The following is a 72,089-nucleotide window of genomic DNA, read 5'->3' on the forward strand; positions in this document are numbered from 1 at the left end:
ATTCAACAGAGACTAGAGAGATTGGGGAGTGCTTAGCTTTAAGCAAAAGTAGCTCAGACTTGTCAAAGTTGAGGTTAAGGTGATGAGTTGCCATCCATTTTAGGATGACTGAGAGGCATCGTAACATCTCTGTTAGGTAGAGACAGAAGAGGGACATGAGATGACATAAGAAGAGCAGAGCTTTTTCTCCCACAGCAATGATATGGAAGTCAGTTCATTGTAGTTCAACAAACTAATTGATCTTACAATAAAAAAAATTGTTTTTTGCCATATTCATATGCTTGGTTTAACCATGCAATAGCTTTGTTTGAGAAACGGAATGACATTTATGTAATTTTTCATTGATAGTCTTTGATAATAGACGGGATCACTGAGTTGGACTCGAGAATCAGATTCAAAAGAAAATCTAATGAACTATAATGAAAATCTAGTGTTAAACAACTTAAACTTTGGTCTGTTTCACACACAAAGGTATTGTAGGCTTCAGAAGGCTTGAAATACTGTAGTGCACAAGTCCAATGGACCAATTTTATGATCCTTTATGATGCTTTGAATCCCTTTTCCAGCTTGAAAGCCTCAGTTATCAGTCATTATAACTGAATGGAAAAGATCGATCAATGCAGTCTTAAAAATTTCTCTTTTTGTGTTCCACTGAAGAGAGAAAGCAATATAGGTTTGGGATGACATGAAGGTGAGAAAATGATAACGGAATTAAAATGTATGGTTAACTATTCCTTTAACACTTAAAATTAATTATTAGCTGGTACTGCTGCTTTCAGCTTAGTGATAATGTTGCTTTGTGTAAATAACAATCAATAAAGTAATATTAAACTAATAGTGCATTTCTGATTTTACACTTGGCCATGGAACATCTACACAGCATTTCATCGGCGGGAAGCTCACAGACACTTTAGCAGTTGTGAGACATGTGGAGGTTTGTCCTAGCAGCAGGCCTGTTTAGACTTTACAGGGCAGACTGCGGAGGTTGGTGAAGGCCACAGAGGATACAGGGACCATAGCGCCAGCTTGTCTCCATCTGTAGCTGAAGCTGGTAATTATAGTTGGGAGAGGCGCCCCCAACTTGATGCCATCTGCCAGCGGGAAAGCAGAGCCAGGCTGAAGCGGATCCAAAGGCCCAGAGAAGTTCCCTTAGCTAAGGCCGACAGGAGGACCAACACCTGCCAGTGAGTTATTGGGTCTCATCCGTGCCGTGGAGCCTGAGGATCGGGCACATGATCGAGAAGAGCAAGTTATGGTCAGAGATGGCTTTTCATAGTGAAAGTAGGGTCTACACAAAATTCACATGAAAAAGAATGCCATACTGCTTTGAATGATCATAAATCAAATCTCCAATAACAACAGTCCCAATGGCTGTGCTGCTTTAGGCTGCTAACTTCACAGCGATTACTTTGTAAAGCGTGATGAAGCCATACCATCTTGTGGCAACATAAATGTATTGCAACTGTATAAAAGAACAAGGAGTGAATTTCATGATAAGGCCTTTCCTTTAATATTACAAACTAGTGTTTTTCACTGCCTAAGGGCGTCTACACACACTAGAGTTTTCACTGCAAATCTACTGATGTAGAGGACAAATGTAAAGGTTTGCAAAATTGACACTCGTCACTATGACCAAAAGTTGAGAACATTTCGACTTTTGCTGTACCCAACACACTCTGACAGAGGCATCCGATGCTGGGCGGATACAGGTACTGATTACAAATTACATGACAAAAAATGCAATCAGTAATGTAATCTCATAGATTACATTTTGGGGGTAATCTAATCCGATTACTTTTGGATTACTTTCAACCTAATTCTATTTAATTTTATGCCACATACATTTGAGTAGGATAATCATTTTAACAGAAAAAGTACAAAGAGGAAGAAAATGCATTACATTCTTTCTTACTAACAAAAAGAGCCTCACAAAAAGAGCTCTTTATGACATTTTTAAAAAGTGCAATAAACATTACATGAATGAAATAAACATTAAACCTAACAGCAATGAGAGTACATGGCCAAAGTTTATAATTCAAAATACTGAGACGTCAAGTTAATTTGAAGTGCTTAAAACAATAGCAGCATTACGAACATTAAGACCATAAAATCAACATATATGTTGAAGTCAGAAGTTCACATACACTTAGGTTGAAATCATTAAAACTCATTTTTTAACCACTCCACATATTTAATATTAGTAAACTATAGTTTTGGCAAGTCGTTTAGGACATCTACTTTGTGCATGACATGAGTAATGTTTCCAAAAAAATTTTACAGGCAGACTGTTTCACTTTTAATTGACTATATCACAATTCCATTGGATCAGAAGTTTACATATACTAAGTTAACTGCGCCTTTAAGCAGCTTGGAAAATTCCAGAAAATGATGTCAAGCCTTTAGACAATTAGCCAATTAGCTTCTGATAGAAGGTGTACTGAATTGGAGGTGTACCTGTGGATGTATTTTAAGGCCTACCTTCAAACTCAGTGCCTCTTTGCTTGACATCATGGGAAAATCAAAAGAAATCAGCCAAGACCTCAGAAAAAAAATTGTGGACCTCCACAAGTCTGATTCATCATTGGGAGCAATTTTCAAATGCCTGAAGGTACCACATCCATCTGTAAAATCAACAGTATGCAAGTATAAACACCATGGGACCACGCAGCCATCATACCGCTCAGGAAGTGGTAGCTCAGCGGTTAAGGCTCTGGGTTACTGATCAGAAGGTCGGGGGTTCAAGCCCCAGCACCGCCAAGATGCCACTGTTGGGCCCTTGAGCAAGGCCCTTAACCCTATCTGCTCCAGGGGCGCCGTATCATGGCTGACCCTGCACTCTGACCCCAGCCTAGCTGGGATATGTGAAAAAGAAGAATTTCACCGTATATGTGCAAAATGTATAATGTGTGATAAATAAAGAAATTATAATTATAAAATTATAATTATAAGGAAGGAGACACATTCTGTCTCCTAGAGATGAACGTAGTTTGGTGTGAAAAGTGCAAATCAAACCCAGAACAACAGATAGACAAGTATCTATATCAACAGTAAAATGAGTCCTATATCGACATAACCTGAAAGGCTGCTCAGCAAGGAAGAAGCCATTGCTTCAAAACCACCAGACTACAGTTTGCAAGTGCACATGGAGACAAAGATCTTACATCTTGGAGAAATGTCCTCTGGTCTAATGAAACAAGAATTGAACTGTTTGGCCATAATGACCATCGTTATGTTTGGAGGAAAAAAGGTGAGGCTTGCAAGCCGAAGAACACCATCCCAAGCGTGAAGCATGGGGGTGGCAGCATCATGTTGTGGGGGTGCTTTGCTGCAGGAGGGACTGCTGCACTTCACAAAATAGATGGCATCATAAGGAAGGAAAATGATGTGGATATATTGAAGCAAAATCTCAAGACATCAGCCATCAAGTTAAAGCTTGGTTGCAAATTGGTCTTCCAAATGGATAATGACCCCAAGCATACCTCCAAAGTTGTGGCAAAATGGTTTAGGACAACAAAGTCAAGGTATTGGAGTGGCCATCACAAAGCCCTGACCTCAATCTGAGGAAAATGTATGGGTAGAACGGAAAAAGCATGTGCAAGCAAGGAGGCCTACAAACCTGACTCAGTTCCACCAGTTTTGTCTGGAGGAATGGGCCAAAATTCCAGCAACTTATTGTGAGAAACTTGTGGAAGGCTACCCAAAACATTTGACCCAAGTTAAACAATTTAAAGGCAATGCTACCAAATACTAACAAAGTGTATGTAAACTTCTGACCCAATGGGAATGTGATGAAAGAAATAAAAGCTGAAATAAATAATTCTCCCTACTATTATTCTGACATTTCACATTCTGAAAATAAAGTAGTGATCCTAACTGACCTAAGACAGGGAATGTTTTCTATGATTAAATGTCAGGAATTGTGAAAATCTGAGTTTAAATTTATTTGGTTAAGTTGTATGTAAACTTCTGACTTTAACTGTAAACTGATCATAAAATGAACAAAAATGAATTACCATAAAATCAAAAGCAATGATGATGGCTTGGCCAAAGTTTTCATCTAAAAACACTGAAACACTTTTAACCATTACTGCTTACTAGTCCATCGTCTATTCCAAAGCTGAGGTGCAAGATATTATCGTTTGAACAGCAAGAATATTATAAAAGAGCAGAATATTTTAAAACAGCAGAGTTCCACTGAGTCACACAAGGAAAAATTGTGTCAAGTTTTATGTCAAGTTTCATGCAGTGGACTCCACAGCATCAGCAGCAACAGTAGAGAGATGGGCTTTGTTCCATATTGCTGCACATTTTGCAATTGAACTATTGTGTACCCTGCGGGCAGGACCCTTAGACATCCACTAGATCCTTTGAAGCAATTAAGTTCATTGTGTGAGCTGCACACCATTGGTAAGGTAATAAGAAATAATATATATATATATATATATATATATATATATATATATATATATATATATATTTAAACATCTAGTTCATTTTAAGTGCATAAAACATTACATGAACAAACAGTAATGAACCTGAAATCAACAGCAATGACATTTCTAGGTCAAAGCTAACAGCTCAAAACTCTGACACACTTATTTTTAACCCTTACTACTTAGTAATAGTCCATCACCTATTCCTTAGCTGTGGTGCACATCTTCCTGTTGTAACGTTAAAGGAGCACATGCTAAAAATGTGCTGTGAGACTATTGCGCTTTGGGGTAAGAATTTGATGATATTGATTTGAAAATGATAAATAAATTAACAATTTTCTGCCATTGCCTTGTTAACATATAATCATGTAACCTGTAAAAAAAGTAACTAGTCAGATGAGGTTTTTTTTGTAATCTGATTACGTAATACAGATTACATGTAATCCGTTACTATCCAGGCATCCATTGCCCAATGAGCATTTCAAACAGGAAGTTTCAGCTGTGGTATTTGGGAATAAAATTGGCAGTATAGCTACTTGATTTCTAAATGAACATCCTCAAAACAGGTAGTACACATCCTACAGGTAGCTGTTAATACAGACCGAACACGTTCTTGCATTTAAGGGGTCATGTCAGTTTTTTTTTTCTTTTTTTTTACAATATTATTTAGAACCATGAGATTCACTTTTATTGCTAGTAAAGGTTTTTGCACAAAAAACATAATATAGTATTAAATGATCTTTTTCCAACCTATCTCTGGCCCTCTGTCTTCAGGGTGGACGTGGCCTGAAACGCTCTGTTTTCTGTGCTGTCCCCTTTAAGACGTCAATACACACGACTACTGTGTTATAATTGGCTAACATCTTTGAAGTGCAAACACCCCCCGACATGGAACTGTTTTTTCCAAGAATAAAAGAATGAAAACGTGCAGGCGATTTACAAAACCCCTTAAAAAGCACTCAGTCCAGGCACCTAGTCCCTAACTATACGATTCCTTAAATATGAAACAAACACATACAGAAACAGTGGTATACATTTTTATTTTTATTTATTTTTGGCACTACTCCATGTTTCAAAAGAGTTTCTTTGAAGTCTGAATCATAATATTTCTCAAAAGAATCTTTGGAGAAATGTGCTGAACAACACATAATCCCACACTGACGCAATCAGGAACTTGGTTAAAAATAAACTTCAGCCACTCTTTCCTGATGTTGTCATCCTTCTGAAGGCTATGCAGAGATGCTGAATTTCCACAGCCAGGAACGGTGCAACGTTTCTGAATCTTCCTCGAAATCGCAATCTCTTTGTTAGTTAAATAACAACAGCAGCAATGGTCCCTCTAGGTGTGTAAGAATGACTGTGCATCAGTGGGTGGACAAAAAAGGCGATAAAAGGTAAAAGGAGGTGTTCATCACTTGCTGTGGAGGCGGTCATGCATTAATGAAGGCCCCCAAGTGATGTAGAGAAGTTGCGGAAGTCGAGAATGAGCCTTTTTTGCATCTTGTCAATAAATGCTCTTTTTGGACTAGGAAGGAAGTTTTGAGTTCTGAAACTTTACTGTATGTTTTTATAGTACAATAAACACTTATGTCAAAAGATCAGGGAAAATGTGATTCCTCATGAAATGACACCTTTAGAAAAGCTAGATGCAGTGCAACAAATAGAACAGAGCACAGGTGTCTCGAGACACTTTTTTTAATAGTTTAATTTCTTTGTAAATTGCAAAGCTCTTGCATGAGGTGTAAAAAAAACAGAGACGAGGCACAATGGACGTCTGTCTAGTGCATGTTTACTTAGAAAAACAATAATAATAAAAAAAACCCAGCATGGACAGACACAAAGTAAGCTTAGTGACAAAAAGACAGCTGTGCTCCTATCTCTCTTATATGTGTTGGCACAAGAGCTCTGCAGTCAGCTCTTCCATGGCCATGCCCTACCTTGATCTGTCCATCCTGCATGTCACCAAAGCTGGTGTGTGTGAACACAGATGGTGAGGGGTGAGCAGCGCATGAATATATGTTGCTGGAGGGTGAAGCATAGCAGGTCGAGGCAGATGCCTACTTTCCCCGTGAGGGCCCACTTGCCCGGTCAGCCACAGCCTCTCAGCTTCCAACCAGATGTTGCTGCAGAACCCCAGTTAATCCACTCACGCTCTCCAAAAGATGGACGTCAAAGCATTTGATTGAGTATGTAAGACATGAAAATGTAGAAAACTATAGAAAAACTACTTTTGAGACTTCAAATGGAATTTAACTTTATTTTAGGACTGGTAACAAATGCCTGGAGATGTTTTTATGATTGAAATTGTATTGCCTTAATGTGATGCAACTCAGTGCTGAAGTTAAATTTTTTCAGTGTTAAAATACTTTGTCATATACAGGTGCATCTCAATAAATTAGAATGTCGTGGAAAAGTTCATTTATTTCAGTAATTCAACTCAACTTGTGAAACTCGTGTATTAAATAAATTCAATGCACACAGACTGAAGTAGTTTAAGTCTTTGGTTCTTTTAATTGTGATGATTTTGGCTCACATTTAACAAAAACCCACCAATTCACTATCTCAAAAAATTAGAATACATCATAAGACCAATAAAAAAAAACATTTTTAGTGCATTGTTGGCCTTCTGGAAAGTATGTTCATTTAATGTATATGTACTCAATACTTGGTAGGGGCTCCTTTTGCTTTAATTACTGCCTCAATTCGGCATGGCATGGAGGTGATCAGTTTGTGACACTGCTGAGGTGGTATGGAAGCCCAGGTTTCTTTGACAGTGGCCTTCAGCTCATCTGCATTTTTTGGTCTCTTGTTTCTCATTTTCCTCTTGACAATACCCCATAGATTCTCTATGGGGTTCAGGTCTGGTGAGTTTGCTGGCCAGTCAAGCACACCAACACCATGGTCATTTAACCAACTTTTGGTGCTTTTGGCAGTGTGGGCAGGTGCCAAATCCTGCTGGAAAATTAAATCAGCATCTTTAAAAAGCTGGTCAGCAGAAGGAAGCATGAAGTGCTCCAAAATTACTTGGTAAACGGGTGCAGTGACTTTGGTTTTCAAAAAACACAATGGACCAACACCAGCAGATGACATTGCACCCCAAATCATCACAGACTGTGGAAACTTAACACTGGACTTCAAGCAACTTGGGCTATGAGCTTCTCCACCCTTCCTCCAGACTCTAGGACCTTGGTTTCCAAATGAAATACAAAACTTGCTCTCATCTGAAAAGAGGACTTTGGACCACTGGGCAACAGTCCAGTTCTTCTTCTCCTTAGCCCAGGTAAGATGCCTCTGATGTTGTCTGTGGTTCAGGAGTGGCTAAACATGAGGAATATGACAACTGTAGCCAAATTCCTTGACATGTCTGTGTGTGGTGGCTCTTGATGCCTTGACCCCAGCCTCAGTCCATTCCTTGTGAAGTTCACCCAAATTCTTGAATCGATTTTGCTTGACAATCATAAAGCTGCGGTTCTCTTGGTTGGTTGTGCATCTTTTTCTTCCACACTTTTTCCTTCCACTCAACTTTCTGTTAACATGCTTGGATACAGCACTCTGTGAACAGCCAGCTTCTTTGGCAATGAATGTTTGTGGCTTACCCTCCTTGTGAAGGGTGTCAATGATTGTCTTCTGGACAACTGTCAGATCAGCAGTCTTCCCCATGATTGTGTAGCCTAGTGAACCAAACTGAGAGACCATTTTGAAGGCTCAGGAAACCTTTGCAGGTGTTTTGAGTTGATTAGCTGATTGGCATGTCACCATATTCTAATTTTTTGAGATAGTGAATTGGTGGGTTTTGTTAAATGTGAGCCAAAATCAACACAATTAAAAGAACCAAAGACTTAAACTACTTCAGTCTGTGTGCACTGAATTTATTTAATACACGAGTTTAACAATTTGAGTTGAATTACTGAAATAAATGAACTTTTCCACGACATTCTAATTTATTGAGATGCACCTGTAGTTGTCTCTGCTTATGTCATTTGTTGGTTGATTTCCCTGAAAAGTGTAAACACTGTGGCATTTTCAAAAATTTATTTTATCCCGACTAATGGAAGACAGAGGCAACCCGTTTATTTTTTTTTTTTTGTCAACTTTGTTATGTTACAAAAAATTGTTCAAATGCACAAAAAAAAAAAAAAAAAAAAGAAAAAAAAAAGAGGGCATTTCAGGATAATGATATATTTTAATGTGAAAAATGTGAAAAGACATTATATACCGTTACAGCTTCAAAAAGTATGTTGAAACACTTACAAATAGAATTAACAAAACTCTGAAAAAAGAAAGGCATTTTTAACTGAAGGAATATGAACAAAAAACTAGGTTTACCCTATTCATCAACCAAATATTAACATGCTAGACAGTGAACAAATGGGCTAACAACATCACATTTGGCAAACGGTTCCCAGAAGTATTACTCTAAAAAATAAATAAAATAAATAAATAACTCTTAGAGTGACCTGAAAAGTACAAAGTTAAGCTTCACTGGCCTGATTACTCTGACCTAAATTGGCAGGCACATGGTAATGCAGGTTGTATTTGGATTTTTAGTTGCATTCAACAGGTTGGAATAGCACCTTTCTGGGTTGGAAATATAAACAAAAGACATACGTTTTATACCAAGAGAATTCACCTGTACATGACATCAATGATAACTGTTGAAATGTGAAAAACTGTATAATAGCTTTTATACAGAATAATAAGCTATAGAATAGCTTGTTTATGATGCATTTGTGATAGCTCCATTATAAACAGATTGATATGTGACCAACTGACTGCTAATAAGTAATCTTTTGGCAACACCCAAGCCTACAAGCTTTGACAAGGCATCAGGTGGCACATCTGCTACATTTGTGGTGCGTGTAAAGTATCTGAGTTGATTCAAATGGAAGAACGGGGTTTTACTTACCCAAGAAAGAGCTTATAGAAAGCATATAGAAATAAGTGGTAGCTATGGCCTGTTCAGTAAGTGAAACATTCTCAGTCTTTAGCATGCTAAATAATTGGCTGAAATATTGAGGTTGTGTAACTTGCGATACAAGGAATGTATGAAAGCATAGAACTTTTCTGAATGATGCCCTCGAAGTCTGTAGTCAATAAAATTAGTATCTGTTATATCCTTGATAAACAACATCAAAAATACCTTAACAACACAAAGTGACGAAATAGTGAATAGTGAATGAGATAGATACAAGACAAGTGTATAGACAACTGTATGTCATGACCAAACCCTCCTAAACAAACTGCATCCTGCTTCATAGAAGTGCTTGCTTACAAACACTTTCAGCTTGCCTCTAATGGCTCATCCAATCTTTTTCTCTGCCTCTGCAAAACACATTTCAATGTCAGTCAACATTTTAATTCAGCTCAGATATGCAGTCTCACAGACAGAAGAGCTACAGTAAGTCTTTTACCAATGCCCCTGCTGGAGTTACACAGAGAGCTCCAAGACGGGATAGTCAAATGTGCCGAAAGTGACATCTTGAAGCTAGGAAGGAAGTGGGTCATCGCTGCCACGTTTACACTTGCATTTGCAGCAGAGCACAAAGGGAGTGGCCAGCAAAATGAAGGGGGAGGCCACTAGCAAGAGTAGACCGAAGCCAGCAAAGATCCCTACAACCTGAACACAGAAGGTGGGAGGGAAGTTGATAAAAGAGATAATAAAAAAGAGGGTGTGGATAAAATTATGCATGGACATTCCTGCTGATTATTAAACAGTTAAATAGTACTCTTTATGATGGTGGTACACCTCAACATCAGTCCAGATGCCACTCTGACACAAGAGGGCAGTAATGTTTCACTGTCCATGTTTTGCTGTCTATCCTAGAGCCATGTTGTAGTTATTGTCTGTAATGTACTAAAACACTGTATGATTTTGAGAGTGTCATAAAGGTTGTTGAACGTAGATGATAAAATGAGATATTTGCAAGCAAACATCCTAATATTGACAAAGCACTGTGATTTTTAAAAACAGCATCTTTGCAAGACAACTTAAAAGTAATATTCCAGGTTCAATACAAGTTAAGCTCAATCGATAGCAATTGTGGCATAATGTTGATTACCACAAAAAATTATAAAAAATAAAATAAAATAAAAAAGAGCAAGAAGTTACAGTGAGGCACTTACAATGGAAGTGAATAGGGCCAATTTCTGCAGGCTTTAAAGGCAGAAATGTGAAGTTTATAATTGTAAGAAAATGCTTACAATAATTTTTCTGTTAAAACTCATGTATTATTTTATCTGTACAGTTTAAATTGTAATTTTTACAGTAATTTTAGGGTTTGTTAACATGCATATTGTTTGTGTATTGTGGCTATACTTTTGAAATAGTGAGTATTTTAACGTTTACAGATTGGCCTCATTCACTTCCATTGTAAGTGCCTCACTGTAACCCAGATTTTTTTTTTTTTTTTTTTGTAAAAGGAAGGGAATTTGAGTGGTAATCAATATCATGCCACAAATGCTGTCGCTTTAGTGCTACTTGTATTGAACCTGGAATATTCCTAGAATATTATGAACTGATTTATTAAAACAACCTCATTTGTGGTTGTCTTGAAACTCAAAATGTCAAATCTTAATTGACTGCAACAATTCCTTTACCTACAGCTGAAAAAAAAAAAAAAAAAAAATTACATATATAAAATAATTAAATGGAATGACCCACTAGTTTTTATTTACTGCTGAATAATCAAACTGATGGGTTACAGAGGTTTGACAATGAAATTGCAAGACAGTGCTGTTTTCTTTCGATTACATTTTGAACTTTTTGTTTACAGCAGGTGGAAGATCCCAAGTGTCCCTTAAAAAAATACATCTATAGATATTGAGACACTACATAAGGACACACACACACGCGTGCACGCACGCCCACACACACACACACACACACACACACACATACACAGGCTTTTAATACCAACATGGCATCTTGATGTGCTTTTACTACCTGAGAGATGGCTGATCCTCACTTTCACCTCCATCACTCTCGCTCTCTCTCTTATTCTTCCATTCCCAATACAATACATTGACATAAAACTTGCTGCAGTTTCTCTTATGCACAGTAATATAAATCCATCATCATCATCAGCAACTTCAACTCTACTTAAGAATGATGCATTATACATCTCCATAACTACACTGTTCCTAAGATACCCAGACTTCAATAAGACTAAAAAATGGCAGGGCTGTTTCAGAGTTCTCTTTTCCATTTCAGATGTGCGGACAGGATAGATACACTCATGTGGTACACACCTGTGTCCGATGCCAGATGACGGAGGCTCGGGAATGACCCAGTTTGTTCCGGCACGGGCCTTTATCATAGTGGATCAGTAAGAAGTCATCCTGAGGAGGTAATGGAGAGACATCAGAGTGTCACTACAGATCACCTAGACATATCAGTCATACGGACAAACAGCACATCTAATCAACCAAGACTGAGGGTTGTCTGGTTTCTGTTACTGCACTGGAGGAATATTCCAGTAATTACCACAGAAACTCCACTATTTGTTGTTTTAATGATTATGGTGGTAAAGCGGTCCAAGGATCAATGGCAAGATCTGTCATATGTGCAAAGATGGGTTAATATCTATTGTCAGCATTGCAGTTGTGGTTAATAAAACACATATATAGTGTAGATAGAAGCAATGCTATTTTCTAGACCTATGTAGCATTATCAAATCAACTGAAAAAAATCCTCAAAACAGATTCATTTACCTGAAAATTTCCTTTAACTGATTTATTTTCCCCATCACGTTCATATTCAAATAATTAGTAAATTAATATTTTGTCTCGTTTAAGCCACATCACACAATACCAGGTGTAAACAGGGACTTTTATAAATTGACTTACATCCAGTGACTCCAGGCAGTACCAGCAGAAGGCGTGCTTACACTTCTTACACATCATCTGGGCACAGCCCTCGTCTCTCTCAATGTACACTTTGCATTTAGGACAGCGTTTGATTGGAGCCTTGTCATCCTGATTCTTGAGGCTGGAGCTGAAAGAGAGGTGATGATAAAACTTTGAAGGTCCGAAAAGCACATACAAGCAGCATAAACAATCCATACAACTATAATGGTTTAATATATATCTTCAGAAGCGATATGATAGGTGTAGGTGAGAAACAGATCACTATTTAAGTCCTTTTTACTATAAATTCTCCTCCCTGCCCAGTAGGTGGTGATATGCACAAAGATTGCAAATCGCCAAAAAACAAAAGAAAAATATGAAAGTGAAAGTGGATATTTGGACCTTCAAAGTTCTGGCTGCCATTCACTTGCAGTGTGTGGATATACAGAGCTGAGATATTCTTCTAAACATCTTTGTTTGTGTTTCTTTGTGTACAAAAGAAAGAATGTCATACACATCTGGGATGTGAGTAAATGATCAGAATATTTTAATTTTTGGGTGAACTATCCCTGTTGAAAGTCTTACTCCTGTTGGTAACCTAACAATTACTACTCGGTACTTGGAAATAAAATTGCACTTCCTGCCATTACTGCTGTGCCCCTGAGAAAGCACATGACCTCAGGTTGCACCATGGTGACTCTTAAGTCACTTTAGACAGAAAGCTTCAGCTGAATAAAAAGTAACAACTACTTTCAAATGAAAAATTACATAATTCAAAAATAATTTCTATCAGATAGTCCCTCAGAAACACCATCTCTGCTGTGAATGAAATGTGATTTGATGTAAGCTAGAAAGTGTGTGTACCTGTTCTCCCTGGGCAAGAAGGTGGCAATTGGAAGGATCTCCTTACACGCCTGTCCTGTGTGGCAATCTTCCCTGCAGGAAGAGCAGAAACGCAGGCTGCACTGAGGGCACTGCACTGGCTGCGGCATTTGCACCTCTGCCTCCTTCAGCTGGCAGACTGCTTGGCAGGAGGAGGATGGGCACCAGGTCCGACAAGGATCCAGGAGCACCTCTGCATGGAAAGACAGAGCATGATTGAAACGATGACCAAACTGCTCTGATCAGCATCTGCCTTGAGAATCTACACTGCCAGTTTTAGTCTCCTTTTGCTGGGGTCTTGAGCAATACTGTATAAATAAAATAAATGTATGTATTAGTATATTATACAACAGTTAGTTCCGGTCTTTGAATCTGATTGGATGAGAGGCATTCCTAAAGTGCTGATAGCTCACACCATCAGCACTGGGACGCTTTTCTGTTTGTATCATTTCGCTTGTGTTCATGGCATTCCAAATGTGTAAGAGCAGTGCAGATGTGTAAGAGACCAGCTAGATGTGTGAATTCATCCCTGTTACAAAGATTTGAGCCAGCAGGTGGCAACATTAGACCATCTTGTGCGTGTTTTGAGCGATTTGAGCAGACGTTGACAAACTGTGTGTCGTCAGCGCAAATTTCTTTTTAAGTCATCTGGAATTGTTTTTAACTCCATGATCACTCATGGACTACAAACTACTAGTTTACTACAGCTGGGAAATAGAGTTAAACTAACAGCTTCAGCATTAAGGCATATCACAGCTGAGAGACACAACAGATGGAGTAATCAAACACACTCAGAGCGCCTATCTGATACAAGTTTCCAAGTTGTGAGGAGGGCTGCATCCGAAAATGGAAAAATAAGGTGCTTTTCAAACTGTTCTGAGACCAGTTTCCTTAAGAGTTGCATTCATTCAAAAACGCTGTTGGTTAAGCCTTTAACTGATTAGGAAGCAAGTCAGCTGCCTACGTTTTCAGATGAAGCTAAGACGTAAACTTTCACTATGGCAAAGGAGAGTACGCTTTCTGTGTCAGTGTCAAAATAAGATTTCCTCATGGAACTGGCATCCTCCATGTTTTCTCCCCGACAACAAAACACTTGAAAGTGAGTGAAATACTCGTAGGATAATTCCAATAGCATGCTTGGCAGCATCACTCCAGGATCGGAGCAGATTACTACCACACTACAGCTGAGGAATAGAGTTTAACTTACAGCTGCAGCATTACTGTTCATCACTGCAAGGTTATCACACACTCAATCACTCTCTTTCTCTCATACACACACACACACACACACACACACATCCTTGTTTCTCCAAAAACTTGTAAGAAATGGCCCAAGGTGTTGTTAATAGTTCTAAAGTGTGGTTTTTGAATTAGTAACGGAGGCTTGGGCGTGTCTTACGAACTAGCAACAGCAGATCCTGTGGCGTAAGAAAGTAGTTCCACACACAAGAGCCTTTTTTTTTGGGACACACCTTTTCCCTGTTTATTCATTTACTTGTTTTTTGAGCTGTTGTATAAAAGAAATATCCCACCTGCAATCATGCTATATTGTTCATCTATCAGCACGGCAAAGATTACCTGTGTCCTCATGTCTAAAGGCAGAATCACATCTGTGCTGATAGTTGGACATACAGCACTTTTGCTCATGTGATACTGCTTTAATAATTTATACAAGTTATACGTCATACTCTTGCATTTTTCATCAACTGCGTGAAAGTCAGAAACAGTGGTTAATTAACTTTTTTTTTTTTTTTTTTACATAATATTCATGTGTCTGTATCAAGGAAACTCACCACGCTCAAACTGGAGTCTCTTATAACGTTGCATGACCTCGACAGCCACCATACCTTCAATCTACAGCAGAGGTAAAGAGCATATATGCAGGAGGAAATAAAAGGGGGGGGGGGGGGAGAGTCTTAATAATTTAGACCCTTAATAGGCTAAATTATTTTGAGTCTCTGACAAAAGCTTCAAACTGGTCAGAATTATATGTCTGAAATTTAGGTGAGCTTACCTCATTTTCCAGTAAATGTCCCCTTTTTGGGCAGGTAGAGTCCGGACAGCTAATAGCCGTTTCGAGGCCGTCTTTAATGAGCAGCTCAACATATTGCTTCAAACACTGTAAGAGACAGTTGAAGAATACATCTTTGAAAGGATAGGAAGTCAACTGCTGCATGCGGTTATGCTGAAACCCACAGAAGCTCTGTTCAATGTAATCAAGCCAACATCTGACCATCATTGTATTCTGTTGACTCTAAGACAACATTCAAGAGCTGATTGTATAGAAAAGGTCAGTTTTGCCCATATCAAGATTAAAGAGGCTTCATTGGCATAGCAAAAAACATTGCCAAATCATTAGTAACATTTTACTGTTTATACATATTTACACAAAATATATAAAACAAAATAATATAATAAAAACCTTTGATAAATAAAACATAACATAAAATCTATATGACAATAAAAATCATTAAACATAGGACCAGAGACCAACTTTCACAACATAAAATCTTAATCCAATCAAAGATTCGACACTTGATAAACAGTAGGCCAATGTTTTTTCCTATGTGCTCTAGTGTACTGAGGGGCTGCCATGCCTTGTTAAAATGATTATGTTATTGTAAATGTAAAATGTTTATCTTGTATATGTTTACTGTTCCTATACTGTTACGAATGTTGCCTCCGATGCTTACATAAAATACAGCCTATAGCAACAATACTTGCTAAAAGAAGATATTATAATTATTATTATAAAGACAATGAGTGATGTCGGGTTCGGGCATGGGTCAGGTTCTGGAGTCATATTAAGGACTGTGCAGACCTCTATTTTAGGGAAATACAGATGAGTCAATAAGTAACATGGCTGAGATCTATATTACAATTTGGTTGGTAAGACTACCTTATGCATTGTGTCACAGAAGACACATCCCTTACCAGACTGCAGAATATGCATTGGCACTGGGAAATGGTGGTCATCTGTTCCAGAGGAAACTCTCCCAGGCACAATTTACATGACAGAAGGGGCGCCAGGTCCACGTCCCAGCTGGGTTCGTAGCGAGAGCTGCTCATGGTACACGGATCTGGGACACTAAGAGTCACAGCGAAACAGCATGTCTAATACAAGAGCTAAAGACCATAAAGAACAGGCAAGTAAGACTTTAGGTGACAAACAGTAATTTTGTGGATATCCTGACAACCCAATATATTGGTCTCTTAACAGCGCCCATGGATCCATATCTCATTGCTTAAAGATTTTTTTGATGTTTAAATAGTGTTTGGGGAAACCTATATAAAAACATAGTTTTTTTATATTCCATTTGGTGCTGCTAGAGACACAGAAATTAGACTACATTGAATGAAATGTATTCTCCTGAAATAACTCCTGCAACTTTGACCAGATTTCCTTCTGAGAGCATCTGAGGTGTTTACTGAGGGCTTGTCCAGTGGCAAGTGTGTCAATATCCCTCACTATGCTGCTAGGCAACCAAAAGAAAACTAATGACTTCTCTCTACAGGAGAGCCCTTCAGAACAGACTCACACAGAGAGTACAAGCAGCACAGTGCAGCCTGCTTAAAAAATACAAAAACGGACCTCCATTCAACACACTCACAAGATGAAAAATTTTGGAAAAATGTATGAATATGTTTTATGGTGGGTACTTTTCACTCTTAAGTAAATTTCTTAAAAAAATAAATAAATAAATAAATAATTACTTTTACTTCGTTACAATGGGTAGCGTTCCTGCCATTACATAACTGGTTTTAATGTACTATGTGTTAATAAATGTGTAATTTATTGAGATTTTTGAACAGGACTCCTACGACAGCGGAAATTCACAGCTGCACACTGTCACTCAAGTCGTGTTCAACACTACAGCAGCAAGCGCACAATACAAACATTTCTTCACTCCACACAATGCCTTCATTTTACACCAAGACAGGGTTATATTTCAAGATTAAAATTGCAGCTCCAACTTAAGAAAACACGGTGAGGTAATTTTTAGAGATTGTAATCATGTGGGCTTGTCTGTGTCATGGTGATACTCATTCATTTTCAGCGTGAATCTGTAACTGTGGGCTCTTATGACCTCATTTTATACGTTTACATTTTTATATCTGCACTGCAACATATCAGTGCCTACTGTATAAATCCTTGTAAACATCCGCGTTAAGTGCAAATGTTTTGCCCTGCCTGTCGTGATTGTGAGCATTTCTGCACGTGCAAGGTTGGCGCATGCACAGCATTTGACAGATGTGGGCGGCTTTGTCTTATGGACAACAAGCTTCCAAACACAGAAAAAAGGTGCAATTTACCCTTAGTGTACAGAGCTAATTAGCTACATTCTTTTGACACTGACAATGCTGGACCGTCACTGAACTAAATTCACGCAGGATGTAAAAAGCTGTAAAATAAAGACAGAAGGCATGAATAAAGCATGATCTTGCTTCAGTGTATAATTAAACATTATATATAACTTGGGACTGTGTGACATTGTTCACGTTTTTCACCGTAATAATTACTAGAAAACGGTTTCCAAATTTCTCTTCTAATTGACAGATTCGTCCAAATCTGAGAAGCGTCCTTAAAGTGATATTTCAGCCTTTAATTAATATTATATCATTATTTCCCCACCCTCATGTCCTTCCAACCCCGTGAAACTTTCTGTATTCTGTGGAACCCAAAAGATGTTAGACAGAATGTTAGACACTGACAGTCTCAGTCACCATTCCCTTTCAAAATATGGACGGAAAAACATGCAGTGAAAGTAAATGATGATTAAGGCTAGCATTCTGTCTAACATTTCCTTAAAGGAATAATGTTTCCAAAATTGAAAATTCTCGCATAATTTACTCACCCTCATGCCATCCCAGATGTTTTTTCTTCTGCTGAACAAAGATTTTTAGAAGAATATCTCAGCTCTGTTAGTTTATACTAGAATGCAAGTGAATGGGTACCAAAACTTTGAAGCTCAGAAAGCAAATAAGGCAGCATTAAAGGAATTCACATGACACTGGTTCAATCTGTCTTCAGAAGGGATATGATAAGTGTGGGTGAGAAACAGATCACTATTTAAATCCTTTTTTACTAATAAATCTCCACTTTCACATTCTTCTTGTGTTTTTGGTGATTCAATTCTTTGTGCATATCGCACACACATATATCATATTGCTTCTGAAAATCACTGGAGTCGTATTAATTACTTTTATGCTGCCTCTATGTGCTTTTTGGAGCTTCAAAGTTCAAACCATTCACTTGCATTTTATGGACCAACAGAGCTGAGATATTCTTCTATAAATCTTCATTTGTGTTCTGCAGAAGAAAGAAAGTCATACACATCTGGGATGGCATGAGGGTGAGAAAATGAGAACTTTTACATTTTTTGGCGAACTGTTCATTTAATTTGATGCATGGTCAAGAAAGCAACACACTATATTAAAGGTGCACTCAGTAACTTTTGTGTTTGTGTAATCTTGGACTTACAGTGACACCTAGCGGCTTGGATCAAAATCTATAATTTTCCATTTCAGATGCCATTGTAGAAATTCACTATTCACAGTCTGCCATGATTGCTTTAATTCATGAGTGAATGTGTCAAATAACAGGGCAGTTACTGAGATAAAGCAAGTAGTATTCGGCTGGTCATGTGATTCTAACATTGCAGCCCCCATGAGGGGACACTCCCAATGCAGAATAAAACTGCTTTTATAAGGTTAATGATATGACTGGAGTCTTTATCACATGTAAGTGGTTATGATAATATAAATATATTGCAAAATTACAATTCATTTCTTTAGGAGTAAAACTTTTTTAATGATGAACAAATTAATGAGTGCACCTTTAAAAACCAAGGGGATTTACATCCAGTTATTATTTTGTCTAGTGGAATACATGTAAATATCTGTTATGTCAAATAGCTTAATAAGGCCAGTACTAAATAAAAAAACAAAATGCAATTTTAATGATCCCATTTAAAAAAAAAAAAAAAAAGATAAACATCTTGCAGATTCTGTAATGGGGATGCAAACGTATGCACTCAACTGTATTTATTGATTATATTATGAGTATTAGAAAATTTGATTGTTGACCCTATTAGGGTTGCCACCCATCCCGTAAAATAGGGGATCATCTCGTATTTAAAGATGAAATGATGCGTCCCGTATCGAATCAATAAGGGATGCGATTTGTCCCGTATTTAAGCTAGTCAGATGGTGTCATGGTGAAATCATTACAGATAGCTAATTTTACATAGATATAAGTTGGAAATTTTGCCTATGGTGGGTAAGGGGCCATCTGAAATGTCCAAATATTGTGCTAAAACTGTAGAGGGTGTAGTAAGGGACCATCTGAAAAGTCCACACATTGTGCTAAATCTGTGTATATAAAGGTTTAATAAGATGCACAAAATTATACAGATCGAACAATGTACGAATACAATCACTGAGTCATAAAGACAAGACGTACAGGTGAAGGAAAAACAATTTTCTTATAAACCAACCAAAATGTATATATAAACAAGATAAAGATAAATAATCGAAAAACTTTTTATATACGTTTTTTTTTTTTTTTTTTTAAGTTATTGATCAGGAAAGTTCTCATTTTAGCATATGAAAAAAAGGATACACAGTTTTTATTATCAATAACTCTATACATTTATTGCTAAAACTATGGAGGATGTGGTAAGGGGTTGTTATACCACCACCCCAATTTGAGTGTCCCTTATTTACCAATTTCAAAAGTGAAAAACCTAGACGCTATGCAAGGGAAAATATTTTTCCTAAATATTGTCTAATATACTATCGGTTTTTAGGCTTTTCATGCTTATGGCTGATATGCTGATGGTTTTAATTTGATCAATAATAGGCTGCTAAATATCAGTGACCGATACCTCTGTGCATTTCTGGTTTCTAATAAGAAATGTTTACTATACCACCCACCTCATTGTTCGCTACACACCAGAATGAGCTAAAAGAATGAAATTATTAAGGAATGTTCAGATGGTCTGGTGCGTTTCTCCACAGCAGATATCTGTGTGGGTGGAGACAGATAGAGACTCGAGTGCTTGCATCTGCAGTATCTCATTGTGTTAGTGACGGGAAGAGTCGACAGCCCAAACAGTGCAGGCCTCTCGGCAGGCTGTGTCTCTCTCTGTTTTGGCCTCTCACCTCAGCCAGCAAACCCACACAGCCTTACTCAGACACAGAAACTGCCAGCCTCAACAAATCTTACATCAGACTGACTGGTGGCAATTAAACTTACTCAGGCTATTTACAGTTTTATCCCACAGTCAGTCACAATCATAAAGACCAATCAGCCTAACAAGTTACAGAATATACTGCACAGTACATTAGGTTGATTACACAACAGTAAACACTGCTGGTCTGTATCGCTATCACAACTGCACTGTTTGTTTGTCCCAAGCAGCCTGTCATACAAAATTTGGGATGAGACTTTGGCTACGTTCACACCACAGCTGAATGTTGCCCAAATTTGAGGCTGCAACCTGTTCTCATAAAATTAACGTTACTATAACTACATTTTTGCAAACAGACTTTTACATGCCACTTTCTAAGTTTCACCGCAGCTTCCTGGTGAAATGAACACGAGGTGCTACAACAACTGTACTTTTTATTCACTTTCACACAAATCATGAGCTCAGCTGCTGATTATGATTTTATAAACACATTTTTCGCACTATTACTCACACACTGCTATGTTATGATATCGAAACTCTTTTACTCTAACGCATCATTTTAAAAACTATACCATTTGAATGCTTCTATGACAGAGACACCTACTTTTACACACTTTTTCAAGTGTGATTAACTTCTGTGGAAGCTCACCACAAGATTTAGGTTATGGAAGTGCGTTTTCAATAAAACCTCCATATTTTTTTGTGTGGATTATATTCCCAATTTGGAAAGCCCAATTCCCAATGCGCTCTAATTCCTCATGATGTCGCAGTGACTCACATCAATCCGGGTGGCGGAGGACGAATCTCAGTTGCCTCCACTTCCGAGACAGTCAGCCCGCGCATCTTATTACGTGGCTTGCTGAGCGAGTTACCGTGGTGTCCTAGCGAGTGTGGAGGCCCACGCTATTCACCGCGGCATACACGCACAACTCACAACACGCCCCACCAAGAGCGAGAACCACCTTATAGCAACCACAAGCAAGGTAACCCATGGTAACCCACTCTACCCACCCTAGCAACTGGGCCAATTGTTTGCTTTGGAAACCTGGCTGGAGTCACTCAGCACACCCTAAATTCGAACATGCTGATACAGGGGTGGTAGTCAGTGTCTTTGCTTACTGAGCTACCCAGGTCCCCTAAAATCTCAATCTAAAATTCACATTGTCTGATTACAAAAGATTTTACTGGCTTGCATTTGCTTTTTAATACAGTTTGAGAAAATAGCCTAGAAACTGTGTTTTCTGTGGGAGTAACGCAAGTATAGGGAACTATTACATAAATCTACCTCTGTATCTTTTCATGTGCATATTTTACCAAGTTAAATCCAAACAAATCAAAGAACCCAACAGTTAAAGCCTATAATTTTATTTCCCTTCCCTAAAAAAGGAACTGAATGCATTAACTAGAAAGGTAATGCCTTGCACATCAGTTTTAACCCAAACAGTCCTATATTCGTGGTAAATCAAGTGTGCAAATTATGAATGATGTGTTAAGATTAATGTAAAAATCACAATAAATCAGACCTGGCTCTTCACACCGATTTATTTCCACATATGAAAGTGCTCCAGATTGGACTAGAAAATGTCAGATCACAGGCAAAAAAGAAGGGCTGTAATCTCCCATTGTTCATACAGCTGGAGCCCTTTATACAAGCAAATGGATAAGAAAGGGAAATACCCTATATAGTTGTGTTACACACAGCAGTACAGCACTATGGCCATGGTAAGATCCAGACTAAGGACCGAGGAATGTTCAACAGCCCCCCATAGTAACTCAACTTGAGTTTAAACAAACATTCACACAATCTTAATTTGTGCACATTTGAAAGTGCTCACAGTTCACTTAAAATAGGAAAATGGTTTCGGTCAGTTTTGCAAAAAGTGACAGGGTCAGGAGATGCTAGGATAGCTTTCATCTGATGAGTAAAATTATATAACAAATTATATCAAGGTTTTATGCAAGATCTATTTTTAATCTATCTAGGTTAAAGCTAAATTAAGCTGCTCTCCATTCACGAGCCTACACAACTGTCACTCCAACTGTCTCTTGTGTGCTGAGTAGAGATGACTTGGCTATAGCCAAGACCTTTGGTAAAAATATTAAAAAACATGCTTTCTCTTTTATAAATATAGAAAATATAAAAATAAACTCCAAGTATCAATAACAGTTACAACCAAATTACAAAAAAGGACTGCATGATTATGACATACTGATAGAATTAACATTAAAATATTTTTTTGTGTGTGAGACAGCTGTCTTCTACTGTATGTCTTGGCCACACATCCAAATCAAGCTGAGAACTTTTAAATCAGAGGTGTTTAAGGCATCTGTTTCAAAGGACATGTCTGTGATTGGTAACAATGCTGAACTGCTGCTGCAGCAAAAAAAAAAAAAAAAAAAAAAAAAAAAAAAAAACATAGTAAATAGAAAACTTATAAACAATGAGAGAAGACCTAAATGTAATGCCATTTAAGCCTAGAGTATACTACATGACTCAAACCAATCTCTGATGTTTTGAGTCAGCGACTGGTTTGCGATGAATAGTCTCAGATCTCACAACCAATGGTCTTAGTGTGCGCAGACATGTCGAAGACACTTCAACGAATTTCAGACTTGCTTTATCTCTAGACCTCTTGTCGTCAGGTGTGCAACAATGAGCAACAGTCAATGACATACAGAGCGCAAGAGGAGAGCAAGTTATTGGGAAGCAGTAGACAAAAAAAAAAAGTCTAATATTTGCAGCTGTTATTCTTTATGTCCTTTGCAAACAAGTGCAAAAATGGGTGCAAGCTGTTCTTTCATGTTTGTTGACATGATATCAACATACGCGAGCTTCTTTATCGCAATTTTAAGATGCTATCCGTTTGAAACGGTACAAAGCTAAAGACAGCTGTAACGGCCGTTTTGTTTTGCCAGTTACATGCGGATTTAAATGGAAATAACCGTCCGATCTGAAAATATTAAAAAGTGAATGCGTGTATGAATGCATTCTTCAGTGTGTCTGATATCAACATGCAGGGACACAGATATGAGAAGCAGTAGGGTGACCATACGTCCTCTTTTTTCCCGGACATGTCCACTTTTTTGGACCTGAAAAAAGCGTCCGGCCGGGATTTCAAAATTGGCTATAAATGTCCGGGATTTGGCTTTCTTCATATTGACGTGCAGTTAGGGCTCTCATACATTCTATGTATTTGATACTCCACAGAAGTTTGTGTTCACGTGTCCTTATGTGATTATTCTGACAGAGAGCGGCAGACTAAGGGTGCTTGGCTGTAGCCTCGTTAGGCTGAATATCTCAGATGCCACGTCATCAAGCACCGTCGAAGGCCGTCTCAATTGTGAGGACACTTGGAAGGCAGCCTCGTATCGCAGCCTTCTTTGCCATGTTTTGGAGGATGCATCGGGTGTATCATTTGTGGCCTTCAATCACCCACAATTCTTTGCACATATCCCAAATTATTTAAAAAAACGGTGGAAAAAGAGTTGCGTGACCACAGAGGCGGAAACCTTTATGACGCTGCTTACTTTTTTTTTCTTCTATCTTCAGGTTTTTATTCACATTTGCACCAAAATTATATGTAGAAAAATTAAAAATGCAAGCAGTTTATACAATACAACAAATTAGAAGATACAAAGCACAAATAAATAAATAAAAGGGCAATTACATGAATTTGAAAAGTTTTAAAAGTTTTATAGTTTTTACAAGTCTAGGGTTCTGTTTTTTCATATTTGAAAGGGTTTAAATATAAATTCTAAGATCAGTGTTTCAAAATGTATTATATTAAGGCTTTTTTTGAGTGACTCTAGCTTTGTGAATAAAACATTTTGCTAAAATAATTAAGGGATTGACATATTTCTCATTTTCTGAAGTATATGGGCTTTCTAAACAAAGTAAAATATCACATGGTTCTAAGCTTATGGTTCACCATGCACACTTACTAGACCATCTCATTCTAGCATTGAGTGCTGAGGAGTCTAGCCTACAGCCTCAGAAGGACTGGTCTAGGAAGGACACAGCCTTACTAGGCTGCAGCCTTCCATTTATAATAATTAATTATAATTTATAATTATATAATTATAATAATTTATAATTAATTTTCTTTATTTATCACACATTATACATTTGCACATATACAGTGAAATTCTTCTTTTTCACATATCCCAGCTAGGCTGGGGTCAGATTTGAGAAACACCCTAAGTGTGCAGTCTTAAAAAAAAAGAAAAAAAAAAAAACTCTTTCTCTCTCTCTTGCCCGCCCGCTTGCTTTGTGCGCGCAGCCATGCACTGTATGTGTGTAGGCAAAATGTCACCAGACGTGCTCTGCACTCTCAACCAGAATCATAAATAATGTAAGTTGCGAAAACAATGTTGACTTTGAAATACACTACTTATCAGGGAAACGTAAACTAATAGGATGGACAAAACAGACCATGATTAAAATTTTACAACCCCTTCCTCTGATATTTGTTAAATTTGTTAAATAAATTAAATACATAATTTAATTTATGTAAATTAAATTATGTATTTAATTTATTTAACAAATTACATTTATTGTAACGTATATATTTAAAAATGTATAATATTTTTATACATTTGAAATGTGTAAATCTTAAAAAAATGTTGTTGCTTGTTTCACCTCTCACATGGCCTGATCTGTGTTTTGTTTTTGTATTTTCTTAATTTTTTTAGCATTGAAGTACCAGCTTTGCAGGTCAAGTACAGAGGTTGCACTACAAATATCAGAGGAAGGGGTTGTAAAATTTTAATCATGGTCTGTTTTGTCCATCCTATTAGTTTACGTTTCCCTGATAAGTAGTGTATTTCAAAGTCAACATTGTTTTCGCAACTTACATTATTTATGATTCTGGTTGAGAGTGCAGAGCACGTCTGGTGACGTTTGCCTACACACATACAGTGCGTGGCTGCGCGCACAAAGCAATTTACATAAATTTAACAGAGATGGTTGTTCTTCTGGAAGGTTCTCCTCTCTCCACAGAGAAATGCTGGAGCTCTGTCAGAGTGACCATCGGGTTCTTGGTCACCTCCCAGACTAAGGCCCTTCTCCCCTGATCGCTCAGTTTGGCCGGGCGGCCAGCTCTAGGAAGAGTCCTGGTGGTTTCAAACGTCTTCCATTTACGGATGATGGAGGCCACTGTGCTCATTGGGACCTTCAATGCTGCATTTTTCTGTACCCTTCCCAGATCTGTGCCTCGATACAATCCTGTCTCGGAGGTCTACAGACAATTCCTTGGACTTCATGGCTTGGTTTGTGCTCTGACATGCACTGTTAACTGTGGGACCTTATATAGACAGGTGTGTGCCTTTCCAAATCATGTCCAATCAACTGAATTGACCACAGGTGGTCTCCAATCAAGTTGTAGAAACACCTCAAGGATGATCAGTGGAAACAGGATGCACCTGAGCTCAATTTTGAGTGTCATGGCAAAGGCTGTGAATACTATGTACATGTGATTTTTTTGTCGTTTTTTATTTGTAATAAATTTGCAAAGATTTCAAACAAACTTCTTTCACGTTGTAATTATGGGGTATTGTTTGTAGAATTTTGAGGAAAATAATGAATTTAATCCATTTTGGAATAAGGCTGCAACATAACAAAATGTGGAAAAAGTGAAGCGCTGTTAATACTTTCCGGATGCACTGTATTAAAGTATGCAATAGCAAAATATTTCGATCCAAAATTATTCACTTTAACACGTTACTTTAAGGCTCTCCAGTTAAACCCACGAGCCCTTATTTCAAATGAAAACAGACCTTTGAGATTCTGTATCTTCATTCTATCATCTCCTTAGAAATAGAGTAAGCGGGCTCCTCTGTGGCACTGCGTGTCATTAACACTGCGTGTATGAATCCACAACGACAAATAACATCTGCCATTACACAATCGTAAAATTAAAGTGAAACCGGAGTGCTTTACATTCACTTAAATCCTCATTTATATTTTCACGGGAGCATCAGTGGTGTGAACATCAGCAGACAGTGTGTACATCAGAGCACTTCAGAAGTGGTTAATCTTCACGCTCTTCAGGAGTTGCACTCAATGCAGTTCATGGTGCGGCTCAATGAGACAGTCTGTGTTCAATTGAATGAGACACTAAAACGCGTCGTTCATTCCTTTATTTTGACAATAAAACATGATTGGAAATTAAAGTGTACAACAATCATCTGAACGCGGTTATTTGGTTAGACCAAATAAGTAGTGTATTTCAGACGATTATTTAATAATCACGACAGGCTTAGTACACACAATATTATCTTACAGTTCTGTGCTTTTGAATGAGCAGTGAGCATCGCCCTGAACCACTCAGATTATGTTGAAGCATTTCATTCTGCACTCAGAACGCGCATAAGCAGTTTTAGGCTCCAATACAGATGGGCACTTCTTATTTCTTACTTTGACAGTTTTGTGCAATAAGATGTTCTAGTTATTAAGCCTGTTTATTTGTTGAATATCCGTTAGTCGCTATGTTGAAGTGCTGCACTTTGTGCCCTTATATCCCTCTGAAACGCATCTGATCGGGGTCACATGAACATAACGGAGCCTAATTATACATTATTCTTCTTTCCACCAACTAGTCATTCAAACAAACAGTCGATTATGAAAACTGGTAGTTTTGCACATCCCTCGTTCAAAAGATTTGTATGAAAATACACACCCATCATCTCTCATTCTGGAAATACACATACAACAAATATCTGAGGAATACAAAGGACTATGCTTCATAGGAGCGACTGTGAATGAACTGTTTGTCAATCCTATGCTGTCATAAGCTTCTCAGAGGTTTAAGAAATCAATACCTGAAATTTAATGTAATCCTAAAGTTTTAAAAGAAGGTTGCTTTTTTACTTTTTGGTGGGTTTATACAGTAATCTTTGTTTTGAAGTCACCGGACTCATAAGCTTAGAGATTAACCTACTTTGAGATTTTCTAGTTTGAGTTCATACAGTGCTGTGGAAAAAGTATTTGCCCTCATTCTGATTTCTTCTATTTTTGTGTATTTTTCATAATAAATTTTTTTAGATCTTCAAACAAGAATTTACATGAAACAAAGGCAACCTGTGGAAACACAAAATACAGTTTTCAACTATAGTTTTATTGAAGCAAAAAAGTTATCCAACACCTATATCACCCATGTGAAAAACTAACTGTGTCAAGAACTGTGTAGAAAGGGCAAGGACTCGTATAATTTGAGAGAATGGGCTTTTATTAAATACTCCAAAAAACAAACAAAACAAACAAAAGCAACCCAGGAGGGGAAAACTCCAAGGTCCAGGGCAGAACACAGCAGACAGAACTGGGTTCAACACTCTGGGCTGGAACCGACAAGAACAAGACAGGACGGGAACCGAACAAGGAAGAACCTAACAGGGTAATACACCACAACAAAATGGCACAAGAAAAAACACTGGTGTTAAACAGGAAAGACAACAAGGAGGGAAATTGTGAAAGCAAATGAACAAATAATGAGGTAACATGGGAGCGGGGTCAGAACAAGAGACAGGAGAGCACATGGCAAACAACCAAACAAGAACCATGTGCTCACAACAAACCGGACAGAAAGAGCACATTGCAATGAAGCCGTCATTGGCCATGTGCTCAAACAACAAAAAGACAAGACAATAGAGCACATGGCAATGAAGCCATCATTAGCCATGTGCTCAAACAAAAAGACAAGACAGAGCATGAGTGTCCGGATCCCGACTCAGAAACAAGACCGAACCAGACCGAAGAACCAGGATCCAGAGACCACGCTCTGAACATGAGACAGAGACTAGACAGAAAAGCACACAGCCAGGAAAACAACCAAAGCCGTGCGCTCACACAGAGACATAGAACATACGTGTCAGGGTCCTGTCACCACAATAAACCTGACTGACAAAGGTGACAGGATCCTGACATTACCTCCCTTCAAAAGGGACGCCTCCTGATGTCCCAAAGGGAAACAAACATGAAATAAGACCAAACACAGACACAAAAACAAACTAAAACAGGCTGGAAACACTGCAACAGACAGAACCAGCCAAGGGAGGGAGGGTGGGGGAAACCAACAGAGGTGGCACTAAGTAAGGGGCAGGTTCTGGTGGCCTTGGAAGAGGGTTAAGGTAGGGTGTGTGGTTCAGCAGCTGGGGATGTGGCACTAGGTAGGAGGCGGGATCCAGCGGCCTGGAAGGGGGGTACAGGTCAGGGGTGAGGTTCGGCGGCCTGGGAGGAGGGTCCAGGTAGAGGGCGGGATCTGGCGGCCAGGGAGGAAGCCCTAGGGAGGGGGCGGAGCCCAGTGGCCTGGGAGGCGGCTTGTAGAAACGAGTGGGGACAAGATCAGGCAGCCTAGGGACAGGAGTGTGGACTGGCAGTCTCAGGTCAGGGATGAGGTCTGGTAGGGGCTCTGAATAGGGGCGGGGACAAACTGGGCAGCAACTGTTGATGAGGGACCGGACTGGGCGGCGGCCACTGGTGAAGGGTCAGACTGGGCAACAGGCACACTGGGCAGGGCAGGCAGGGTAACAGCCACTAGGGAGAGGTCAGGAACAGCCACAGGGACAGTTTTGGGGTCGGCGGCAACTGCAGGGGAGTGATCAGGATCGCCAGCAGCTGCAGGGGAGAGTTTGGAGTCAGCAACAGCTGCGGGGAAGAGTTCGGGGTCAGCTGCAGCCACAGGGGAGTGTTCAGTAACGACCACTGCCTATGCACAGAGGGCTGAAGCCAGGTAAGAGATAGTAAGCTCAACTGGTATACTGACCTCAACAGACGGCACTGCGGGCAGCAGCAGGGGAATGGCCTCCGTGGCAGAGGATGCTGGCAGTGGCAGGGGAACAGCCTTCGTGGCCGAGGATGCTGGCAGAGAATGCTGGCAGCGGCAGGGGCACGGCCTCTGTGGCCAGGGACGCTGGCAGCGGCAGGAGAGCAGGAGCCCTCCTCTTCCGGATGGTCCACAGCACTGCAGCGGGAACGGCCGCTGCCTCCTGGCAGAACACAGCAGACAGAATTGGGTTCAATACTCTGGGTTGGAACCGACACGAACAAGACAAGACAGGAACCGAACATGGGAGAACCTAACAAGGTGATACAACACAAACAAAAACAAGACAAAAAACACAATGGGGTTAAACAGGAAAGAAAATGATGGGGGAAATCAGGAAAGCAGGTGAAGCAAATTAACAAATAATGAAGAAACAAGGGGGCAGTGTCAGGATGAGAGACAGGAGAGCACATGGCAAACAACTTAAACACAGACTAGACAGAAGTGCACACAGACTAGACAGAAGAGCACATGGCCAAGAAAACAACCAAAGCCGTACGCTCACACAGATACATAGAACATCCGTGTCAGGATCCTGTCACCACAATAAACCTGACTGACAAAGGTGACAGGACCCAGTAATCCAGGTCCGCTTGAGCTTCAACACATGGACTGATGATGTTCTCCTTTAGGATTTTCTGGTAGAGAGCAGAATTCATGATTCCCTCAATTACTGCAAGTTGCCCTGGCCCATCCCCACACCATCACACTACCACATCATACTTGACTGTAGGTATGATGTTCTTTTTGTGGAATTCTGTGTTTGATTTACGCCAGATGTAACAGGACCCCTGTCTTCCAAACAGTTCCACTTTTGACTCATCAGTCCACAGAACATTCTCCCAAAAGATTTGAGGATCATCCAGGTGTGTTTTGGCAAAATTCAGATGAGACTTAATGTTCTTCTGGGTTAGCAGTGGTTTTTGCCTCGCCACTCTTCTGTGGATGCCATTTTTGCCCAGTGTCTTTCTGATAGTGGAGTCATGAACAGTGACCTTTATTGATGCAAGAGAGGCCTGCAGTTCCTTGGATGTTGTCCTTGGTTTTTTTTGTGACTTCCTGGATGAGTTGTCGCTGTGCTCTTGGAGGAATTTTGGAAGGTCGCCACTTCTGGGAAGGTTCACTACTGTGCCAAGTTTTCTTTCGACCTTGACATAGTGTGCTACTGGATGAGACCTTTTAGCCAACTTAATGCTGCTGAAAAGTTCTATTTAAGTGTTGATTTTATTGAACAGTGCTGCCAGTAAGGCCTTGGTGTGTCTAGTCCAGCTGAACCCCATTATGAATGCAGTTTCATAGATTTGGGGATTTAGTAACTAAGGGGCAAATACTTTTTCACACAGGCCCAGTTGGTATTGGATAATACTTTTTCACAGAACTGTAGATCAATTACTACAGTATCCATTTGGTCTTTTTGTTGTAATTCCATATAGGGCTGGGAATTGTTAGGAATGTTCATATTCTGGTTTGACAGATGTGTGTCTGTCTGACAGCCACATTTCTGACATGGTGACAAAGGACCTCTCAGTGAACCCATGACATCAAGATTTCATGTAGGCCAAAATTATGCTCTCCTAGGCATAAATACGTTTAATGTTTTGTAGAGCTGGGCATTAGCATGCAGTGAATTACCTCAAAGAGTCTCTTGTCCTCATTTGACTGAAAAGATGCCAAACAGCTCATTAAATAGAGGACGCAGTTCGGTAACTTATTCTGGCCTTAAAGGAATAGTTCACCCAAAAATCTATTCTTTTCATCATTTAACTTTGTTGTTCCAAACCCATATGACTAACTTTCTTCCATGGAACACAAACAATGTTAGGCAGAATGTTAGCCTCAGTCACCCTTCAATTTCACTGCATGAAAAAGATGCATTAAAAGACAAAATCTCCTTTTGTGTTCCACTGAAGAAAGTCAGTCATATTGGTTTGGAACAACATAAGGGTGAGTAAATTATGACAGAATTTTCCTTTTTGGGTGTACTCTTCATTTAAGAACAACTTAACATTCATCTACCTGTGCCGAGAAGGCTCTAAAACTTTGCCGTAGTACTGTCGTATTAAACGCATTACTTTGATGTAAAAATAACGTGTATGTGTTTGAGTGTGTAGAGCAGGAAAAATGGAAGCTGGCAGGTACAGTGTGTTCCGGACACAGGGAGTCCCTGTACATCCCATGAAAGGGACATTCAGCACTGTCCATCTGTACTATAGCATACACTAGTGCCCCTCTTTTTCAGTTCGGTAACATCACACTAGGCTTGATCAACATTCCCTCTCTTTATCTTTATTTCTGCAATCATGATTTAGGTTACAGGCATCCATCTGAATATAAACAAAACTTTGTTTTTTGCGAATACCTCATACAACTGGCCTCCAATCAAAAAGTCAGAAATTACAATAGATATGATCAAAATCAATAAATAAACTAAGCTGTGTGCCTAAATTCTGCATTCATTGCAGGGTCCAAATGTCCCCAAAACAAGTGTAAAACCAGTTAACGGTCCCCACAATGAAAATGTAAAAATGCAGCTATCTGTGAGGGTCAGGTTTAGGGGTATGCCCATCATTAGTTAACTATAAAAAACAATATAAGTCATAGTCCCTACTATGAAAGAAAAACAAATGCATACACTGGCGGACAAAGGTTTGGAATAATGTACAGATTTTGCTCTTGTGGAAAGAAATTGGTACTTTTATTCACCAAAGTGTCATTCAACTGATGACAATGTATAGTGAGGACATTAATATTTTTGAAAAAAAAAAAAAAAAAAAAAAAAATCAGAACTTCTTAAACTACTTCAAAGCGTTCTCATCAAAAAATCCTCCACGAGCACCAATGACAGCTTTGCAGATCCTTGGCATTCTAGCTGTCAGTTTGTCCAGATACTCAGGTGACATTTCACCCCACACTTCCTGTAGCACTTGCCATAGATGTGGCTGTCTTGTCAGGCACTTCTCACGCACCTTACAGTCTAGCTGATCCCACAAAAGCTCAATGGGGTTAAGATCCATAGCACTCTTTTCCAATTATCTGTTGTCCAATGTCTGTGTTTCTTTTCCCACTCTAACCTTTTCTTTTTGTTTTTCTGTGTCAAAAGTGGCTTTTTCTTTGCAATTCTTCCCATAAGGCCTGCACCCCTGAGTCTTCTCTTTACTGTTGTACATGAAACTGGGGTTGAGCGGGTAGAATTCAATGAAGCTGTCAGCTGAGGACATGTGAAGCGTCTATTTCTCAAACTAGAGACTCTGATGTACTTATCCTCTTGTTTAATTGTACATCTGGCCTTCCACATCTCTTTCTGTCCTTGTTTGAGCCAGTTGTCCTTTGTCTTTGAAGACTGTAGTGTACACCTTTGTATGAAATCTTCAGTTTTTTGGCAATGTCAAGAATTGTATAGCCTTCATTCCTCAAAACAATGATTAACGAGTTTCTAGAGAAAGCTGTTTCTTTTTTTTTTTGTGCCATTTATGACCTAATATTGAACTTAAAACATGGCAGTCTATTGCATACTGTGGCAACTCAAAAACAAACACAAAGACAATGTTAAGCTTAATTTAATGAACCAAATAGCTTTCAGCAATGTTTGATATAATGGCAAGTGATTTTCTAGTACCAGATTAGCAATTTAGCATGATTACTCAAGAATAAGGTGTTGGAGTGATGGCTGCTGGAAATGGGGCCGGTCTAGATTTGATCAAAAATGACTTTTTTCCAATAGTGATGGTGCTGTTTTTTTTTTACATCAGTAATGTCCTGACTATACTTTGTAATCAGCTGAATGCCACTTTGGTGAATTAAAGTACCAATTTCCTTCCGAAACATCAAAATCTGTACATTATTCCAAACTTTTGGCTGCCAGTGTATGTGTGAGCTGGATATGGGGAATATAAGTATAACACTAACACACTTATTGTAAAATTAATGCAATAGATCACTGATTAGGTTGTTAATGCTGTTGTGAATTATTGGCAAATTAAAATGTATCCAAGTGATCTCTTTGTGCAATAAACATCCTCAATAAACAATCAAATGCTAATACCACATTTTTAACCCCTTTTTAAAATTACCCAGCTCATATTCTCCCACTGAATCAACAGCTGTCAGGAATGGGGAGGTATTACAGTATAAAACAAGCCAAGCCATTAAGACTTACTTCCATAAGTCACCCCACAAGCAATGGGTCATGTTTTAACTGAGATAAATCCTGAAGAAGGAGCAGACATTATCTCACCTGTTTTCTGAGTGGTCTAGCTGTTAGTAAGCAACACTTACACATGGCTTACTAATGCACTAGACGTAGAATTGTGATTGACAACCACCTTTCTGAAGTGAAATAACACATCTAGGTAGATGGCATTGCCTTTATATGAACATCACCGTACATTAGTTAAAGGGAAAGCCCTATAAGGGAACATGTTATAGGACCAGCCTTCTTAAATGCCGTAAAAGGTATAACGGAGTTTCCCAGGATTTTTTGAATCAGATCTGATTTCCTGAACGGCTCTGCACTCATAAAATATCTACAGCATGCCATATAGGGATTAGTGTTACAAAGAGACAATGTCAACAACTGCTACATTTTCAAATACAATCTGAAACGTTATCAGAATGATGTGTCAAAGCAAGAAAACAAAGTAACACGACGTTCTATTTATTTTCACAATAACACACCATGCACTACCTACCTTGGGTTGAATCTATCAGTTGTCAGTCCGTTACTGAAATAACAAAAGCTCCACGCACAGCTAAGCGCAATGCATTACTTTAGGTCCATTTGTAGCAGATAAACTGAGATACCATGCTCGCAAACCAGCAAAGAAAGAGAATAATACATGAAATTCAAGAAAAGCCGTATATGCTCTAATTAAAATCAGCTAGTAGGACTGCTCGCTGTGACTCTCTGGAGCTGCGCCATTTGACTGCGCTTGGAGGTGAGCGGCTCTTGAGACGCAAACCGATGTGCTATTCTGAGAACAGAGCGTTCAGTGGCGCCCTCTGCCGATTAAAGGGCGGTGGTGACCTTGTTCATAGTAGCGCCATTTTTTTTTTTTTTGACGGGAATAAAAACCATTTATCCAAAACCCTCTGGATTTTCCTGTAGGTTTTTATAATGGGTTTTTTGAATTTATGAGTAAAATAAGGTCTGTGGTAAACATTACTTTATGATACGTGTACGTTTTGTTCTACAACATAAATTACATACCTCATCCTCATACCTCAAACGTGAATTTTGAAGCCTTGTTGAATTATATACTTTTCTTTTTTTTTAAATACGCACAGCTGCTTCAAAATTCATGTTTGAGTTATAACTGTGTGTAATTTATGTTGTAGAACAAAACAAATACGTATCGTAATGACCAGTCAAATACTACTCTATTAATTTCAGTAACCAGCCTGTTATTGGACATTTTCACTCTTGGATTAAATTAATCATGGCTGAATGTGAATAGTGAATTTCTACAATGGCATCTGTGACTGAAAACTATTAATTTTGAATGATACTGCATCCACACCACTAGGTGTCACTGCAAGTCCTAGATGACACAAGCAAAAAGTTACTGAGTGCACCTTTAATAACTTTACAAATTTTTCATAATTTCTATTGAATCTTTGAGGGCATTTTATAACATTTGTTACAATTATTTAAAATAGACTTTGATTAGAGTCTGATCCAGGTCATATTAAAAATGGCATTGACTGAACAAAGATATGAGTTAAAATTTTTATGTTTGCATGAAGTAAGAAATGTTTTGTTCACATCTTATAGTGCCAACCCCAAATTAAATTAGCTATTTTAATTAGCAGTTAATTGTTATTTAATTTGCAACTGTTATGCTTTTAACTTAACAAACACCGGCAAAGACAGAAATTACACCAACAATGATTGTAGAGTTCTGGCATCACATTGGTGTTGCTCTGTGGCTTAGCATACACTCATAGATTATAATATATATATATATATATATAAAGTATAAGAAAAAAATCCTTCCAGAGAATTTCCACATTTATTTTGCAAATCTGGGAGTTTATTAGAGCTCAGTACCAGAAATCCCCACTAGATATCAGTGTGAGGCTTACTAAACTGCATGTGGTACTGTCACAAAAGACTCCTTTCATGCTGCCTGGGAAAAGTACAGTTGTCTAGCTGGATACTAGCACACTACAGAACATGCCAGGACATGTTTCAACATGCCAGGACAAGTTTCAACATAGTAGTAGGAAGTCTGCATAGTAGTCTACATACTAATTTGATGTTTGGAAAAAAAAAATGTCCTGCAAAAATTTTAATGCAATTTAAAATTTAAAGGTACACAAAGTAACTTTAGTCTTTGTGTCATCTTGGACTTACACTGACACCTAGCTGCTTGGATGCAGCATCATTTAAAATCAATAGATTTCAGTTTCAGATGCCATTGTAGAAATGTAGTATTCACAGTCAGCCATGATTACTTTAATCAGTGAGTGAAAGTGTCAAGCATCAGGACGGTTACGGAGATTGAGTATCATCTGGCTGGTTATGTGATTCTAAAATGGCAGTCGCCATGTGTGGACCCTCTCCATGTAGAATAAAACAACTATTATAAAGTTACTGATATGATTGGAGTCTTAATTTTAATGTGAATGGTCATGATTTTCTACATATATTGCAAAATTACAATTAATGTCTTTAGGAGTTAAACTTTTTTAATGAGGAAAAAAATTACTGAGTGCATTTTTAATTTGCAGCGTGGTTTTAGAGGTGGTACCCCGTGATTATAAATGCATTCAGTTTTTGACTCCATCTAATCTAAAATTAGGTTTGGTATAATGGCATTGTTTCTATCACAGAGACAAGATCTGAAAATAATCTAGAATTGTAGGAAACACTGTAGGTTTGGCAAACATTGCTACCCATTTTTTTACACCTGTAAAATAACCAAAAACTACCATACCAAATTTAGTAATTTGGGCTTAAATGTTACTATATTCACAAATGTTTTACATTATTGTTTGCCATGCTGTTTACAATTAGAATTAGCGGGTTAGTTAGACTTTTCAATACTATACTATCTCTAAAGTCACATACTCTTCTTTAAAACTTCAAATTTACTGCATGGGTCAAAATAAAATACATTTCTGCCTGTATTAAACTGCCTTATCCTGCAACTTAAGGCCTAAAACCCATTTAAAAGACAGTGGTGGAAGAAACTGAGATTATCTACATGTAGCATGCAGCGTTCTTGGTGAAAAATGTTCGAGAGCACAGCAGGTCAGATATTGCCTTGTGGTTTGGTTTTTACCTTTGCACTCCATGTAGCCCAAGGCTGAATTACTATGGCAACTTCCTTGCATGAGGAAGGGAATAATTGCAGTTCGGAATTCCAAACGGATGGTGTGCGTGGTTGAAGGTGATAGTTTTGTGCTGCTCATTCTGATACTGCAATCAGTCTGACTAAGGAACACAGTCACACATCGACCTCCTTCTGTAGATCTGTAAATCTGTGGATTTGCTGTAGTACAAAGGGATACACCATTGAAAGCTGCCATGCTTTATGAAAACACATATATTTGGGGATTTGTTTATTAGTGAAAGCTATTTATCATTATAAAGTGGATGCATTTTAACCAGTTTTCTTTTGGCTTCAGTATGACATAGATATCTTTTTTTTGTTGTTTTTTTTTTTGTGGATTTTTTCCCCTTTTTCTCCCAATTTGGAATGCCCAATTCACGTAGTGATTCACCTGAGTCCAGGTGGCGGAGGACGAATCCCAGCTGCCTCTGCATCTGAGACCATCAACCTGTGCATCTTATCACATGGCTTGTTGAGCACGTTGCCATGGAGACATAGCGCGTGTGGAGGCTTCACACCATCCACCGCAGCAACCATGCTCAACTCACCATGTGCCCCACCAAGGCACGTTATAGCTAACCACATTATAGTGACCATGAGGAGTTTACCCCATGTGACTCTACCCTCCCTAGCAACCAGGCCAATTTGGTTGCTTAAAAGACCTGGCTGGAGTCACTCAGCACGCCCTGGGATTCAAACTAGCGAGCTAGCGAACTCCAGGGGTGGTAGCCAGCGTATTTTACCACTGAGCTACCAGGCTCTGATATCTTCTTCTGTTTAACGCTTCTGCTAAAAGGTCTTACTTTTATCTGAATGTTTTCTTTTCTTTCTTTCTTACTTTTTTCTTTCTTTTATTTTTGCAGCTCCAGTTGGGTGGTGTCTTCTGAGAGAAATGTTAAATTGCACGTGATAAAGCTGTCAAAACACAGGTTCTGTATTATAGAAACCCACTTCCAAAAACGGCAAGTGTGAAAGATTGTAAGGGCTCTGTAAAGGGTCTAGAAAATTATACAGATCTGGCATGCACCATGAATTCCACAGGACAACTGCATGGCAAGTGATTTTCAAGTTTTTATACATTCATATCTCTATTCAGCACTGGCTGGACAACTCTGCCCTCCTGGCTCTGCAATCATTTTCTCAAAGAAGATGGAAGAGGGTTAGAAAAAGGCTTAAGAAGCAAAACCTTCATGTCATACCTGCTGACCTCTTTGTTTTGTTTAGCCCCCACATGCCCATTACAATTTCATTATATCCAATCAATATATCTTCTTTTAAAATCTTGATTAAATCTTCATGGTTGAGCTAACCAGAGGCCCTGATCCATCTAGCTGTCTTCTGTGCTCCTGCTTTAACCTCTGGGGTTGTGTGCACAGGGCCACTCTCATTGCAGTCCACTGAACCCCTTTGACACTAATTGAATTACTGGAAAGACAGCAAAGCCATGTGACCTCCTTGTGTTATGGTCATGTTGTCAAAAAATGTAGGAACAGATTTTCAAACAATTCACACAAACTTTTTAAGTATCTTTGAAACAAACAAGGTAACATTCTGTAATAACTTACTCACCCTCATGTCGTTCCAAATCCATATGGCTTTATTACTTATGCAGAACACAAATGTTAAAATTTTAAAAGATGGTCCGTTCACTGATTTTCATACAATAGCAGTGGATAGTGCCTCACTTTAAAGCCTAAAAAAACACCCAAATGTAGTCCAGAAATTTAAGTAATTATTCACTATCAAATCAAATCATGGATTAAAGGCCTGTTCACACAAAATCTGTGACAATTTTGTGAGACGAACTTCCAAAGGAAGTCTATTCACACCAAGTCCATAAAAAATGAAATGAAAAATTAAGTCCTGCATAATAGGTGGCGCTGTAGCTGTTCTACAAACATTTATGCCAGTCTCCTGCCTACACCTTCTGCTTGAACGCAGTTAAAGCATTTATTTACCTAATTTGGCATAACTGTTTCATTATGTTCTTGCCATGGTGTTGATGCATTTTGAGGAGTATATAATCTGTGTTTTTTATGTGAGTAAGATGAGTAAAGAGCACTGCTGAATATTTATTTGTGTTTTCGAAGTATTTTCAGAGTATTTTCCAAACGGACTCCTGAGCCCAACTTCTCTTTTTATAATGCCTAAATTAATGCCTGGTTAATATAACACAAGGTATAGTGATAAAAATACATGTGGACTAATGTACATTAAGAATATCAGGTACATTATAAAATATGAAGCATCAAATTAAAATAATATAAAAGAAAACACTGGCTCACTGTCTTTTTTATTTAAATTATTGCAACAATTTGTTATATTACCCTTGCAATAAAAATAGCAGTGTGGTTCTGCAGTTCATTTGTCTACAGTAAAATATTGTATGTAGGGAGTCTTTTTATGGGATTTTACTACAAGCTTAGTGCAAACGAATTTGCGAGCCTCGCTGCTATTTTAACTGCCATGATAATATAACAGGCACAGTGATATACATATTAAATATTGTACATTAAGACAAAACACCAAAAGCACATTTTCAAAAACAGACCTGGTTTATGTTTGCAGTACAAAGGATTCATGAACTGCAACTATTTATTTTTAAATATATAATTTTTGGGGGTGTGTATCAGTTGCACGTCCAATGAGCTTTGATGTTACTGGCTAATATTGTTCTCAAGTGAAGTCAACCAGTAATTATGAGAATTATCTTATCCAGTTTTACCATAATGTTTTAAAGCACTTACAAGTGTTTCTTTTTTTTTTTCCTACTGTGTGTATCTGTGAAAGTAACAAGGTTATCACCAACTTTTTTAATTACGGGGAGTGGCTGAGGACCTGAGTGTGAACCGGTCTGCCAAATAACCACACAGTCCTGTTCTCTTTTCCATGAAGAGTCTTGATCACAGGACTGCAGCAGAGACCAGCAGCTTGAATCCGTTATCCATCACCCAGCCTGACATTGGACCACTGCAGGCCATTCAATCCCAGCGCCCCTCTCCTCTTTCCTGCACCAATGACCATACATCTCCCCCTCTCTATCCACCTGGGTCAAACTAATGAACCCCTGAGGTCAAGGGTGAGGGTGGGGGTACTGTTGTCAACCAGACAATGTCCAGATGACCCCTCTATCATTTCCCCCTCCAATCACCTCAAACCCCTGTGTTTTCATGCACAACAATATGCTGATGATAACCATCAAAAATGTGTTTATTCAAAAAAGTCAGATGACGCAAGAAAACATCTCGGTTACGTATATAACCTCGGTTTCCTGAGACGAAGGGAACGAGACATTGTGTGCTAACGCATATGGGGAGTGTCCTTCCACAAGACCTAGTTGAATCCTTTCTACAATAATGGCATTATTCTAATATTGTCTATGGTGTTTGAGCCCCGCCCTTTTAGGCATGAAGCTGTCCATTATAAAAGTAGGCGCACAAACACGCCTCTGACTGAGGGACATGGAGTGCATTGCTCGCACCTCAAAAGAACTCTGAGTCTTGTAGTGCGGCCAGCGTTTGCAATGTCTCGTTCCCTTTGTCTCAGGGAACCGAGGTTATGTACATAACCGAGATTTTCCCTTACGACTCAGTACACTTGACATTGCGTACTAACACATATGGGGAACAGAATCCCATCATGCTGCACTACACAACATAATCTTCCAGAGGGGAAACATGACACTCCAGTCCTGCAGGACGGTGACCGACAAGAGTATGCCGCAAGTGAGTGACCCTCATGTTGGGCCAGGAGGGGAGCACTCAGAATAAATATATGAACTATAGTCATATAGTATGAATTAACCACTTCACGAACCCAGTCGGGAAGGGAGTTTATTTATAATGAAAGTGCTTGTGACTTTATGGTAAATTACAACGGCCTGAATGGAGGCGTGCACTGATACAGCTGCTTCTGTTTGGGCCATGGCTTGCGTGGCCTCACCTGTGGCTCGGTGGCGGTGCTGAGGCAGCGGACATGGGGCTTTTGCCCGGGCACTGGCTCAAAACAGAGTGGGAGCAAACCGGCTGTGATACATTTCTCCGTTTCGGCATAAAGTGTATCATAGCCTGCAAGTGTTGCTGAGTCGCGACGTAACGCTCGGCAAACTTATCCACAGAGCCACAGAAGAGGCTGGCTGGAGACACTGGAGCATCCAACAGAGCAGCTTTTTCCTTGTCATGCATTTCCGTGAGGGCCAGCCAGTTTTGATGATTCAGAACTACCAGGTTGCCCATTGACTTGCCAATGGCCTGTGCCGTGACTTTTGTGGCATGCAGCGCTATGTCCGTAGCGGTGTGGAGCTCATTGAATGTCTCTGGATCGTAGCCTTGCTCGTTCATTGTTTGAGGAGCTTGGCTTGAAAGATCTGGAGCACCGCCATCGCGTTGAGTGTTGAACCAGCTTGGCCCGCTGCTGAGTATGCTCTTCCAGCCAGTGCGAAAGTCATTCGACAGAGCTTGGAATGATGAATGGGGTGTGATTTCCACGCCCTGCTACTTGCTGGGCAGAGGTGTGTCGCTACCGCCTCCTCCACAGAGGGTAGTTGGACATAACCATTTTCTTCCCCATGATCCACATTATAGAGGATGTAATCGCTGTGTGGGTGAGCTGAATAGGGCACACACCAGGATTTTGACAGTTCGTTATGAAATTCAGGGAAGAATGGGGCAGATCTATGAGACGCGGTCGCTTGATGGCATCCGGACTGCAGGAACCATAAATCAAGGTGAGAGTGTGTAGGTTCCTCTGGAGGAGACCACTCGATATTGAGCTCTACGACTGCCCTTGAAAGGACGCGAAGCATTTCCTTGTCAGTGGCGCGTACACGCTCCTCACCCTCACTTGGGGAAGGGGCGGTAGCATCATCCACTGACCACTTGACTGATGCTGCGAGAGACATGACGTCGTCACCATCCCCCACGTCAGAACTGCAGAACGAGACGAGGCTGTGCACTGCTGTGGAGGGCCGGAGCTCGTCACGCACATAATGTATCGCATAGATGCATTGCATGGTGATTGAGGGGCTTGCGAGGCATGTGCCGGCATGAGGTCCACCTCAAATTCATCCCGCTCGACCTCACGGCCTTGCCGTGCCTCTTCGTGTGATCCCTCGGATATCACAGAAGAGGTGGATGGAAGGGCACGGGAGGCTGAATCGTCCCTCAAAACAAGGGCGATTCACGAGCACAGCATCTTGAGACTCATGCACTCGCAGCGAGACCAGTCGGTCTTCATGAGAGCTGACTCTGCATGGGCGCGGCCCAGACAGAGAATGCAGCTCTCATGCTGATCTGATGGCGGGATGTGCCTCTCGCACAAGGAACACTTACAGAACAACATCTTTTAAGCACCCTCATGTTGTTCTGTCTTGTATGACTTACTTTATACTTCCTGTGAACAAGCTTCTCTCACAGCACTTATGAACGTGCAATGGATGTCAAGATTTTCAATTAAACATGCCTTTTTTAATTCTCACCAAAACCTATCGTATACCTTAAGGAGACTTGGAATATGATGCATGAGTAGCATGGACTACTTTTACGATACTTTTGGGTCCTTTTTAAGCTTTAAAGTGAGTCACTATCAATTGCCATTGTCTTGAAAAGACTGGTATATTCAGTAAAACACCTTTTGTGTTCTGCATATGAAAGAAGGTCATAAGGGTTTGGAAAGACATGAGTGTGGAGTAAATTTTATGACAGAATTTTCATTTAGGTGAACTAGATTTTTTAAGCTTAATGGGTTTAAGATGTGCATGTAAAAATGTTCTGTTTTGTTATTCGTGGGACTCTTTACTTATCCCTGTCCCAGTGCACCTTGAATAGACTAGGTGGCATTACCTTGTCATCGTTGTCATAACCAGAGTTTCATTTCAGTCCAGGCAGTTGTACAGCTTCACTCAGCTGGCTGTGGTTTTCAGTGGAGTCTATACCCAGAGCCCCAAGCCTTTATTTCATGGAATAACTAATGACATAACCAGGAGTTGCAGCAGCCACAGCAGAGGAGCCCAGTGTTTTGTACCCTTGTTATTTACTAGATGAACAGGGCGGGTGACAGACTCCAGGGAAGGGAAGAAGAATACCTGTTTGTGTGGATTTGTTACAAGCTTCAACCCTTCTTTCTTCAGCCCAGCTGCAGCATTTTCCCAAAGGAAACCAACCGTACTGTGTCCATCACTTGAGGTGGAAGTGATTCCATTAGCAGCTGTAAGACTAATGCCTACTTCTCCCTGCAGACTTGAAAGGTTGTATAAGAGACCTACATTGGCCCCTGAGGGCCCCTGGTGGTCCTTTTAAACATCAGAATCTGGACTTATCAGAAGAAGAAAAAAATCGTGTAGGAGAGTAGATTTATGATGAGAAAAGACTAGTGAATGGATTAAAATTAAAAATAAAGGCTAGATGTATTTAAATGCCAAACTAATGAGAATTAGAGTACTGTATACTATATGAGTATGTTTCCAATATCTTTATACAGAAGTATACAGACGTTTTATCAGTGTTTCTGAAATCAGAATGCAATATGGGAAAGTGAAGTCTGTGTTCTATGAGGAAGAAAAAATTCTCCATAAGCAACAAATAAATAAATCATGTTCAGACTTGTCCTAAGTTCGGGTGCTCGCCATCCAAGGCAGAGCTGAATCTAAACACAGAACCTGGCCAAATCCCTTCATAAATCTTTCCAACAACCCTATTACAGTATATGCAATTTAAAAGTAGGTGTTATTCTCTTATTTTGCTGTTACTTTGGTTATTTTATTTCTATCCGCATTTCCAGTTATCCTAAAAAGCATGTTACATTTTTCACACATACATCTTCTTGCAAGTTTACACTGAACGCTGAGTTAAGACAGGATGTTTGCTTTTAACAGGGTCAATAGATTTGTTCAATCCAGCTTGATTATCAAAGAAACAATAAAATACCCAAATGTGTTTTACTTCTTCATTTCTAAATATTATGGTTCATTAGTTGGCCTATGAAAATTAGGCTACATTATGCTGAACAGAGAATGAGGGCTGGACACATATGGGTTATTGGAGGTACACTGTAAAAAGATGTCTAGCCAAGTAAATTACCACAAATATGCAATATGTGAAATAGTGATATTAATGGACCATGAGAATTATATCCTGTCCAATCCATTTTGATGCACTTACAGTATGAGGCTTTCATAATTCAGATCCAAGACCTGCCGAGTGAACTGAAGCGTAAGCACAATACATCGATTAGCTGCCCTAAATTCTACATGGCAGATTTAAAATGTTCAACTGTTTTTAGCTTGATTGAGTGTAGTTCCCACTAGTTTCAAATGCTAATAGCATGCAGTCAACATATTATACAAATGCAACTTATTATTTTTTATTATTGTTTACATCAGGGTGCTCTGTGTGACAGAAATGACATATGCATTGTAACAATTTCACTTAAATTTAATGCACAATCTGTGTGTTAGCCCGTTGTCTGATTGTACTTCAGTGTGTGTATGTATGTGAGGCTGAAACTAGGTTTATAAAGTGACAGGCTGGTTTGTTAATAAGCAACAGACAGAAAGTGACTGGAGTGATGCTGAGCACTGCAGACAGATCCCTCTGAAGTCAGAGATTTTCTCAACAGAAATATCTCTCTGCGCAAGTTTGTGTCATGCATTGTGTGCTCATAATGCAAATGCGAACTGATCCCATTGTCGCTTTGCTTCGCATTGCAGGCTAGCGGACCACTTTGTGAATAGATGTGGATGTGCATCAGGACAGGTCATGTTAGGATTCGTCTCCTTTTTGTGTGCTGTGAGTGGGAGAATGGATAGACAGATTAACTGAAATTGTATCTGTAACATGAATGCCTATAATTCTTTGTGAAAGATATCAAAACATGATGTAACAAAATTATTTGTCTCCTTGGAACTTATGTAATTGCTGATATTTAATAGCTGGGCCTGCAGCTCCACCTTCCTGCCACTAGATGTAACCTATTCCTGAATTATAAGACTGTTAATGCTTATTAAACTTATCTGTTGCTAGTAACTGCCTGTTTATCAGTCATTTCACTGTGAGGTCTTGATTCTGAAATTCTGAGTTTACATTCATTCTTAGTTTTTGATTCTTGCCCTGTCTTCTTGATTTTCTTCTGTTGTATTTAAGTTGGATTTTTTGCAGGTTTGGAATGCATGTAGTTTCAACTCTGCCTTTTTGACACCCTCATTCTGGATTTGTGTTAAGTCATTACATCTTTGCATATAGACCTTAATCCCCCTCTTGTGTTTGAGTTGTCAGCTTTTGTCTCTGTTCTCCCACGCATTACATAAACTCCATAGGAACACTGAACTGTTTCACTGTTCCTGGGACTTTGAAAGATCTGCCAATCAAAATGCTTCAAGCTTCCAGGGTATGACAAGTTCATTGCACACATCCATCACTTTTTGGAGAATTTTCTGTCAAACCTGCAGCTAGTAAAACTCAAAGGAACACACAGAAACAGTTAGGTTCTGCTCCATACAAAGTGAAAATATGACATGCACCATCCAAAATATTGTTAACATTTGTTTTGTTTTGTTTGACTGTCATGACATCTGTTTAGACAGAATATGGACATTCCACTAATGATCAGATGATGTTTCTGAGTTTTATTATGCAAGTGCCAAAAAATAAGGATTTTTTTTTTCTTTATCTGCTGGCCAACTCAGTGCAAGTAGTTCAGCTTTAAACATGCCCTGCCAACATTTTTAATGGCGTCATCACAAACATTTATACATTTTATTGTATAGAAACACATTATTATAAGTGTCAGGGAAAACATAAAACATTTATTTTAATTTCTTAAATAATTATTATGTTTTCAATTTGCAATAATAGCTGGAAATGTATTGTTGTAACTCCATGGCAGCCATACATTAAAAACACTTATCCTGGGAAATTATGGGATGCAATGCAATAATTACTAATATTTGTAATAATTAGAATTTTTAACCCATTCTAACTAATGGTTCCAAGACTGTCACAAGTCACTGTTGCAATCTCAATAGCCAGCTACAGTAGATAACCAAATGTTTAAGTTTGCAAGGCATACAAACACATGTAAACAGTAGCCAGTTTCCCACTATTGGGCCAGTGCGAGCCAGGTCTATCAACTGGCCAGCCGGGGCCAATAGCCTAGGACCTCGTGCCGTGAGACCAAAATTGATCTGCATTCCCACCATCGGGCCAATAGCCCCACAGCATTGCCCTAAAACCCGCCCTGGTGCCAACGTCACACACCCTGCCCATTTCATAAGCAAGAGGGAAGCTCAAGCTGAGATATGTTATCTAGTTATCTAGAATATCGGATGTAAACATTAGCTAGCTAGCAAGATAAATTAGTGTTGACAACTAACCGAATGTAACTACCATGGTGTCCCAAGTGGTCTCTCCACTAACAGTGGGACGACGTCCAAGCACACTGTCCATGATCTCGAACCATGGAAAGTTCTTCCTTTGGGCACAGCTTTGTCCATGGTGCGTTTTAACGGATTTGTACCTTGCCTACAATGTATTAAATCTTTCCCGAACCTGAACCTTAGTACTGCATACAAAACCTGGTAAGTTCGGCGATCTTGGTGACGAAATCTTTGACCTGACTCCGAAACTCCGCCTTTGACATTGACCTCGCCTCAATCCCCAGCCGGCCTTGTTTGGCCCAAGGGTAATCGGCGGGCCAAAAACAGAGGAAGACCCGAGGAGGCACGATGAAGCCCTGGAAGTAACAGTGGGAACGCAACTGGCCCTGGCACACACTAGCACGCACTCATTTGGCCCGATAGTGGAAACACGGCTAGTGTTGGGTAAATTACTTCGGTAATTCGGTACTTATTACAAATAACACAAATTAAAGTGTAATCAGATTACATGTTTTAGGTAATCCATTTTGATTACTTTTTTATTACTCATTGCATGTTTTGAGAAATCTAATTATTAATTTTAAGGGTATTAAGTACCAAATGTATTAAATGAACACTCCTTTCATTAAACATTATTAAACATGAAATCAAACAGTAACTTGGGCAAAACAAAAGGTACTTAAAGGTCATGAAAAACTAACATTCTGTTACCAAAGATGGAAGACAATAAGAACATGCATGTATTTTTTAATTTTAAGAGAATTGTTGTTATTTGAGAAAATTAGCAGGAAGGATTGGCCTTTTTTAATCTGTCCTTAAAATAAATGGGCCGAAGTGTATTTGCATGGTGCAAAGGAAGATCACTGCATGTGACATTGCATGTTGCATGATTACGCACTAGTAGTTATTGTCGTTGGCTGATTGGTAATGTAATAAATAAAGGAATCATGTAAACTTTTTAAATATAATTACACACATTTTTAAATGTAATCCATTAACAAGTACTTGTTTTTTACAAACTGATTATGTAAAACAGATTACATGTAATCCATTACTACCCAAAACTGCATGTACATGATTAATACATGTAAAAACGCTGGAACACAAAAATATAAGCACTGGCCTGATAGGGCAAGCGACAGTTCTGTCAACTTGCCGAAACTCTTTCACACTGGCCCAGAACCATTAGGCCATCCTTATTGAGCCCTGCTGTATATAGGCATTCATTTGTAGTTCTTCATACTAGGACATCCTTTATAACAAACATTACATGCCACATCATTAAGCTTTTCCTATTAGTCTTTGCTCCTTATGCCTGAGACTAGTGTCACAAGGCTTGAAGGTCATTGAACTAGCGACAGTCCACTGTGTGTGTGTGTGGTCATGGTCAGGCATCAGAAAGCGGATGAGCCAGGCAATGAGAAGGAGAGTGAGGAATGCTGTAACACCTCTCTAAGATCGATGACAGCAGTCTCAGACAATGGCTAGTACACAGTCTAGCCTGAGGCTTAGGCTAAAAGCTTAGAAAACACACACACACACACACACACACACACACACACACACACACACACACACACATAATGGCTGGCCAAACTTTATCTTGGGGCTGCCTCCCTGTCTTTGTCACCTCATCCCTAGCCCTCAGCACTGCAAAAAACATAGGCATAAACTCAAAAGAGCTCCATTTTCTCTGCACATAACTGGTAACTGAGACAGCCCCAGTGAGCTCTTAAGAAAAGGAAGTGTGGCATTGTGGAGTTTCTTCTATTCAATTATTCATGCACAGCCCCTGGCCACTGCTGCCATTTACAACAGCAGTCATCTCTTCAAAGCTGAGATAGGGCTGGGAGAGATCCTGTTTCTTAGATTGAGCAGTCTGTGAAGGGAGTGGAGCTCACCTTCAACTCCCTCTTCTGTGTCTCTCTATCTAACGCTATACAAATTTGTCACTCCAGGGCTTGGCCCATTCAACCCAGCAACATGATACAAATGTGGAAAAGACAATAAAAAAAAGGGGGTAAGAAAGAAATGGCATACTGTATGCTATCAAGCACATTTGTGTCAGTGTAAAGGTCTTCAGGCTGAGTGCAATAAATTAAACACAAGTTTAAACAGAAGGCTGATATTTGATTTGGTGTGAGCTAAATGAGAATTCCAGCAAAGGCAAAATGTAAAATCCTATATTATTTAACCTAAGACATCCAACAAAATTAAAGCTTTCACCAAAATAAGGACTTAAGAGTTTAACTGGAGTGTAAATTAGCACATGAAACTAGTACTTAAATATGCTACTGATTTATAATAATAATTATAATTTCTTAGAAATAACTTATGATTGGGTTCCAAATAATAATGAAGATAAGCTTGGATAGGCCCGCCGGATAATAATGAATAATCGTCAAAATATTAACAACTACAGTCTTGACCACTACAAAATAGGTGTTGTTTGAAAGCTTAGAAGCTCTACTTTCCAGTGCATGTAGGCATTATGACCAAAACTGATCAAGTGCTTTGAAATTTGCAGACAAATCAGAAGTATTCAGTTTTGATAATATACAGTTGCAATCAAAATGATTCAACCCCCCTGACCAGCAATACATTCTGGTGATATGAATTAAAACACATCAACTAAAACCTCAGTAAACAGTCAAATAGGTTTTTAATACACTTAATACAATAATATTTGAGTGATTTTGAGAACAAAGAGTTCAGTTTACCCAAATTTTAAAATAAAAAATAACTCATTCTCTCCACAAATGTCATGTCAAAAATATTCAACCCCCAAAGCCAATCATTTGTGGAGCATCCTTTATCCTCAATAACAGCAAATAAATGTTTCAGGTAAGTGTTCTCAGGCTTCGGACACCTCTGTATTAGAATTTTTACAGCAAAAACTTCCAGCTCATTGACCATTTTTGGTTTCTGTGCTGCCACTGCTGCCTTGAAATCCCAGCAAAGGTTTGCAATGGGATTTTAATGATGGACTGAAAGGGCCATTTAAGGACATTCCACAACCTATCCTTGAACCAGATTTTGGACAACTTGGATGTATTCTTGGTGTTACTGTCTTGCTGGAAATTCCAGTGATCACCGAGCTTCAATTTACACACTGAAGGCATCACAATTTTCATGCCAAAATGGCCTGATACCTGAAAGAATCCATGGTGTCAGTCACATAGTCAGGATAGCCATTTCCTGCAGCCGTAAAACACCCCCATAACAGGACTGACCCACCTCCATGCTTGACTGTGGGGATGGTGTCATTCTTGTGATCACCTTGTCATTTTACTCCAGACGTACTGCTGACCCATGGGTGTAAAACTCATTTTCAGTTTAGTGTCATACATCTATAAAACCTTCTTCCAGGACTCCACAGGTCTTTCCTAATTACTACTTGAATATTCAAGTCAACATTTCTCTTGGTGAAGTTTTGCTTTCTTCCACACCCCAAGAAGGTTGCTGTTGTACCATATTTAAAAAATGTATGAATGGTGCTGCCAACTTTGTCTATTAGAAATTGAAGTGCCTTGGAAATGTACTTTTAGCCATGACCTTTCGTGTGTAATGAAATAATCTCCTCTATTAGCTTTTGAGACAGATTATTTTTAATTGCATTTTTTTGCATAGAAATACATTTTTGTTTACAACGCTAAACTTAAATTTTAAAACTTAAATAAGTGCCATTGCAGATTGATGACTTAATTTTGTTTTAAAACAATTACTTTTGTAGCCTTACATATTTAAGAAACAGCAACATACAAAAGGGGTTGAATAATTATGACATGGCTGTATTTTTAAAAAATCCTGCTATTTAGAAATATTAGGTTATATATTCACACTATGACTTTGAAAGTGTCACGCAGCTGATATAGATGTAAAGTTTAAAAATTCTGGATCATCAGAAAAGCTTACCTTTGTAAATCCTTACTGTCTTGGGGGGGGTGGGGGGGGGGTATGTTGAATAATTTCGATTGCAACTGTATATATATAACAATTGCACTGTACATATTATTGCAATCAGTAAAAACATCAAACTCATCAAATAGCCATGTGTCATATGTTGTTGGAAAGCTCTCAAAGAGTAGAATACAACCAGCCTATATGTTTTACTTACAGACAAATATATAGCGAGTAATAGATAAGTATATGTCTTTGACAATTAGGTTGGTGTTGCTTATATGCCGCATTTTCACTTAGAACTTCACAATATATAAACAGAACATAAAATATCACATATCATTATTTAGAGAAGGTGATTATCTCTCAATGGAGCCCACACACAAGGTAATCAGATGTGCAGATCATTAGATAATTCACACAAAGCACAGTGATACATATGACCACCATGAGAAGGTGCCATGTAAATGACACAAACTCGATGCAGACTCATTGAGTCAAATGGCACTCATTCTGTTAAATCTCATTACTAAAATCATGTTTGCATGCTATGCATACCCTTAGTCATTGTTGTAGTTGCATGTATAATTAATTTTTTTATGTACAATTATTATGTTTTATTTGTTTGGAGAGGCTTTTGTACACATGGAGACATTTTTGGACACTATGATAAATTATTTTTGTAATGCTATAACTTTTGATTGCTTTGTCGTATTAACACAAAATTGTCAGATACAGTTGACATGATTGGGAACAAAACAAAACAGTTTTTCGGAGCCATCTTATTTACACCCAGAGAAATGTAATGTCAAATAAGAAAAATAAGAAAAAAGTAATTTGTTTTGCTCATTTATGTGTGATTTTTCAGCAGTTTCTTAGGCTGAGAGTCTCAGAATGTATCATAATCTATATCATTAAAACATTTGAAAAGTTTTCTTTACAGTGATACCAAACATTTGACCCTCCTTGGTTGTTTGTTCGAATTATAAGCCTTTAATTTTGGGTGTGCCACCGAAACAGGAAATCTTTAAAAACACCTTCAGAGCTTAAAGGGTTAAAAGTGGGCTTGGCCCTATCACAAAGTGGACAAAAACAGATACAGAGTGAACAGAGACAATGAGAAAGTGATGTGAATCAATTTTTCCCCTTTATGTTACTGTATTTTTATTTATTTAGTCTGGTTCTTTTTAAGAGGACTCAAGTGTGAACACCCTATTTTAAGTAGAAGTCCTATTGGCAGTAGAGAATGTTTGCCAATGACTTAATTTTGGTCAAAAGGAAACACTTACTAGTAGAGGTGTAACCGTACACAGAAGTCATGGTTTGGTACGTACCTCGGTTTTGGGGTCACGGTTCGATACGAGTTAGGTACAACAGGAAAAAGCAACAAATCCCAAATGCTAGGTTTCTTTTCATTTATTTGGAAAATTACAGTTTGTTCCACCTAGCGGCATTTAGTCTAGGGTGACAATATTCTGGTTTTCCAAAAAGAGGACACTTTTTTTTTCGCGGGGGGGTGTGGGGGTTGGGGGAGAGATGGAATAATAGGGTTCAAAAACAGTGTTACTATGAATGCAAACTTTAATGCAGTGAAAAAGACACTCTATTAGCATAACATAAATATATATATAAATAAATAAACATTTCCAACTTTCTTTTGAATGTCCATGTACTAAAATAAAATATTTGATGCCATGAGTATACCTTCATTCACTATTACTATTATTTTGAATGGCCATGGAAAATGAAGCAATGTGATAACAATTTTACCTGGTCACAAAAAGTAGTCCGTTAATTTACCTGATGAACTTTCACCTTTTGCTGACCCTTAATGCTTTGGAGAGCTAATGTGTGCTTCTAAATCACTTTCACCTTTATTAGCAACTGACACATAAGTGCCAGCTTCACATGTCATACATTCTGCTTCCCACGGATCTCGACCTGGATGAAAGCCTGGGAATTTTTTGTGCAAATCTTCTGTAAATTTGCACTTTCGTTTGGGCATTGTTTCCACTCAGCTGTCATTTGCTGCTACTGTCAAGCAACTGTTTGATGCCAAACACAACAGCGCTTTGCGCGTTCGCGGAGAGATTGACAGGCAGGAATTTGGCCAATAGTTGCTGCGAGCCTCTTATAATTGACCAATTGGTGTGCAAGACTTACAAAGAAGCATTAAAGCAAGGCAAAGATGCACGCACACACAATTAAGTATTAGATCAGATGCACATCATAATGCAACTAAAGCCGAATCACGGACATTTTCTCAAATTTAGAAATTCTGGCCGGATACTTTTTTAAGGTCTGAAAAAACCGACATGTCCGTGAAAAAGAGGATGTATGGTCACCCTAATTTAGTCCCCCTGAGGTAGTTTGTACAGAACAACCTCCTTTAGTATATTAAGCACTAAGCAGTAAACAGAATGCACTCTTGCATAAGCCATATTTTTTGTAGGGTTGATAAAAAACAAAAGGTATTTGGTCACAATCAGCTACAAAACTGAAAAGCATCTCTTGTGTTATAAAAGTACAAAACAAATAGAATAATGAAAAATAAAACTTGTGCATTAGGAGAAGCCATTCTTGTTTTGAGTTGGTGCATTGATGGTCTCTTCTTCTTCTGCTCTTTTTCCTGTTGTGGCGGTTAGCAAACAGCATTGCATTACCGTGCGCGCCCCCTTCTGGATTGGAGTGTGGATCGCCTGTGTCAGATGTATTCTTAGTCTGACTGCACGCACCGAACCGTGACGTCAGTACCGTGATGGTTCGGGACGAATACATTATTTGCAAACGTAACCGGAAACGGGAAGTCCCTTTCAACTGAAAATGTTATTTTTAAATGATAGTAACCATTTAATAACCAATTAATTTTGTTTCAGTAATTTTTTTCATGCAACCAAAGGGTTTATCACAGTAAACTTTTGGAATTACTTATTTTGAGCTTGTTTTTTCAGACAAGGTTGCTTGTTTCTCTTGTTAGATCTGGCAACACTGCAACTGGTATAAGGGTGATTATTTGCAGTATTTAGCACAGAGTACTGCCATTTTAAAAAGTTATTAAATGTTCTTTTATTTTGTTTATTTTGAAAGGAGGCTGCGGAACACCAGAACCAGAACGCAAAAAAAAAAAAAAAAAAAAAAAAAAAATGTTTCTGCTCAGAACGAACCGAAATAAAAAATATTTAGTTTTTAGTCCTTGCTTACTATTTTTTTTTTAAAGTGTTAATAATCAGATAACAATTCAAATCACAATCGCAATATTTCTCAAAATAAATGTCATTTGATTTTTTAACCAAATCTGTCAGCCATAATTTTACCATCACCTAAAGGAATTGCAAAAAATAATGCTTGTTTTTTAAGCAGGTTTCCTGAAGATTCCCCCATCTGCAATTGGTTGAACAGACAGACAATCCCTCCCCAAACTTATGCCATACTTGAGGAAATGATGCAGTCTCAGACTGGGCTGCGTTTCTTGTACAACAAGATCACTCACTCCTTAATCATCATAGTAAAATGCATAGTTGGAGAAACTAACTAGCTAGTCATGACCAGTAACTATGTCACAAAACAGCACATCGATTGTTCAAACAACGGTTCAACATTGTCATTAATATCATTATGCAGGGGGTGGAGTAATAACGTCTGCCAAGATCGAATGGAAAGTCTTGCAACGCATAATTTAAATGAATAAAAACTGACTGAATACTGTTCACAAGACTGTAGACTGTCATTTCAAGGGTTATCTTCTGCCTCACCCAGTCACGTGACACAACAGCATGAAGTCGATTTCCTTGAAGCGCTCCTACGGACGCAATGCCAACAAAAGTACCTCTGGTAAGAAATCTCTTTAAGTTTTTTCTTTGAAACCTGTTTGGTTGTAAAGAGGAGAGTCTCTAGTTTTGTTTGATATGCTGCATTAAAACATCAGTTCATTTTTTGTGTCAGTGCCCTGATAAACAAATGTCCACATATGTGGAAACTCATACTGCATTTCCTCAAAAGTAGAAAAAACATGTTAGTTATTTTGAATAACTTTCAACATTAACACATATGTGGGTCATTGAGCTTCATCTTAATATACATTTTGTTATATTTTATTTTGTTATCTCTGTGCAATACGATTCTATTCATTAACATTAGTTAATGCATTCCTATACAATTACTATGCATTTTCACAGAGAGAATAAATGGGTTAATCCAAAAGCTGAAAAATGTTGCTTTCAGAGGCTTTATATGGAGTTAGGATGAAAATAAGGTGCATTTCAAACTATTCTAAGACCAGTAAAGACAGACAGCACACTGGCGGTTAAGCCATTCAATAAATAGGGAGCAAGGGAGCATTCTATAGCTTTCTATAGAGCTAAGTGCATTCAATACTAAAATACTACCAAAAGTTCGGATTCAGGCTGCAGACGATGTTGGACCACTCAGCATGTTTGGCAGACATGGGACAATGGTAATCAGTACATAGATTCAGAATTTTATAATGCAACATTTTATTTTAACATGGTTGGCAGTGATTGGATGTTGCTGGACATTACTTTTAATCAGAATTATTTATTCAGCTTTACAGAAAATCAGCTGTAATGTCTGTAACATCTCAAAAACATGAATAACCAATACTCCTAGAAACAAACAATTTGATGAAAAAATCTGACTTTCTATAGCTTAGTGTTATTTAAAATTTCACAACGTAGTGTCGCATACATTTTTAGGAAAACTATTTGCTATAGAATTATTTTTTATTTTTTTGCTTGTTTATTAAGTGCTACTAGTTACAAATCAAAAAAGGAAATGGAAAATGCACACAGCAGACACGCGGGGGTCTCAGGAGGTTAAACTGAGAAAAATGGCTTCAAAGTTACTTGGTTTTAGTGTTGATTTTGCAGTTACTACTTTTTTCACATTCCATTTTTTCTGAATCTAAGCAAGAAATAAATAAAGAAACGTACAAAATACTGTGTACATAAATATCTGTAATGCTTGTAATTAACAAAATGGAAATGTCCTTTTTTGACAAACAACAAAACCAAACCTCACTGAGACCCCAACATGAAAGAAAGAAAGAAAGAAAGAAAGAAAGAAAGAAAGAAAGAAAAAAAGGGGACTTTGAATAAGACAGAGAAAGAGAGGCCCAGGAGAACAGAGAAAGCCACCTGTGTTTCTGTACCACTGCATGCCAGCTCCAGCTTGAAAGCCACAGTGAGAGAGAAAGAAAGGCTGGATCGAATGCAGCAGACCTTCTGCCCTTCAACAGATGCCAGCCACACGTTGAAGAATATGGCATCACTCCGGACCCTCTGTTGCCAAGGAGACTGTATTCTACAGGAATATAAGGTTCTTCCTTGCTGAAAAGACCAGCTTAAACCAGCATGGATATCCATGTTGGTCCAGGCTGGTTTATGGTTTATGGACTAGTTGGTAGACCAAACCAGTGATTTACTGGTGACCAGCTGTGCTGGTCTTTCTAGCAGGGATTTAAGCAAAGCTTCTTCCAATGATAGGAATGTTTCAAACAGATTTAGCCCCAAACCGAGCCAATTCTAACATTAACTGCAACTGACCTCCCAGAGAGAAACACTCATACAAATCTGAACCTATAACATCAGAAGGGAGTGAATCAAGCTTTTGGTTACAATATGTGACAGTTAACCTACATTATCCATTGCATGGCTTGTTGAGGTTTGTGTGTAAAAGAGGTAACCGGGGGCACGTTTTAGTGTGACCCTTTCAGTTTGTATCTCTGTGTCCATGCCCACAGCAGTGGTAAGCACCATTAAGCACTGAACCACACTATCAGCCTGTACGTCCTCACACACACACAGGAACCATCCATACTCTCTCACTTCATGACAACAATCATTCAGGCCAGTGGTTTCACAACGTCGCATAAGATTACTACAGCAAGCGAGACAGACGTTGCATGCCTGCATTCCTGAAGAGGAAAAAACATGCATAGAATAGCTGTGCTCTCTGTTTGCCCATGTGGCTCCTCAGGCAATAGCAGGAGAGTGGTGCACTTTAAGGGTGAAAATGTTGCGATGACTTTTAGGGTCATCAACATTTCTAAAGGTACTTCCTCAGTTAGCTATACTGCTCTATAAAGCTCAAACACAGTAACTACGCCAACATTGAAACTGAGAAAAGTTTCTGGATTGTCCAGCCAAATGTGGATTGTAAAATAGTCCCACTCTATTTTCTCTGAATCTGAGCATATTTGAGCCAAACCCGTATGTTACAGGATAGATTCTAGTCTTAGAGACCTGATTTCGGTCATAACATTCATACAAAATGTGTAGTAACACTACTGAAGCTTTCCTTATGTACTGAAAGTAGAATTAAAACTGTTTAATATGTGTACTTTCTGTAGTATGAGTCTGTCTGTTACATACGAACTTAGCTATACATTAATTTGATTGATCGGACGTTATATGGAGAATGTGCCATTGTACCTCTGCGAATGAGTACTGATAGGCTGTTATAAACCATCTGTGTAGTATGTGAAACTGTATAATTAGGCATATACATATAATTATTAATGTTTTACATAATATGCCTAAAGCACAATGCACTCCACATGATTCTGCTCTAGACACATTGTCAATTTGATATAAAATAAAAAAATTAAAAAAAAAACACAGTTATAAACAGCACACAGTGCGGTTGAGATAAGGTAAGCTGTATTTCTGGGAACAGGACTATGGACCTGTGAATACATTACAATATGTTTAAAAATGCATTAGTCATATGGATGTGCCAGCCACAATGTCTCATACTTGCAGCTGATATTCATGCAATGGCAGCAGCAGAATGCAGAAATATACACTTCACTTACATTTTGCATGCTTTTAGTTACCATAATTTTTGATTAGTTACATTTGAAAAACACATTAAAATGTTTACATTTTAAAGTGTTATTAACAGAAAGAGCACTGTGTTCTTCATGAAATTTAAACCAGGTTCTATTTTTTTTAAATATGAATTATACACTCAAAAAATGAAGTTATTACCCTTACTTAATTGAATTTGAGAGTTTTTACAAGCAATTCAATTTCATTCATTCAGATTAAGTCATTTTCATTGAGCCAACATAATTTAGTTAAATTAGGTGAAAATCAATGTACTATAGTACTTTTAACTCGACTTCATTAGGTTAGTCAAACTCAATTTAATAATTTAATACATTTTCTTATGCTGGTCAAACTTAATTTATTTTATTAATGATTAGTATATGCCAGGCGCACAAATGTAAGGACAGTGAAACTGTTGCACTGACAATGAAAATCCCCCCAGCCCAGTTTCATCAATGCTACAAAAAGTATTTATGTAGTCCCAACTCAAATGGATTAACTAAACTTAAATTTTAAAAATGTAATTGGATAGAACACAATGAAATCAAGTTGTGACAAAATGTTCTAGAATTGCTGCTTTAGTTCATTTTAATTAAGTAAACTGAACAACCTGCAAAAATCCTTTTTTGAGTGTAGTTGCTGAAATCATCAGAAAGTCTATGTGGGGGGGGGGGTTGGGGGTCATGTGATGCCATGCAAGGAGCGGACGTGTGAGCGACGAGTTCTGCGCACTTTGCTGAATTTTCGATTATTCTCATGTTATAATCTGGTGAAATTTGATACACCCAGTTACATATTTGCCCTTTGTTGCAAAACATGGCAAAGAAGTCAAAATCCTCGGGCTCTGGAGACATTAAAAGACACTTACGTGTTCAGGATGAAAGCCCCGACAGGCCTACAGACCGGGGACTCGATTTGGATGGCGCGGCGGGAGAAGGAATCCAGCGTCAATTGTCCATCATGTCGGTGATGTTGACGAAGATTCTTGCTGACTTGGAGGATCTTGCTGTAATACGTCGATCGATTACGGCGATGGAAACAAAATTCTCTGAGTTAGCTACAAGAGTGACTGATGTTGTAAAAACGAATCGATTTTCTGGAATCTTCGCAGAGGGAATTAACCGCTAATCCGCCTGAGACCAAAGTTGATTTGGAACATCTCCTTGACAAGATTGAAGATCTTGAGAATAGAAACTGCAGGAATAATGTTCGTATTGTTGGAATTCCTGAGCATGAGGAGGGCAGATATATGGTGAAATTCCTAGACGAGTTTTTCCCGAGTCTGCTCGACATAACAGGCCACAAGCTGGAAATTGAGCGAGCTCACAGAGTGCCGGCTCGGAGATCTGCTGAGGGAGACAGGCCCAGATCGATTCTGGCCAGATTTCTGAGATCATCCGATAAAGATCTTGTGTTGTGTCAGGCGAGGAGCAAAGGGAAGCTTTCTTGGAAGAACCATAATATTTTCTTGTTCCCGGACTTTGCGAGTTCGACAAGAGAGAAACGCGATCGGTTCAAGGAATGCAAGAAACTCTTACATCAGAAAAAGATCTCGTTTGCTCTAATGTTCCCGGCCAAACTGAGAATAGAAACGAAGGTTGGTCGCAAAGTATTCACATGTCCAAATCTGGCAATGGCTTTTATAGAATCAATGTCTGAGTAAACCATTGGATGTTTCTCATGTGAGTGGGCCTGACTCGCTGTACTAACTCTTGAGGAAGCTGGGCGACATTTTGGATTTTTTGCGTTGGCTCCGCCGTACGGCTGGAGCTTGTTTTGTGAATAACACTTTTCCTTAAAGAAACTTTTGCACTGAAGTTCCCGGACAGATTGAGAGTGGACATTATGGATGACCGCAAAATATCTACATGCTCACACAAAGGATGTCTTTTATAAAGCTGATGGATGGTGTAAGTCATGGTATATACTTTTATGCAGACTCTGGCTCCACTTTTGTTAGAAGTTTATACTGAATCATTAAAGAATGGAAAGCTTCCTCCAACCATGACACAAGCCCGGATCAGTCTGATTCTTAAAAAGGACAAAGATCCAAGCGAGTGTAAAAGTTACCATCCAATTTCCTTGATCCAACTAGATGTAAAAATATTATCAAACATTTTGGCTAATCAATTAAGTAAAGTTATGACATCTCTTATACATATAGATCAGGTGGGGTTTATTCGGGGCCGCAGCTCTTCTGATAACATCAGGTGTCTCATCAATATCATGTGGTCAGTAGCGAATGATCAATCTCCAATCGCTGCCATCTCACTTGATGCCGAAAAGGCTGATATGGTAGAATGGGATTATCTTTTTAGATTTTGGAAATGTACGGGTTCGGGAGTACATTTATTGGTTGGATTAAGTTACTTTATAGACACCCTGTAGCAGCGGTACAAACAAACTGATTAATCTCAGATTATTTTACTTTGAATAGGGGCACTCGGCAGGGTTGCCCTCTTTCCCCATTATTGTTCTGTCTTGCCCTGGAACATTAGCTGCTGCGATAAGAAAAGAGGATGATTTTCCAGGCATGGTGGCGGGAGGTATGCCGCATAAGCTTCTGCTTTACACAGATGATATTTTATTATTTGTCTCTGAACCTACTAGATCTTTGCCTTGCCTCCACAGAATTATTCATTCCTTTTCCAAGTTCTCAGGATACAAAGTCAATTGGGCTAAATCCGAAGCTTTGGCTTTGACAGCGTACTGCCCAGTAACGGCTTTTCAGCCGGGTGCCTTCCAGTGGCCCAAACAGGGCATTAAGTATTTGGGGATTTTATTCCCAGCAAATTTGTCTGATTTAGTTAGTGTTAATTTTGACCCTTTAATAAAAAGGTTTTCGAGCGATGTGGGCAGGTGGGCTTCATTACATTTATCGATGATTGGGAAGGTTAATGTTATTAAAATGAATTGTTTTCCAAAATTTAACTACCTGCTACAATCTCTCCCTGTAGATTTCCCCCTCTCTTATTTCAAGGAATTTGATAGCATAGCGAAGTCCTTCATTTGGAATGGTAAATGTCCCAGATTGCATTTTAATAAGTTACATAGGCCAATAGACAAAGGAGGGCTAGGCCTACCCAAGATTTTGTTTTATTACTATGCGTTCAGTCTCAGACATTTGGCTCATTGACCACTTCCACCTGAGAGAGCCCCTCCCTGGGTTGTTATTAAACAGGCAGTTCTTGCCCCTATTTCACCATTACAAAGCATCTCTATCAAACTAATTGGAAAAGTTAAGTTACACCCCGTTATTTTGCATTTACACTCGGTATGGACTAAAGTGTCCAGATTGTTTAAATTGGACACTTATTTAAATGCTGCCTCGAGCATATGGCAGAAACCAAGACTATGTATTGGCAAGTCTCCTTTCTGCTGGCCGGAGTGGATTGTGAGGGGGGTTGCTATATTCGGTGACCTATATGAAGGTGGTGTGTTGAGATCATTTGAAAACTTGGTCCAACATTTTGGGATCCCCAGACCTCAGTTTTATAGGTATTTACAACTGCGCCACCTGCTTTGCACTATTTTTGGGAGTAGCACACATCCCCCTAAGGAGGCAGATGCTTTGGGAGAGGTGATTGCGGCTTTTGGAAAAGGTCATGAGGCATCAGTGTACTACTCCCTGTTAATTCAGAGTATGGGGGACGGAGCCTTAACTTTTCTCAAGAGAGTATGGGAGAAAGATTTCAACTTGGTATTGGAGGAAGGAGTGTGGGCTAAGATTCTTAAAAACATTAAGTCTGCATCTAGTGATGCAAGGGTGTGTCTTATACAATTCAAAATTTTGCATAGATTTTATTGGACCCCCTCTAGACTGAATAGGCTCGGTCTTAAAGACACACCCACCTGCTGGAGATGCCAATCGGAGGATGGAGACATGGCCCATGTATTTTGGTGGTGTGTCGAGATCCAAAAATTCTGGTCGAAGGTTCAGAATTTTGTGTGCGACGTGGTGGGCACTCAGGTTTCATTTTGCCCCAGACTTTGTGTTCTGGGCGATGGGGCGGTCATCGATATGGGGGATGGCCATTTAGGGAACTGGGTTCTGACATGTGTGATGATTGCCAGGCAGGTTATTTTGAGGGGCTGGAGGTCAGCTGGTGCGCCCCCATATCCGGAGTGGTACACGGAGGTGGGGAGGGTGGCAGCTTATGAGGAGGTATCATTTGGAAGACGGGGTGGCTTGGATAAGTGTTGATTATATAAATATATATATCATTGTAAAAAATAAAAAAAAAAGTCTATGCAGGAAATCTTTGACAAAACCAATATACAGCAATGGTCTTCCTCCCAAAATAGCAATCATCAAGCTGTAATTGTGTCATTTTGGATGTTAAGAGGGAAGTTGGGGCCAGGTTTCGGGGAATTGTGTGTTTATCTATTGATCAGGGAAACCAGAGAGCACAGTCGACATTTTCACAGACACTAAGACTAGCCAAAGCTTGAATAAAACACAGTCTTCACCCCTAAGTTCAATTGCAACCAAAAAGGCATTATGAGCACAAAGAAAAACAATTTACTTTAGCAGGTAAAGATCATAAGACTAATAGTTTATTTTTGTGACATAATTTATAGTATGTGCAGCGCAGGCAAGTGCCGTGGGCTTTGAGACTGGGCAAGCATCAAAGATTTTTAATACACATTATTAAACACTGTGCCCAAAACACATTATACGGGTGAGTGTAATATCGCGGAAATGTTATATGTGTAAATTGTTGCCTTAGAACCCACCAGTCAATGGAAACAATTATGTCACAGTGGCATACGTCATGACCAAATTGTTTTCAATTCAGGACAGTAATATTGCTCATATCACACAAATTAAAGATTGTCATATATTGAGCCGAGCATGTTTATGTCCATTAAATCATACAATGAACCATAGTGCCAGAAGAGCTTGTTTTGACATACAACAAAAAGAAAATGAAAATATTGCCAGTTACTAGTTTCAACATCATAGGCCTCACACATCAGTCTTCCCACAGTTCAGAACCACTGAAATGGACAGCAGCAATGAAATAATCTGACCACCAAAGACAACAATCTTAACCTGAATGCACAAGGCAAATATAACGTAGACAAAGCAGTCTATATTCTTTAATATTTTTTTAAACAGACACTGCACCCTATCGTTAGAACTATAAAACAGACTGTAACAGGTTCAGGATAGGCAAGGAGGAGGCGGGAACTGGCAGAACATTCAACATAACTTTAATGACATAAATGAACTGAAACATACCATAAAACACATAGATGCACACACACAGTGACCTCTGGCATGACGTACTCCAACTCCCCTTCCTTCCTGAAGGGGGAGGTGTTGCCCTTCCGGCCATCCTTCTGCCGGCAGTTCTTCCCCGCCTCTCTGGAGCCCTAGGAGAGACGAGGGGAGAGGGAAAGAGTGAGGGGGAGAGACAGAGAGAGAGAGAGGAGAGAGAAAAACTTTCTCGCCGGTCCCCGGACACGCCGTTGCCTGGTCCTCAGCCACTCCTCCGCCCTCTGGCAGACGACAGATGCTCCTCCCCTGGCGGACGGCAGTGAGTCCTCCAACCCCTGGTGGACAGAACGGCTCCTCCCCTTCCTGGCGGATGGCAGTGGTTCCTCCGACTCCCGGAGGCCGAAAGCGACACGGCAGTGGTGAGGACTCTACAAGCTCATCCCTCCTCCTTCCCGGGTTTCGGCACCAGTGTAATGGGTTCAGGATGGGCAAGGAGGAGGCGGGAACCGGCAGAAAAGTCAACATAACTTTAATGACATAAAAGAACTGAAACATAACATAAAACACACAGATGCACACACACAGCGGCCGTGTCTCTCTCTCTCTCTCTCAAACTGGCACCCCAGTTCGTCTTTATCCCTCTCTCGGCTGATTAGGTGACTCAGCGCCAGCCGTGCACCCTCATGGCCTGGTCACGCCCTCCTCCTCATCACACTGACATAACACAAGAACGACATGATTGCCAGAACAATACTTCAAAGCCTCAGACTAACCAGAAACAATGACCTAGTATATATGACCTAGTATCTATACCACAGATTTTTAATAAATGTATTAACTTACCTTTACTTGAACACAAAATCCATGCATCTCTCCTTGCAAATGAACATCTCCGCCACTTGTTGTAAAAGTTGCCCATTTGTTTAAGCTTCGATAGCCTCTCTTTCTCAATTTTTAATTTAAATGAACTTTGCCAAGTCCACGTAGGTCGTCGATGCTTATAATGCAGATATCCATTTAGGGTGGCGCCAAATCGAATACATTAAAAACTGTCTATGCTGCTCAACTGAGATGAAAGATGACGAATTTGAATGAAAACAGTAGTTTCTATTAACAATTATATTTAAATATTTCATTGTGTCAATTTTCTTTTCACCCTTCTGTTACATAAGCACTGCTGTAACAGTTAATGGATGGGCAAGGAGGAGGTGGGAACTGGCTGAACAGTAAACATAAAGTTTAATGGTAAAACTCAACTTAAAACAACATAAAACAAACATGAACACAGACACACACATTGCGGCTGTGTGCGTCTCTCTCTCTCTCTCTCTTGAACTGGCGCCTCTGGCTCCCATTTATCTCGCTCTCCCGCTGATCAGCTGATTCAGTGCCGGCCATGCACCATCACGGCCCGGCCACGCCATCCTCCTCATCACATTCCTCCCCCACCCGATTCAGGCTGGGACGCCACTGGTCTGACTAACTCCCACCCCATCTCTGGAGGGGAGACGCTGCCCTTCCGGCCGTTCTGTCAGCTGGTGGTCCACCCTGTCTCCTGTGAACCTGGAGGAGAGACGAGGGGAGGCATGGGGAGAGGGAAAGGGTGAGCCGAGACACAGAGAGAGAAAGAGAGAGAGAGGAGAGAGAGAGAGAAGAACTTGTTCGCCGGCTCCCGGACGCACTGTCGCCTGGTCCTCAACCGCTCCTCCACCCTCTGGCGGATGCCAGCTCGCTCCTCCCCTGGTGGATGTCAATGAGTCCTCCGGCCCCTGGCAGATGGAACCGCTCCTCCCCTTCTTCGGCGGATGGCAGCGGTTCCTCTGGCTCTTGGCAGCCGGCAGCGACCCCTCTGTCCCCAGGCAGATGGCCGCGGCTAAGCCCCTGGCGGATGGCAACGGCGAGAACTCCACGACAGCACATCCCTCCTCCCTCCTGGGTTTCGGCACCACTGTAACAGTTCAAAGATGGGCAAGGAGGAGGCGGGAACCGGCTGAAGAGTAAACAAAGTTTTAATGTCAAACTTAAGTTAAAACAAACATAAAACATAAATGAACACAGACACACATGCAGCACGGCCACGTGCATCTCTCTCTCTCTCAAACTGGCACCTCCGGCTCCCCTTTATCTTGCTCTCCTGCTGATCAGCCGGCCACGCCCTCCTCCTCTTCACAACTGCTTACCTTGCTTATATGGACTGCATGTCCCTGGTGCAGCTGCACACTGCTGTTTTAGATTGAAATGGGGAAGTGTGGTCATAATTGAATTTGGAATACATGTCTTCCTTATCCTTGAGCTGATTCTTTAACTCTTAACTAGTGGTTCTTAACTAGTGGGTCATGACCCAAAAAGGTTTGTTCAAAGGTTTGTTTTGGTTGGGTCTCGATCAACAGGGACAAACAATTCTAAATGCAGATAATAAAATACAACTAAGAATATAATCATGTTAAATAAATAGGCTTAGCGGAGTCGCAAATTCGAAACCAGGGTGTGCCGAGCGACTCCAGTCAGGCTTCCTAAGCAACCAATTGGCCCAGTTACTAGGGTGGGTAGAGTTACGTTAGGTTAACCTCCTCATGGTCGCTATAATGTGGTTCTCGCTCTCGGTGGGGCACATGGTGAGTTGTGCGTGGATGCCGCGGAGAATAGCGTGAAGCCTCCACACGTCCTAGGTCTCCGCGGTAACGCGCTCAACAAGCCACGTGATAGGACTGACGGTCTCAGATGCGGAGGCAACTGAGATTCGTCCTCCGCCACCCGGATTGAGGCAAGTCACTACGCCACCATTAGGACTTAGATCGCATTGGGAATTGGGCATTCCAAATTGGGGAGAAAAGTGGAGAAAAAATAAAACAATAAATAAATAAATAGGCTTATCAACTTTCCATATTTTTTGTTGTTGAAGTCCGTGCATCCAATCTAACTTAACAAATTTCTACAAATTTTGCAAATTCATATCTCTTGAATACTACAGTAAATGCACATAATAAAATACCACAAAGCATATTATAATGCATATTTGGGTATTGAAAATAAATGGACTTATTAAATTTTAAAAGGCAGGAGAAAATGTTTCCCATATATTTTGTTGTTGATGACAAAGGCCATGCGTCCAGTCACTCTATGAATTTTGGCACAAATTCGTGTCACTTGGTAGAAGCTAGTCAAATTAGACTAATGCCAATGGACAAAACTATCCAAGGTAAAAGACGGATGGAGGTCCTAAAGCGAAACCAGTTGAGAACCACTGCTTTAACTGATGTGTTCTAAAGAATCATGGGACGGTGAGCATGACTCCTGCTGCTGCCTGTATAATGCACTGGTAGGAACTCATACATACTCCAACACCGTAATGAACACATCCGATATCCAAATAAAACTGAAGAGAATCCACAGGAGGCAATATACCTCATTCTACCTCCTCCACTGCCTCTGATTGCATGATTATAAATTGATGAACATATCGCACATGCTTTGCATATTACTTCATGTGAAATATCAGCATTCTTATTTTGTATAATCCTACTGCAAAATGACCCACGATTCAGTGCAATGTCATTAGGGGCCATACGTGGCCTGTTGTCTGCTGGCATATTACAATAAGTCATTGGGTTACAATACACTTATTTGATGCATTCTCTGGCCTTTTTTCTTGCCTGCAAGTCTCTATTGCTGGTGATGAATAGCTCAGTGTTTGCCCGCCACAGTCTAATTTGTACCGCCACAGTTTCATAATGAACCAAAAATATTTTTACACTTCTCATAATAACATAAAGGATCTCTAACATTGTGTTTTGAGCCGTTGCTTTGGCAAAGAATCTCTCACTCCCAATCAGCCAGCCCCCCCTCCACCCCCTGCACGCATGCACACACTCAAGTCAAAATCAAATCAAATCACTTTTATTGTCACACAACCATATACACAAGTGCAATAGTGTGTGAAATTCTTGGGTGCAGTTCCGAGCAACATAGTAGTCGTGACAGTGATGAGACAATTTACAATAAACATCAGATTTACAACACAGTTTAAAATCTAATATACACATAATTACACACAACACAATATACAAATAATAACATACAATGTACAGTATACAATACACACAATATAGAATACACATTATAAAATAATAAAAGTATATATAGTATATATAGAATGTACAGTAGGTTGTATTGTACTGTATTGACATTCAGGCTGTCGGTTGATAGTAAGTTGTTAAGAGAGAATATAATATAATAATAATATAATTTATGACAGTCCGGTGTGAGATATAAGAGTAATAAAGTGCAGTGCTGATGTATTTGATCGTGGGAGATCAAGAGTTCAAAAGTCTGATTGCTTGGGGGAAGAAGCTGTCATGAAGTCGGTTGGTGCGGGTCCTGATGCTGCGATACCGCCTGCTTAATGGTAGCAGTGAGAACAGCCCATGGCTCGGGTGGCTGGAGTCTCTGATGATCCTCTGAGCTTTTTTCACACACCGCCTGGTATATATGTCCTGGATGGAGGGAAGCTCACCTCCGATGATGTGTCTGGCAGTTCGCACCACCCTTTGCAGTGCTTTGCGGTTGTTCAGGATGCTCTCTACAGTGCAGGTGTAGAACCGTGTGAGGATGTGGCGGTTCATTCCAAACTTCCTCAGCCGTCTCAGGAAGAGGCGCTGATGAGCCTTCTTCACAACGGCTTCAGTGTGGATGGACCATGTTAGTTCCTCAGTGATGTGGACACCCAGGAACTTGAAGCTGCTGACTCTCTCCACTGGTGCTCCATTGATAGTGATGGGACTGTGTTCTCTATCTCTTCTCCTGAAGTCCACCACAAGCTCCTTTGTCTTACTGGCGTTGAGGGAGAGGTTGTGCTCCTGACACCAGTGTGTCAGAGTGTGCACCTCCTCTCTGTAGGCTGTTTCATCATTGTCAGACTCACAGGAACCAATTATCTAATGTTAAACTCCGTCTCGTTTATGCTTTGTGGGTGTGACTTTTTTGCCATGTCATCACCATTCATATCTATACAACCAATGTGTTTATGATTAAATTACTACTAGAGCACAAAATTCTTTACATGAGCACAAAGTTCTTCATAGGTTTAGCCCCTCTACACCCCCTAGCCCCTAGTCCACCCACCACAGTCTCACAAAATCCTGTGGGAAACACTGATAGCTACAGACTCACTTAAATAATCTTGCCATGGGAGGCCTGCAGCTGATGTGTATGTCCAACCTCCCAAACAAGATTCAGATTTTTTTTCTTGAGTCACTCATTTAAGATAGCACAGAGACAATTTGAAACAATTTGTCACTGACATCTAAGTTATGCAAAGGGTTGGCTGTGTGCTTAAAGGCAGTAATGAGAGTGGTCACATTCATCTTTATGTTGCTTATTTCTACACTGTTTAATGAGAAAACCCTTTAAGCATGCTGACATATGTGGTGCATTGTGGCAGGAATATTCAGTTCGAATAATTGGCAACTACAAATTCTTGTTCGAGTTTTTCTGTCCACAGGCAGTACACAAGCTTACTACACTCACTTAGCACTTTATTAGGAACACCTGTACACCTACTTATTCATGCGATTATCTAATCAGCCAATTGTGTGGCAGCAGTGCAATCAAATAAAATCATGTATATATGGGCCAGGAGCTTCAGTTAATGTTCACATCAACCATCAGAATGAGGTTAAAATATGATCTCAGTGATTTCGACTGTGGCATGATTGTTAGTGCCAGACAGACTGGTTTGCGTATTTCTGTAACTGCTGGGATTTTCACACATGACAGTCTCTAGAGTTTACTCAGAATGGTGCCAAAAACAAAAAACATCCAGTGAATGGCAGTTCTGCGGATGGAAACACCAGAGAATGGCCAGACTGGTTCGAGCTGACAGAAAGGCTACGGTAACTCAGATAACTGCTCTGTACAATTGTAGTGAGCAGAATAGCATCTCAGAATGCACATCAAGTCAAACCTTGAGGCGGATGGGTTACAACAGCAGAAGACCACGTCCGGCACTTTATTCGGACCATAGTGCTTCTTAATAAGGTGCTCAGTGAGTGTATTAAAGGAATAGTTCACCCAAAAATTTTAATTTTGTTATCATTAAGTCACCCTCATGTTATTCCAAACCCACATAACTTTATTCCGTGTAACACAAAAGCAAGGTCAATCAGAAAGACAGCTTCACTTTTATTGCACTTTTTTTTTTCTCCATACAATGAAAGTGAATAGTGACTGAGTTTTTAATTATGTCTAACATCACAACAGGAACAACATGAGGGTGTGTGAAAGATGAATCATACCTTTAATTATTTAGGGTTATAATGTTTTGTTTTTTGTTTTTTGTCTATAATGCAAAACTCACAGAAAATGAAACACTTCTGGCCACATTATGAAATTCTTTTCTGTATTGTCTATAGGTTGGAAGCATGCAGTACCATTGAGGGGCATTATTATTATTATTACATTTTATTGGTCAAAAAATGGTTCCTGTTCCAGAAATAGAAACACATGATGAATCCTAGCCTATGTTTGGAAACCTCTCTTAAAGGGATAGCTCAACCAAAAATGAAAATAATTTACTCGCCTTTATGTCGTTCCAAACTCGTACGACTTTCTTCCGTGGAACACAAAAGATGTTAGGCAGAATGTTAGCCTCCATCACCATTTACTTTAAATGTTTTTTTTTTTTTTTTTAATTCAATGAAAGTGAATGGTGATTGAGACTTTCAGTCCCTTGCATTCTGCCATCTCCTTTAGTGACATGAGGATGAGTAAATGATGACAGAATTGTCATTTTGGGGTGAACTATCCCTTTAAACCAAGGGATTTATTATAACAGTGTGGACTCATTTTGATGTAGCATGTTTTTGAGCGATGCCCTATAAAGAAATTGGTTTCACAGTGAGAAAAAGAGTGAGTGCTTTAGAAAGAAAGAAAGAGAGAAAGAGTCCTTTTTATCTATTTTCCTACATGAGCACAATACATTCCGGCACACTAAGCATTACTCATGAAGTAGCATCGTGGTGATGATGGAATCCTCTGACCACATTGTGACGGGAGCTGTTTTGATTATCGCCCAATTTATTTCATTATGCAATAAACTTTTATAGCAGAATAATGAACATGACTTACATAGTGATGACAGACCATAGGGACTATTTTCACACAGGCGACAGTATAGCCGTGCACAGAGCCAAACATTTTGCCCAATCCCTCTTGCATTCATTAAATAAACTCTAACTAGACACCGACTCAAACTGCAACTCCCAAGAGTTAATTTAGCACACAAACACACACACTCACACACACACAAACTCATAAACTCAGACAAACCACAGAGTCAAGCAAGAGGGGAGTGATGCATTGGGCAGACAGCTTATTTATTAATCCCATAAAGCCCGGACAATGTCTGTTAATGTGGACCTTGTATTCATAGATGGCCCACATAAAATCATGGGGAATAATGGGGCAAGTCCTCCCGTAGGGGAATCACATTAGGTGAATGTTTCAATCTGTACCGACAAGGACTGTACAGCATCTCCTTAATCACTGCACAGGTTACAAAGTGGCATTGTGTGTTAAAAGGTTATGTCTCAGTCTTATGGAACAGCTGTCTAGTCATTTGTGGAAGGCGAAGGGCCCTTGGTCGCTCTCATTCAATCTGCATTAATGTATGTCTTAATGAGTGTTGGACATGCTAATGATAGCTTGGTTACAGACCCATATCCATTATCTAAGTGCATTTTACAGGCATCTGCAGCTGGGACCAAAACATTAACACACTGCTAATTTGAAATTTTGTAATGTTGTTACAAAGACATGGGTACGGTGCTTTTAATTACTTGTTGTGAAAATTCTGATGAAAAGATTTTTGAAAATCTTTGAAGGTTTCAATGTGACTTGATTGTTAATTATTATAATAGTGCAATCATTATAATATGGTAATGATACAGTAATACAGTTTTATTTTATCTCCTTAAATGTGGATAACACACTGCAAAGAAAATAAATAAATAAAATTCATAACCAGTAAAAACCAGTCTTGTTTTCCAGCAGAATACCTAAACATCATTAAAACAATATACATTTACTTGAGAAGCAAAATCATGTAACATAAAATTACTTTTTACAGAATACATATTGAATTAAGTCTATTCTTAATAAATTGTCAATATTTTTTATTCTTGTTTTAAGCATAAATCTAACAAAATTTTGAGATGTTCAAGTAAAAGAAAAAAATGCTTTGTCAATGGGGTAAGAAAAATAATCTAATTCAAGATACATTCTGTGAAAACAAGTCTTGGTATCTTATACAATTTTGCTTCAAGTAAATTGATCTTGTTTTAATGATGCTTACTGTAGATATTTTACTGTAATACAAGACGATGCTGACTATGAAAATGATTTGTTTCTGCAGTGTACAGATTTCATCTGTTCGTGAAATGAAAATACTAAGTAAAGGAAAACCAAAATCATGAACAGAGATGTTGAATATCATACCGTGGAACTGAAGTACATTTCAGAGTGGAGCTGCCTGGGGGCAGAGAACAGAAATGAGCCACTGATTAGGGAGCGCCTCAGCACAGACTAGATGAGGTCATTTCCTCATCTTCTCTATTAGGGTGTCTGTTAAGACCTAGTCCTAGTTATATATAATTTAAGTGCTACTGATCTGAGATGTGCTTTGTTTCAAACCATGAAGATAATATATTAATCAGGCGTCTTTACACAGTCAAGTTAAGGCTGCTCTGGGAAGGTTCTGTGCCTGCTCCAAATTCTGTGTGATGACACAATGCAGCATAAAAGCCGAAGTAAAAGCTCTGGCCCACCTCACCTCCTTGTTTGAAAAGCAGCTCTGATGCTGCTATACTGTATATATTAGAGCTGTCAAAATTATGCGATTAATGTAAAATGTTTAACACAATATATTTTTTGCAAAGTTTCCACCCTATTCCAACCAGTGTTTAGAACTCACATGGTGCTGAATAAAATGTCAGAATAATGTCAAATTGGTAAACACAAAAATCGCATTAAAAAACTGAACAAGTTCAAATGTATTTAACTAATCGCATGCGTATTTTTAATTAATCGACAGCTCTTATAAATGCTATATAATATATTGTTTGCAAATATCAGTTCTGGGTTGTGTGTGTGCTCTTCACTACCAATGTTCCAACGTTGATGAGCCTGCAGGAGCGGTGGCTATAGATTAGACACCGAAGAATGGGCCTTTCAAGACCAAGAGGTGAGGAGATAAGCAAACATATGGAGCCTCTACACTGGGGAACTGCTCTATACAGAGAGGAGAAGGTGCCTCCAAGGTCCTGCTGTTCCAGGCAACACAGAGGCCCCAGATAACAAGGACTGCTGTTTGGATTAGGGGTGCGACTACCAGGGGAGGCTGCAGAGAGGGAGAGAGCAGGAGAAGAGATGAGCAATGGAAGACGGAGGTCTGCTAGTATGATAAACCATAGTGAGCATTTCACATGCCCACACCCTTTGATAGACACAGCAGGAAACCTTCAAGACAGGCAGAGTGGCACCTACTTCTGTATAGAACTTACATACAATCACGTTCCATGACTGTTTCTCTTTTCCAAAACCTAGTAAGCTGTCTATCGAGGCAACATTTTAAAGCATCATAGTTGCGCTCAAGATGCAAAGGCTGTTCAAAAATGTTATTATAACTATGCCTCCTCCAAAGATACTTATTTTTGACCTAATTCTAAGAAAGCATTGCAAGTATCCTTCTCTAAAAAAACAATCCAAGGATGCATGCAACAATGTCAGGTGAAAAAAAAAATAAAAAAAAAATGCATCCAAGATGGTGGATAAGGTGAGAAATGTTAATTATAATAAACTTATATTCCATTAAATACTGAAAAGTATCAGTGAAAGACAGTTCAGTGTGATTAAAAGTGGATTATTTTACCCAATATTTGTGTGTGCTACAATTTGTTTTGCTTATTTAGAGAACCATGTTGTTAGCTTAGCAACATGCTAACATTAAACTCGCTGTCCTTTTCTGCATATTGTAGCCCCTTTCAGCATATAACGGTGCCATTTTGCGGCCCTCTTCAACCAGTCGCCACCCGTTCAGCCCAGTTTTGCGGCTGGCCCACCGGGAAAAGTCCCGGTTCTCCCAATGGCCAGTCCACCCCTGCCTATGAGGGTCTATGACGGTTAGGATATTGCCTTAAAAGGCAGCTGCTTATGTAGGCAGTAGACAGCGAGGTAGCTCACTGTGT

The 72,089-nt window shown here is 39.3% G+C and overlaps 1 protein-coding gene across 4 annotated transcripts; it reads right to left on the reverse strand.

Annotated features, from left to right (window-relative positions):
- Window positions 1-8,596: 8,596 nt before the first annotated feature.
- rnf144ab (ring finger protein 144ab) lies at window positions 8,597-34,127 on the reverse strand. 4 transcript variants are annotated; one of them, XR_007892088.1, is made up of 10 exons: window positions 33,861-34,127; window positions 29,113-29,425; window positions 16,095-16,248; window positions 15,175-15,279; window positions 14,954-15,014; window positions 13,143-13,353; window positions 12,279-12,426; window positions 11,682-11,771; window positions 9,845-10,050; window positions 8,597-9,755 (listed from the first exon to the last, which is right to left on the reverse strand). XR_007892088.1 is itself a non-coding variant. In XM_051645267.1 (9 exons), exons 2-9 carry the CDS (start codon window positions 29,415-29,417, stop codon window positions 9,919-9,921), a joined length of 1,206 nt encoding a protein of 401 aa, XP_051501227.1. In that variant the 5' UTR covers window positions 29,418-29,425; window positions 33,861-34,127; the 3' UTR covers window positions 8,597-9,918. The 4 variants fall into 4 exon arrangements, 3 of the variants coding, with proteins under 3 accessions (XP_051501227.1, XP_051501228.1, XP_051501229.1); XM_051645267.1 differs by having other exon boundaries at window positions 8,597-10,050; XM_051645268.1 differs by having other exon boundaries at window positions 8,597-10,050; window positions 29,113-29,335; window positions 33,861-34,126.
- Between the last annotated feature and the right edge of the window lie 37,962 nt (window positions 34,128-72,089).

The sequence above is a fragment of the Myxocyprinus asiaticus genome, chromosome 19, assembly GCF_019703515.2.
Source record: "Myxocyprinus asiaticus isolate MX2 ecotype Aquarium Trade chromosome 19, UBuf_Myxa_2, whole genome shotgun sequence".
Classification (NCBI taxonomy): domain Eukaryota; kingdom Metazoa; phylum Chordata; class Actinopteri; order Cypriniformes; family Catostomidae; genus Myxocyprinus; species Myxocyprinus asiaticus.

Coding starts and splice junctions, on each gene's coding strand:
- rnf144ab (XM_051645267.1), bottom strand. CDS start 29,417: ATGTTCGGTTCCTGTCTTGTCTTGTTCGTGTCGGTTCCAACCCAGAGT. Junction 16,249..29,112: donor CCGCAGTGCCGTCTGTTGAG/GTCAGTATACCA, acceptor TGTGACTCTTAG/TGTCCCAGATCCGTGTACCA. Junction 11,772..12,278: donor ACTGCCTGGAGTCACTGGAT/GTAAGTCAATTT, acceptor TTACCTCCTCAG/GATGACTTCTTACTGATCCA.